At 34.2% G+C, this 72,089-nt stretch overlaps 4 protein-coding genes, 1 long non-coding RNA gene and 1 pseudogene across 5 annotated transcripts in view; 2 read left to right on the plus strand and 4 right to left on the minus strand.

Moving 5' to 3' along the window:
• Positions 1 to 5,838: 5,838 nt before the first annotated feature.
• Positions 5,839 to 7,816, minus strand: LOC115972304 (cytochrome P450 CYP82D47-like). The gene is made up of 2 exons (XM_031092543.1): positions 6,803 to 7,816; positions 5,839 to 6,538 (listed from the first exon to the last, which is right to left on the minus strand). The coding sequence occupies exons 1-2, from the start codon at positions 7,748 to 7,750 to the stop codon at positions 5,912 to 5,914; spliced, it is 1,575 nt and encodes a 524-aa protein (XP_030948403.1). The 5' UTR covers positions 7,751 to 7,816; the 3' UTR covers positions 5,839 to 5,911.
• A 16,126-nt stretch (positions 7,817 to 23,942) lies between these two features.
• LOC115969952 (cytochrome P450 CYP82D47-like) lies at positions 23,943 to 26,512 on the minus strand. Its single transcript, XM_031089593.1, has 2 exons — positions 25,531 to 26,512; positions 23,943 to 24,793 (listed from the first exon to the last, which is right to left on the minus strand). Exons 1-2 carry the CDS (start codon positions 26,476 to 26,478, stop codon positions 24,167 to 24,169), a joined length of 1,575 nt encoding a protein of 524 aa, XP_030945453.1. The 5' UTR covers positions 26,479 to 26,512; the 3' UTR covers positions 23,943 to 24,166.
• Positions 26,513 to 26,643: 131 nt separating this feature from the next.
• On the plus strand, positions 26,644 to 28,120 carry LOC115969953. Its single transcript, XR_004087092.1, has 2 exons — positions 26,644 to 26,987; positions 27,864 to 28,120. It is a non-coding gene; the product is annotated as an uncharacterized LOC115969953 (long non-coding RNA).
• Positions 28,121 to 32,079: 3,959 nt separating this feature from the next.
• LOC115969961 (cytochrome P450 CYP82D47-like) lies at positions 32,080 to 34,621 on the minus strand. Its single transcript, XM_031089605.1, has 2 exons — positions 33,614 to 34,621; positions 32,080 to 32,887 (listed from the first exon to the last, which is right to left on the minus strand). The coding sequence occupies exons 1-2, from the start codon at positions 34,559 to 34,561 to the stop codon at positions 32,261 to 32,263; spliced, it is 1,575 nt and encodes a 524-aa protein (XP_030945465.1). The 5' UTR covers positions 34,562 to 34,621; the 3' UTR covers positions 32,080 to 32,260.
• Positions 34,622 to 46,951: 12,330 nt separating this feature from the next.
• Positions 46,952 to 55,577, minus strand: LOC115971618 (annotated as a pseudogene).
• A 9,190-nt stretch (positions 55,578 to 64,767) lies between these two features.
• Positions 64,768 to 72,089, plus strand: part of LOC115971379 (binding partner of ACD11 1-like) — a 7,656-nt gene continuing 334 nt past the window's right edge. Inside the window, exons 1-5 of the mRNA XM_031091265.1 lie at positions 64,768 to 64,940; positions 68,149 to 68,252; positions 68,372 to 68,447; positions 71,430 to 71,510; positions 71,591 to 72,089. The exon at positions 71,591 to 72,089 is cut by the window's right edge and continues 334 nt beyond it. Of these exons, the coding sequence (XP_030947125.1) occupies positions 64,935 to 64,940; positions 68,149 to 68,252; positions 68,372 to 68,447; positions 71,430 to 71,510; positions 71,591 to 72,089 (766 nt within the window). The 5' untranslated portion in view covers positions 64,768 to 64,934. The remainder of the gene's footprint in view (positions 64,941 to 68,148; positions 68,253 to 68,371; positions 68,448 to 71,429; positions 71,511 to 71,590) is intronic.

Below are 72,089 nucleotides of genomic sequence, written 5' to 3' on the forward strand. Positions count from 1 at the left end.
TATAGGAGTAATTAAACAACCATCGATTGGCCAAAATAAGTAGTAGTTGGAAAAGTCTCATTATGAATTTCAACTTGGTATCCATGGATTGTGGAAACTTTGCTAAAAAAAATTAAAAAAAAAAAAATATTCAAGAAAACCAAGTTCTAAACTTTTGGAACAAAATTAATTTTGACACTATCTTCTAAAGCATCTAGCTCAAAGATATGAAAAAATTAGATTCAAAAATTGAATGGCTTTAGAAAGAAAATGTTGTGATCTTTCCAATAGTAAAAGCCAAACAAAGGTTAAAAAAGAAAAAAAAGAGCAAGGTTACAAAAATATATGATAAAACATGTAAACACTAAACTCACCAAAAAAAAAAAAAAAAAAAAGTCTATTTGGGCACCCACTTTGCGCTTTAATTCTTAATCAAAAACAAAATTGGAACAGAAAAGCTAGGGGCTTGTTTGGTTCCATTTTCTGTTTTTCATGAGTCCCACCACCTAAAAATATGTTTGGTTCCATTTTTGGTTCTCAGTTGTTAAAAACAAGATCCAAAAATATGGGTTTCATTTCATTTTCTGTTCTTTTGTGGGTTCCATCACCTAAAAATATGTTTAGCCTTATTTTTTGTTCTCAGTTTTTAAAAACAAGATTCAAATATATGGCTTTGAGAACAGAAAATGAAAACAACTTTTTAGTGTTTTCGAATTCATACAAAAATAAGTTCATCGAAATTTTTTGTAAGAAAACTCAAATCAAATGTGGCCACCACCAATGGTTGTTTATTTTACACCGCGCAAACTCCACATTTCTCTCTCTCTCTCTCTCTCTCTCCTTTCTCTCTTCGCCCATCCCTTTCTCTCTTCTTATTTTCATGAGTTTGGGTCACCGATCTAGAGATTTTTGTTTTCGGTTTACTGTGTTGTTGGGTTTGGGTTTGTTGTGTTGATGGATGTGGGTCGCCGATCTTGGGATGGTTGTGGTTGTGGATGTGAGGTGTGAATTAGTGTTACTGTGGTTTGAGGCTTGAGCTATGTTAGAGGTGGGTTTGTGCCGTTAATGGTTAGGGGCCTTTTCTTTTAGTTGTGTGGTGGTGTTGATGGTTGGATTGTTTCTTTTGGCTGTTGGAGGTTCTTTCTTTTGGTTGTGTGGCTGTTGGTGGTGGTTTATGAGTTGATACTAAGTTTGCCGTTGGTGGTGGTGATGGAGTTGGGTTTGAATTTGTTGTAATAGGTGGAATGGGCTTAGACAAAAGAGTAATTCTTAGTTACTCTTGAAGCACGAAAAATGGTACTCCCTCCTCTTACATTCATGGTAGAGTCCACTCATCAAATTTATGGTAAGATCTACCATAAATGTTAGAGAATGGAATACAATTTATCCATACTCTTAAGTACCTACAAATTTTCTTAGACAAAGAATGACAATTTTACAGTTCAAAGAGCCTATCATATGCTATTGATTTGGGAGGAGATTAACAACCCTAGGAGTTGTTATGGTAAAAGGCATGGAGCTTTATGGAGGAGACTTTAATAGCATAATATCCCAAAAAAAATCAAGCATTTCCTTTGTAGAGCATTAACAAACTCGTTGCCTACAAAAGTAATTGTTTGATGCCACTACATTATGGTGAGTAGAGTACGTGAGAGATGTGGGCATAGCGATGAGGAAACGACTCATGTTCTACTTCTACTTCTATGGAGATGCCCATCTATAATGGTGGCAGGGGAAGGAACTAGATTTTGGCTAACACTGTGCAACTTAACCTAAGAATCTTTTGCTGATGTATGTTAAAAATCAAGCACCGCCTTTCTCTCATTCTCTAGAAATTTCCCTTGCATTTCAGATTTCTCTATGAGATGTCTCTCTTTAATCTAGAGAACTACCATGTAGAAGTGAAACTTAGCCATAAATTTTTGTAATAGTCTAGAAGGGGCTAGAAATTAAAATAATAATAATAATAATAATAAACTGACCTAGAGCTACTAGAACTCTAGTGGCAGAAATTAGATGAAGCTAGAAGTTTTAAAGTCTGTTTGGATACCGCTTATTTTGTTGAAACTAAAAACTTATTATTGAAAGTACTATAGATAAAGGTAAAAGTTAACTGAAATAGTACAGTAAGTCCTATGAATAGTACCAAAAAATGCAGTGGGGCTAATGAATAGTAGCAAAAATAAGCTGAATAGTGAAATAATTTTCATTTTTCTTTGGTATCTAAACGGAGGCTTAATGTCAGTTACTTAACCGACCTCATGCTTGTATAAATTAAATAGGAACCTTTGGTTCCCACTTTGATATGAGATGTGTGAAGTGAGGTGAAGAATGGGTAAGCACCAAGACTAGTATGAAGTGACAAAAAGAAAGTCAAGAGTGGTTGTGTCATAGTGTTAGTAGCTAGGTGTCTAGGAATAAGGTGTCAAGTGTGTGCAATTTTATTTGGTGAGTAATTAGAGCAATAGTGTGTCAAATGCCAAATATTTGGCATTTGATATTTGGCATTTGACACACCAAACACTAAAAAATCACTCTTACCAGATGTTGTAAATGCCAAAATATTTGACATGAATGAACAATACAATCTCAAATATGAGAGCGTACGGACATAAATGGTATAAGTTTTAATATTTTTTTATTCTCTTTTCTCTTTTCTCTCTCCTCTCTCTTAACTTTATTCATTTTTCTTCTTTCTCACCTCTATTCTCTCTCATTGGTTCCCAATCTCTCTTACCTCTATTCCTCTCACCGATTCCTCTCAATCTCTCTCACCCTCTGAAACTGCCGTCGCTGATCTCGCCCATAGTCCGACTCGCCCAACCGCCGTCAATATTGTCAGTTGCCATCGATCTCACTCAGCAATGCTTGATCTTGCCGATCTCAGTCATGGTCTCACCGTCTCCAGTTATGGCCGATCTCACCCCGAGGCCGCCGTCGATCTCAGCCTCTTCCCTTCCTACAATGTAATTCTTTTAATGCCTTTCTTTAATCTTTTTATTACTCATATGATTTTGATTGTTCTATATGATTTTTAGTTGCATTTTTCTCTTTTATATTTTTGGAAAATTTTTGACACTAGACCAAAAAAAAAGCCACAGCACATGCGTGATGCGTGTGTGTGTGTTTATACATATGGTAAATTGCAAATTACACCCATAAAGTTTGAGGGTGTTTGGATTTTACCCCCTGAAGTTTCAGAATTTGGATTTTACCCCTAAAGTTTGGAGTGTTTGGATTTTTCATCCTGACGTTTCAAGCACCCCTAAAATTTGGGGGTCAAAATCCAAATTCTAAAATGTCATGGTATAAAACCCAAACACTCCCAAACTTCAAGGGATAAAATCTAAATTCTGAAACTTTAAGGTGTAAAATCTAAACCCCCCCAAACTTTAGGAATGTAATTTGCAATTTACCCTTTTATATATCTAAAACAAAGGGAAATATATATCTAAAACAAAGGGAAATCAATTAAAAATTTAATGATTAGGAGATTAACAAATTTTGGGAGAAAACAAAGAACAATTAAGGAGAAATTTTTTGTGTCCTTTCTATGATCTAATATGGAAGAATTGTATTGTTGCGTGAACGATGTTTGATGGGCCTCCACCGCTAGCCACATTTTTCAAAAGGGAAGTATAAAAGGAAAAAAAAAAAAAAAAAAAAAAATCTCTGAACTGAGTTTGGCTTACTGGTACTTTTCAAAAATGAATCTCATTTTGTTTTAATGAGAGACTGCCACATCACCCACTAACTAAATAAAATGTGGAGATTAAAATCCACTACCACTTACCATTGTATATTTAAAACAAAATGACATATCTAGTTAAAAAAGTACTGGAGGTAAGCCAAACTCCTCTGAACTTAATCTCCTAAGCACAATGTAAAAACTAGTGGATTTTTTTTTTTTTTTAATTGAGTCAAAATAGAACCAAGTCACTTTACTCTTATTTAATTTAATTTAATATTTCAATTGAGCAAAAAGTTAGAATTTGGAACAAGATTGTGCATGGAGAGAGAACATTATAAAAGAATGTTCAAATTAAGAGAAAAATTAGCTAGACATGTGAGTTCCAAATCTTAAAAATTCTTTTCATCTATGCAAGTTAAGAAAAAAATGGTAGAAATTAGTGGGGCCATGAGTGCCTCTACCACAATATGCATGTAGAATGCAGATTGTATTACAAACATAATTTAATTTAAGTTTCAAACGAGCATGTCATTCTCCCCAATCGAGATTAGGGAGAATGACATGTATGACAATTACATAGTAAATGTAATTGTCAAAAGAGTGATACGGATGTCATGTATGAATAGTTTAAGTTTCTCTTCTATGGATTTTCAAACGAGCATGTCATTCTCCCCAATCGAGATTAGGGAGAATGACATGTATGACAATTACATAGTAAATGTAATTGTCAAAAGAGTGATACGGACGTCATGTATGAATAGCTTAAGTTTCTCTTATATGGAATCCATAATAGTATTCATCATCATAATACGTATATATATAAATCACGAATATTATTATTATTCATTTAGTCTTGTTGATTAGTTTAAAGGTTTTTTTATATTGACTATTAGCATGTACCAAAACATTAGGATCAACAGGGACAGACCTACAAAAAAAAAAAAAAAAAACTGGTATTGACCCACAAAAATTAAGATTTTCCCTTAAATATATATATATTTTGGCGCTCCTCCTCTGATATATTTATATATTGACCCACAAGAAAAAAAAGAATAAATAAAATAAAATCCATGCCCCTTTAACTCAAGAATAATAAGAAAATTTATTAGTTTAAATGAATTAAATTGTCTAAAGTATAACATCAATAACCTTTGGACAAACTAAAATTAACTACAAAATAAAATATAAATATGGACTGAAAACCTAAATTACAATTCCCAAATTTTTACCCTAACCTCTTCCTCCACTCAACCTCAATGCCTCCATCACTGCTAGCTTGCTGATGTTCTTTTCCTTAGATTAGATCTAGTGTTGCTGTTGTTGCTGCTGCTGCTCCTCAGATCCTTGATCTACATCTATTGCTGTTCATACTCACACACGAGTTGAATTGGCTAAGGTATGGTAAATCTAAGAAATTTCTCTCCTCTCTTAAGTCATATTTGTGTTTGTTTTTTGTTTTTTGTTTTTTTTTTGTTTTTTTGTTTTTTTTTTTTTTTTTTTTTTTTTGTCTTTGCTATAATGCTCTGCCTCTGGCCCTCTAACTTTTGCATTTCTTATGAACTGTGGTGTGTTGTGTTTGTGACTTTTTATGGATTGTGACTGTGGTGTGTTGTGCGGACTGTAGTTTGTGGCTTTGTACCGTGTAATTGTGACTTTTTGTGTGGACCTGTGTTTGTAACTTTTTTTTGTTTTGGTTTTATCTATAAAGACATATAGTGGGACCACTGGGACGTGAATATTGTGATTGTGAATTTGTGAGACCAAAATCTTTGGTAAGTGGTTGTTTTTTGAGGACAAAGTCTTTATTTTGTGATTGTTTTGATATCTTTATAATATCAAATGTTTAAGAAACATTTATTTTGTATATAGTATTTTGTTGAATATGAAATAAATGCTAGTTTTTATTTTCATAAAAAATAAAAGATAGTTTTAAGGTTTGGCCTAGGTTTGAATTTTGGTTCCATCCCTGTAGATCAATACACCAGTTGGAGCATCGGAAGCATGACATTAAGTGCATGTCATGATATTTGACAAAAGAGTGTTATATAGGCACTGAAATTTCCATTTTACATCATCAAACTCCATAAGAAAAATTCAACAACACTTAGAAGTACACTTGAGTTCTATACTTCTATTTAGATGGACTAATCCATAAAGCTCGATCGTGAGGTGCAGGCGTGGTGTGATGAGAACTTCAAGACTTAGGAGTACACTTGAGTTCTATACTTCTATTTAGATGGACTAATCCATAAAGCTCGTGAGGTGCAGGCGTGGTGTGATGAGAACTTCAAGTGGGGTGGCTTTCAAGTTTGTGAGTCCAAAGCTCTCAGTCATATCAACCTTTACATTCGAGGGAGTAGAAATGTCATACATGTGTAAAAAACTAGCAAGTGCTAAGTGCACCATTTGAACTCCAAAAGATGCTCCAGGGCATATTCTTCTACCACTTCCAAATGGGATAAACTCAAAGTTTTTCCCCTTAAAATCAACATCCTTGTGGGTGGTGAGAAATCTTTCTGGCTTGAACTTTAATGGGTCTGACCATTTGTGATGGTCTGTTTGGATTTTCCAAAGGTTTGGGATTAGCCGAGTGCCTTTTGGGACATGGTAACCACCTATGGTGCAGTCCTCGGTGAATTCACGTGGTCCTGATAGTGGGGCCCCGGGATACAAACGTAAAGTCTCTTTAACTATGGCTTGGAGGTACAGCAACTTATTTATGTCCGACTCGTTTACAATTCTTTCCTTGCCCACTTGGTCGTCAAGCTCATCTTGGGCCTTTTTCAATACATGGCAGTTATTCAGCAATAGTGATATTGCCCAAGTTAAGGTTACTACAATGGTGTCATTTCCCCCGGCGATCATATTCTGCATAATGAAAATTGTTATTCTTGTCCAAATGATACAGTGAAACAAAGCAATCCATATCGATTTAGTGGTTTAAAAACACAACAATATTATAGGCATGACAAATTTCATAAATGTTTTCGCATTTTTAATGTGATAGAAAGTGATTAGTGCAAAAATACTTTCTTGACTGCTATGATATCTCTTTTATCATACATTAATCACGTGAAATTTATTGTGTATTTAGACATATTATTATTTGCTCTTTTTTAAGAGAGGAAGCACGCATAGCAAACATGTGGCTTTGTTGACTGTGTCAGGATCATAACCTAGGTCTGCTCCATCAGTGACCGAAAGCATTACGTCCATGAAATCTTGCTCTTTAGTTTTACCGGAGACTCTCTTTCGCTTATGCTCTTCCAACCATTTCCCAAGAATGTTGTCAATCTCTCTTGCAGTTCTCTTCATGGCCTTTTCATGTCCACCCAAATCCAACCACCTAAGATATGGAATTGCATCCGACACCACAAACAAACCCAGTAAATTCAAGAAATCCCGCACCGCCTTTTGGCAGCACCGCGCCGCTTTTTCATGAACAATATCATGATTAACACCAAAGTACCGCTTTCCAGCAATCATTCTAAGAATCACGTTGAGACTCATGTCCCCAAACCATTGCTTCAACTCCACTAAAATTTGGCCTGGCCCGTTCTTTTCCTTGGTCCAAAGTTTGTATAGACCTTTCAAGAACATCTCAACTTCAGAGACTCGAATATAGGCAAGCTGGCCAAGCCGACGGGTTGATAGTAGCTCTAACGTGATTATTTTACGCAATTCACGCCAATAGGGACCATGGGGTGCAAATGCAAACAAGGCATAGTTATAGCCCATGTGTTTTGCGGCTACTAAATTGGGTCGCGATGACACGGCCATGTCGTTGGTGGTGAAGCACTCTTTGGCCATGTCCCAGCTGCTCACCACCAAAGCTGGATGCAATCCAAGCTTGATAGTAAAAAGTGGTCCGTACTTGTCAGCCATGGCTCCCAAAGTTAGGTGAGGAGGTTGGGTTCCCCCTAACAGAGGGAGGTGACCAATTACAGGCCATGCACCAGGAGCAATAGGTACTGTTTTGGCTACACCAACTCTTGACCTCTTTAGAAGATAGTGGGAGAAAATAATTATAGCAATAAGTCCAGCTATGGCAGAATATAGGGAAGGTGAAAGAAAATCCATTTTAGGCTAAGGTTGCTGGAGTCCTACATATGGATATCTTTCTAATGAAATCTGTAAGCTTTTATAGACAAACTAGTCAAGGCAGCACGTGCAAGCTATGGAAAAAAAACGTAGTGATTAAGATCAATTTTAGATTTTATTTGTATCATAAAATAAAAATATAAATCATTTGATTTTTAAAATATATAAAGATTTACATTAATAAAAAGAGACATTAATTTTAAGAATTTTGATAATTATGTTATAAAAAGTTAATTTCAATTGTATAAGACCGTAACAAATCCCAGTCCAATATTTTATTATTTTATTTTGACCTATAGCTCACACCTCAATAGTTGTGAATATATTGTAATGACGACAAAATGTCACGACATTTTTAGTTGTGCTAGATCTCGGTATAATATTTTATTATTTTATTTTGACTCATAAGGAATTGACACATGCATCACAATATTTTCATAATATCTCTATGTATACATTGTACTTAATTACAATGTAAATTTATATTGTAGACACAAAAAAATTGACAAATTTTGTACACATTTACAAAATTTGTACAGTATTTACCATTTTTTGTGCAAATGTGTATAATATTAACCACTTTTGTGTATTTACAATGTAAACTTGCATTGCAAGTACAAAGTAAACATATAAAGATCTTAAAAAAAAAAAAAAACTCAAAACCAACTGGCATAGTTGAAAGGGAAAAAAAAGAAAAGAAAAGAAAAGAAAAGAGAAAGTGCACCTCACTAAATTGAATAAACAAAAAATACTATTCATGAGCCTTGGGCTCTTTTATATAGATTAACTAGACATGGTAGTACATAATATTTAAAAAAAAAAAAAAAACAAAATCGATAACTGGAAAAAAAAAAAAAAAAACTTTAGGCATTGTATAAATTAATGTTAAAATGTTGTGGACTTAACACTTTTTTATTTGATCTATAAAAAACTGAGATCTCAACAATTGTGAAAATATTGTGATAACAATAAGTATTGTAAATTTTTCTCAAAACATTTATTTTTAGTTGTGATTGGTTATAGTCTCATATTTTATTATTTTATTTTGATTTGTAAGAAATTGACACGTCAATAATTGTAAAAATATTGTAAAATTTTTTGTATCAATATAACAATATATATATACCAGCTTACATAAATATTTAAAAGAAAAAAAAAACACAAACGATTATTGAAAAAAAAAAAAAACTTTAGGCATTATAGCTACCATGCCAGTTGAATAAACCAAAAGCACTACACAATAAGTGTTGTAACATTTTCTCAAAACATTTATTTTTAGTTGTGGTTGGTCACAGTCTCATATTTTATTATTTTATTTCGGCTTGTAAGAAATTGACACGTCAATAATTGTGAAAATATTGTGAAATTTGTTGTGTCAGTATAACAATATATATACCAGCTTACATAAATATTTAAAAGAAAAAAAAACACAAACCGATTACTATAAAAAAAAAAAAAAAAAAAAAAAAAAAGAAAAGAAAACTTTCGACACTGTAGCTATTGTGCTAATTGAATAAACCAAAAAGCATTGCACAATAAGTGTTGTAACATTTTCTCAAAATATTTATTTTTAGTTGTGCCTGGTCACAGTTTCATATTCTACTATTTTATTTTGACTTGTAAGAAATTGACAATCAATAATTGTGAAAATATTGTGAAATTTGTTGTGTCGATATAACAATATATATACCAACTTACATAAATATTTAAAAGAAAAAAAAACACAAACCGACTACTGGAAAAAAAAAAAAAAAAAAAACTTTAGGCACTGTAACTACAGTCCCAGTTGAATAAACCAAAAGCACTGCACAATAAGTATTGTAACATTTTCTCAAAACATTTATTTTTAGTTGTGATTAGTCACAGTCTCATATTTTATTTTATTTTATTTCGATTTGTAAGAAATTGACACGCCAATAATTGTGAAAATATTGTGAAATTTATTGTGTCAATATAACAATATATACACCAACTTACATAAATATTTAAAAGGAAAAAAAAAAAACCGATTACTGAAAAAAAAAAAAAAAATGTAGCTACTATAGCTACAGTGCCACTTGGAACTATAGTTACTGTTCAAAACTTGGGAAAAAAAAGCGGCTCACGAAACCAAAGTATTGTAGTTACAGTGCTTTAGCGCATTCACACATATCAATAATTATGAAAATATTGTGAAATTTGTTGTATTAATATAACAATATATATACCAGCTTACATAAATATTTAAAAGGAAAAAAAAAAAAAAAAACTATAACTATTGTAGCTACAGTGCCACTTGGCACTGTAGTTACTATTCAAAACTTGAGAGAAAAAAAATGGCTCATGAAACCAAAGCACCGTAGTTACAATGATTTAGTGCATTCATACTTTTATATATATAGATTTATTTAAAGTTGTGGTTGATCATAATTTCATATTTTATTATTTTATTTTGACTTATAAGAAATTGATATCTTAATAATTGTGAAAATATTATAAAATTTATTGTATCAATATAACAATATATATAAAAGGAAAAAAAAATACAAAAGAAAGACTGAAAAAAGAAAAGAAAAAAACTGTAGCTCCAGTGCCGCTTGGTACTGTAGCTACTGTTCAAAACTTATAAAAAAAAAAAAAAAAAGGGAAGGACAAAGCGGCTAACCAAAATGGCACTATAGATGAACAGTGCAAAAACACTGAATGAACAGTGCTAAAACACTAAAGTGGTAATGAAATTAATATCACAATAATTATGAAAATATGTGTCAGTATAACAATATATATAAAAGGAAAAAAAAGTACAAACGGAAGACTGGAAAAAAAAAAATGTAGCTACTATTCAAAACTAAAAAAAAAAAAAAAAAAAAGAAGAAAAAGTGGCTCACCAAAATGACACTGTAGATGAATAATGCAAAAACACTGAATGAACATTGCTAAAATACTGTAGCGACATTGCGGCTTTTCACAAAACATTTATTTTCAGTTGTGGTTAGTCACAATTTCATATTTTATTATTTTATTTTGACTTATAAGAAATTTACACTTCAATAATTGTGAAAATATTGTGAAATTTGTTATGTCAGTATAACAATATATATAAAAAAAAAAAAAAATCAAACGGACGGAAGATTGACGGAAAAAAAAAAAAAAAAAAAAGTGCCTCACGAAGATTTCACTGTAGATGAACAGTGAATAAACAGTAATTTAACACTGAATGTACAGTATTAAATTACTGTAGCGGCATTGCCGCTTTTTATATATAAGATATTTAGCTGTTCAGGGCATTTTGTGGATTAGCTTTTATTTTGGTACCATTAAGCTATTAGAGTGATTTAAGGGAGCCAAATCTTCTGTCTCATCAATTATGCTCCTTTACTTTGGGACTGAAACGTTAACGTTAAAATTCCTTTCTTTTCTTTATTCTTTTTTTTTCTTCCGCATCTTTATTTCTTCTCTGTTCCGGCTTTTGGGTTTTTTTTTTTTTTTTTTTTTTTTTTTTTTTTTTTTTTTTTTTTTTTTTTTTTTCATGTGGTTTGTCTCTTGCCGCAGCTTTTGGGATTGATTTGGACTCTTCCCCTTTTTTTTCTTCCGCAGCTTTAATTTCTTCTTTGTTCTGGCTTTTGGTTTCTTTTTTTTCTCTTCTCCAAGTGGTCTGAGTCAACAAGAACTCTTTTGAGTTTTGTCTCTTGCCGTAGCTTTTGTTTTTGATTTGGACTCTTCCCTCTATTGTCTCATTATATTCCCTTCTTCCAAAGTGTTTCCGGCTTTTGCTTTTGTTTTTGTATGCCACAGAGGTTCCTTTTGTCCAGTGCAGATTTGTTTCAACTTTTGAGAGATCTTCTGCTGAAAGAAGCAACCTTCAAGGCTTTCAAGGTTTCTTTTTTTTTTCTCTTCTCTATGTGGTTGACGTCTCAAGTGTTCATCTTCATCCTCACTTCGCCCCGGTTACAGACACATCCTCACTTCATCTTCAAGTGTTCATCTGCTTCTATTGGTTTCCACAAAACAAAAACAACATAGTTATTTTTTTTAATAAACAACATATATATATATATATATATATATACACACACGTTAGATACAAACTCACACAAGTATAAGAAAGTTGTTATAAATCCTAAAATAAATTAAAAAAAGAAATTTATTTACATTAAACCAAAAGAAGAGGACTTACTTTGTGACTGAACAATACGTAGAAGCCTTGTAGGTTGCTTGTTGCAGTAGGAGCCTCTCAAAAGTTGAAACAAATCTGCAATTATGGTAGAAAAGGACCTCTGTGGCATATAAAAACAAAAGCAAAAGCCTGATTTTGATTTTGGGAGAAAGGATTACAATGAGACAAAATAGGGGAAGAGTCCAAATCAATCCCAAAAGCTGCGGCAAGAGACAAACCACATGGAGAAGAGAAGAAAAAAAAAAAAACCAAAAGCCGGAACAGAGAAGAAATAAAACTGCGGAAGAAAAAAAAGGAAAAAAAAAAAGATAGGAATTTTAACGTTAACGTTTTAGTAACGTGAGTGTTAAAGTCAGTGTTATTTCATTTAATGAGAGAGGTTAGTTGTCTAAATTTTATTGATGGAGTATGAAGTGGAGCATAATTGATGAGACAGAAGATTTGGACTCGACTTAAGGTTGCAATAGCCAGATCAATATTAACCTAACCTTATCGTATTTAACTACGTAGTTTGGAATTTTGTACACTTTTATCAGTTAAGTGTGCTTGAGAGATCAAAAAAAAAAAAAAAACCAGTTCCATGTCTTATCTATACTAGTATGAAATATATAATTATAATATATACAACGCTCCAGTGTTTGAATGTGTTAATTCTATTTGCTGATGGACATCATAGTCTTGGTCATCCCCGTTGCAACAAATTCCTACTTCAAATCAGCCATAGTGTTCGGGCAATAGTTGATGGCATTATGTCATGTCTGTCAATTAGAAAAAGTCTAGTTATTTGTCCTTGTTTGTAATGAACTCTATTGGTTCAACACCTTTGGATATGCCTTTTTTAGCATTGTTTGGGGTCCTTCCTCAGTGCCAAAGTGAAGGTCACTGATACTTTGTATTATTCTTTGATAATTAATTTAAATATATGTGGTTTTTTTCCTGTTCTTTCAACTCTAACGTATTTGTCACCTTCTTAATTTCCAAGCTTGCTTGAGAAAGAGATGAGAGAATAAAGGCGGTGTAAATTCTAAAGAGAGAAAATAATAAAGGAAAAGGTGGAGCCAAATAGCTGAGTCTTTTGGGTAAAATTTGCAAAATTTAAAGTTAATTTGCATTATACCTACTGTTCAAAGTTAATTGTGGAAGTGAGGAGAAAGACTGAATTTCGGCAATGGCGTTGCCGAAATTCAGCCAAAAAAAGCAGGAGAGAGAATACTGTTACCGAAATTCAACCAGAAGCAGGAGAGAGGAGAGAGAATAACAAAAAAAGTAGGAGAGAGGAAAGAGAATAACCATTGCCGAAATTGTGGAGGAAAATTTTTTTTTTTTTTTTTTTCCCCTCAATTTCGGCAATGGCATTACCGAAATTGTGGGGAATTTTTTTTTTCCCCACAATTTCGGTAATGCCATTGCCGAAATTGTTGGGGAAAATTTTTTTTTTTTCCCCCACAATTTCGGTAATGCCATTGACGAAAATGTGGGAAAAAAAAGAAAGAATTGGGGAAAAAAATTTTCCCTATTTGGATTACGGCAATAGCATTGCCGAAAATGTGAAAAAAAAAAAAAAAGGAGAAAAGGATTACGGCAACGGGATTGCCGAAATAGGAAAAAAAAATTTCCCCTGTTTCCGTAAATGTAAATAAAAAATTAAAAATTAAAAAATTAAAAAAAAAAGAAAAAGAGAAAAGGATTACGGCAATCCCATTGCCGTAATAGGAGGAAATATCTATTTCGGCAATAGCGTTGCCGTAAATGTAAATAAATAAATAAATAAAAAGAAATTGGGGAAAAATTTGAAAAAATAATTTCCCCTATTTCGGCAATAGCGTTGCCGTAAATGTAAATAAATAAATAAAAAGAGAAAACAGCAATGGGATTGCCGAAATTGAGAAAAAATTAAATAATTTTCCCCTATTTCGGCAATAGCGTTGCCGTAAATGTAAATAAATAAATAAAAAAGAGAAAACAGCAATGGGATTGCCGAAAATGTGGGAAAAATTTTTTTTTTTCCCAAACAATTTCGGCAATGGCATTGCCAAATTGTTTGGGAAAAAATTATGGCCTATGCAAAGAATAAATTCAATAAATGGGAAAAAAAGGCACCAAAGCATTCAGTTACGTGTTCAGTCATGAAGATGGTCTGTTTGAAGTCAGAACACCAATAAACCCTAACTCTGCATATAGGGGTAATCATCGTCATGAGGTAAATTTGAGGCAGAACACTTGTAGTTGTCAAAAATGGCAGGTTTATAAGATTCCGTGCTCACATGTCATTGCTGTGTGTAAATATCAAGGCATCTCTGCAATGCGATATATCGACCGTTGCTACCATTTGGAAGAACAAGTTGCTTGTTATGCACCTAGATTTCGCATAGTTCCGGACAGTGTACATTGGAATGAGCCTAATTTCCCGGTCTTGTATCCTAATGTCAAGCTGCGCCGTGAAAAAGGTCGACCAAGAACAACTCGGCTTCGAAATGAAATGGACGAAGGGGCAGAGCATCAACCAAGGCCATTGTGCAGTCTTTGTAGGCAAGAAGGCCATAATAGAAGAACATGCCCCACTCGAACTGTGGCTGGCTCCACTAGTGGCTAAACTGAATGACCCAACATAAGTATTCAATCTACTTCAGTGGATTGGTTGGACTGTTGTTTTTTTTTTTTTTTAATTATGTTTTTAGGAGTTGGACCATATTGTTAGTTTGTATTATTTGAAAGAACATGGTACTAATTCCATATGCTATGATGTTTTCTAGCACTGCAAGTTAGATTTGGGTGTACGTTTATTTATTTTGTGTCTGTGTGTGTCTATATATATATTGTGCATTATAGTTTAGGGTTTCAATAACACCTTATAGTGTGCACATCAATATATATTGTGCACATCAAAAATCTGTATACTTTCTTTGTTTTTTTTGTTTACAGCGTGCACATCAGTCATTTTTTCCTTCTATACGGATCTATGTACTTCCCTTCTCTTTTATTACCAATTGAACAATAAAAAGACAAAAAAGAAAGATTTAGATGTGATAAAATTTATTTTCTGCAGAGAATATAAGTCAGATGAGACGAGGAGCAGACAAAAAAGAATGGAGATGAGGTGAGATGAGATGAGGAGTAGACAAAAAAGAATCACGTTAAAGATTTACGTGTGGCAAAATATATTTTCTGCAGAGAATAAAAATCAAATGAGATGAGGAGTTGAGGTGATTGGTTGATTGAATCTTTGTCTTTTTTGGTTTACTTTCTTTACTTTTTTTTGTTTACAACGAAGGAAAGTCCACTGTAAGAATCTATGTACTTTCTTTGTTTTTTTTTTTAAAGCGTGCACATCAATCATTTTTTTTTCCGTAGTGTAAGAATATATGTACTTTCTTTGCTTTTTTGGTTTACTGTGTACACATCAATAATTTTTTTCTTCTATATTGTAAGAATCTAGGTACTTTCTTTACTTTTTTTGGTTTATAGTGTGCACATCAATCATTTTTTCTTTTCTATGGTAAGAATCCGTACTTTCTTTGTTTTTTTTGTTTACAGCGTGCACATCAGTCATTTTTTCGTTCTATAAGAATCTATGTACTTTTTTTTTTGTTTTTGTTTACAGCGTGCACTTTAGAAAAAGTGTACTTGAATCTATCCTTATCTATTTCTAAAAGAACGTGACAAACCAAACTGGTTCAGTCAAAAATATATTGAAAGAATAATATGCGTACTTTTTTTATATCTCTCTCCTCTATTTCGGCAATACCATTGCCACAATTCTTTTTTTCTCACATTTTCGGCAATTAGATTGTCACAAAATTTTTTTTCCTATTTCGACAATACCATTGCCACAATTAATTTGTCACAAATTTTTTCCCCCTATTTCGACAATACCATTACCACAATTTTTCTTCTTTTTTTTTCCCACAATTTCAGCAATGGCACTGCCGAAATTGGGAAATTATTTTTTCCCACATTTTCGGCAATCCAATTGCCGTTTTCTCTCCTTTTTATTTTTAATCCTTTTGTACTTTTTTTTTCTTTTTTTTTTCTCATATTTACGGCAACGCTATTGCCGTAATCCTTTTTTCCTTTCTTTCCCACAATTTCAGCAATGGCACTGCCGAAATTGAGGAAAAATTAAATAATTTCCCCCTATTTCGGCAATAGCGTTGCCGTAAATGTAAAAAAAATAAAAAAATAAAAAAAAAAGAACTGGGATTACCGAAATTGTGGGGAAAAAAAAAAATTTTTTTTTTTCCCCAACAATTTCGGCAATGCCATTGCCGAAATTGTTTGGGAAAATTTTTTTTTTTCCCCACATTTTCGGCAATCCCATTGCTGTTTTCTCTTTTTTATTTATTTATTTATTTATTTACATTTACGGTAACGTTATTGCCGAAATAGGGGAAAATTATTTAATTTTTTCTCAATTTCGGCAATCCCATTGCTGTTTTCTCTTTTTATTTATTTATTTACATTTACGGCAACGCTATTGCCGAAATAGGGAAAATTATTTTTTCAAATTTTTCCCCAATTTCTTTTTATTTATTTATTTATTTACATTTACGGCAACGCTATTGCCGAAATAGATATTTCCTCCTATTACGGCAATGGATTGCCGTAATCCTTTTCTCTTTTTCTTTTTTTTTTTAATTTTTTAATTTTTTATTTTTTATTTACATTTACGAAACAGGGAAATTTTTTTTCCCTATTTCGGCAATCCCATTGCCGTAATCCTTTTTTTTTTTTTTTTTTTTCACATTTTCGGCAATGCTATTGCCGTAATCAAAATAGGGAAAATTTTTTTCCCCAATTCTTTCTTTTTTTTTCCCACATTTTCGTCAATGGCATTACCGAAATTGTGGGGAAAAAAAAATAATTTTCCCCAACAATTTCGGCAATGGCATTACCAAAATTGTGGGGAAAAAAAAAAATTTTTTCCCCACAATTTCGGTAATGCCATTGCCGAAATTGTGGAAAAAAAAAAAAAATTTTCCTCCACAATTTCGGCAATGGTTATTCTCTCTCCTCTCTCCTACTTTTTTGTTATTCTCTCTCCTCTCTCCTGCTTCTGGTTGAATTTCGGTAACAGTATTCTCTCTCCTGCTTTTTTTTGGCTGAATTTCGGCAACGCCATTGCCGAAATTCAGTCTCTCTCCTCACTTCCCCAATTAACTTTGAACAGTAGGTATAATGCAAATTAACTTTAATTTTTGCAATTTTTACCCAAAAGACTCCAAATAGCTGGTTCAACCATATTGTGTAAAACACAACTTTTATTATATATATAGTATACTAGTATTATATTAGTGTGATGCAAAGATAAATTTATATTGAATTTAAAGAATAAATAGGTTATTTTTTATATTAAAAAAAATTCAAGTTACATGGGGCAAATCATGTAAAACTAAATTATTATTGAAAACAAAATTTATAATATTTAATTATAAAAATAAATAATGAAAAAAACCTTTTGAAAATCTTCTTATTTAGTTTTAATCAAAATAGTATTGTAATTTTTTTTTTAAAAAAAATTGTTAGTGTGCGTTTGGCTCTAAATTAAAAAGCCAGCTTATTTTACTATTCAACTTATTTTTGTTACTATTTATGAGCTCCACTGCACTTTTTGATACTATTCATGGGTCTCACTTTACTATTTCAGCTAATTTTTACCTTTATTTACAGTATTATCAGCAAAAGTTTTCAATTTTAGCAAAATAAGCGGATCCCAAACAAATCCTTAGAGCTTTGTGATTTTATTGCATTTGTTGCATGTCACTTGGTGTTATAGCATTCTCAACAAAGGTGTTAAAAATGCTAAATGCTGTGTTTTAGCATTTTTAACACCTTAAATCATAAAAACGTACCTACAATAAAATGCAAAATGCTAAATATTTTAGCATTCAACTACAATGAGCTATTATTGATAGCAGCTCACTGTAGTTGGATTGTAAACAAAAAAAATATTTTTTTATTCCTTCTCTATTCTCTCTCACTATTTTCTTCTTTCTTTTTCTCTCATGGGTCTGACTTCTTCTCTCTTTTCTTCTTTCCCCAGCATCAACAATTGAAAAATCACGGTGGTAGTGATGGTGCTGTGGTGGTGTTGAAGTTTTATGGTTTTTTTTTTTTTTTCCGATGGTGGTGGTCTTGGTGGATTGTTTTTTTTTTTTTTTTTTTTTTTTTTTTTTTTTTTTTTTTTTTATATGTATATTTTTTATTTGGAGGTAACTTGTGATTCTGATGGTGGTTGTTTTGGCTGATAGTGTTGGTCTATTTTAATAAGTTTTGTGGTGGGTTGTTGATGATGGTGGTTGTTGTGGCAGTGGTTCTACTTTGGATTTTTTTGTTGTGGGTTGTGGTTGTCACAATGGTGGTGGTGGTGGCTAATGGTGGTTGTTTTGGGTTTTTTTGCAGTGGGTTGTGGCTGCCACAATGGTGCTGGTGGTGGTGAACATGGCTGGCAAAAGTTCCAATTTTTGGGTTTTTGGTGGTTTTGGTTTGTGGATTTTTTTTTTTTTTTTTTTTTTTTTTTTTTTTTTGTGGTTAGGGTTGAGGTTGTGGGTGGTGGTGGTGGCTATGGCTATGGCTGTGGGCGGTGGTGGCAGTGGGTTTGTTGGTAGTGGAAGAGATGAGATTGAGAATAAAAAATAATAAAATTTTAATGAAGTAGTAAAAAATATAAAATCATTGATGTTGGGTGAATTGTAAAGTGAGTTGTTAAAATTAATAAAGTAGGTTTTTGAGATGCTAAATGCTAAATTTTTTGAAATCTTTGATGAGAATGCTCTAAAGAGAAGTTACTTGTTGTTTAAAAAAAAAACTACTTAATCCAATCACAGTTTGCAATACCTAACTTTTATTATATAGTATGTATTATGGACGGAATTTTTAATAATTCAAAAGACCATGGCCCCTTAAAGTTTAATTTTATTTTTAAACAGTATATAGAGATATAAAATTCAAAGCAAAGGTTAGGATTAAAAAAAAAAAAAAACACTATTCTCCCCCCTTCGGCTGCCAAAAATTTAAAACTAAAACTCGATCTAAAGAACCCAAAAAATAAATCAATCACATAACCCATTCCTATGTTCAATGGTCCTTTCCAAAACAAAAACACATTTTTACATAAGAAATCTCTAAGTGTTACTAATATCAATTTACTTGACATATATATATATATATATAATGACCTTTGGTTATTTGGTAAGCAAAATTCAAATCTTTTTTTTTTTTTTTTTTTGACAAACAATTTCAAATCTACCTAAATGATTCATTTGGATGGAAATATGATAACAGGATATTAGACATATTAGATAGTGATGACAATTTTTCCCCGCCCCGCTTAACCCGCCTCTCCTCGCTTTGCCCCGCATGGGTTTCTCCCACCCCACAAAGGTGGTGGGGCGAGGATGGTGCAAGATTTTAGCCCTGCACCACGGGTAGGGTGGGGATGGGTTTAGACTTTTTAGACCCACCACACCTCGCCCATCCCCGTCCCCGCCCTGCCCCCTGTTGCTAAGGATTACAATTGTAAATTTTTCATACCCTAAAACCCTACTGTTTAAACAAATATATCAATATTAGCTTATTTTATTCTACTCAATGTGGTTCTCTATCTTTATTTTGTTATGTGTATACTATGAGATTTTTTAAAAATTTTTTTTTTTATGATTATCTTTTTAAACATTTGGATATATTATTCAATGATTTGATTTGACAGGATGAATTTAATTATAATTTCAAGTATATTTTTTATTAATGAAATAGGTTTCATTAAAAAAATTGTACTAGTTGTAGGACAAGTTAACAAAAAGTAGAGTTTTACAGGGTGGGCCGGGGCTTCGCGAGGCCCCAAGAGGCGGGAATGGGGTGAGAAAGTTTTTCCCATCAGATGGGACGGGGCAGGGATGGGGTGAGACAAAACCATGTGGGATGGGGACGAAGACCCCATCCTTTGGCCCTGCCTTGCCCCATTGCCATCCCTAATATTAGAGCATATAAAGTTGAGGTTAAGGAGTTTTAAGCTTTCGTTGGTGTATTTTGGGTCTTTTTTAGAGTAATGCTAGGGACATATAATAGTGCACAATTTGTGCTACAACTCATCACATGACGAGTTATGAGTAGTCGAGGTGTGATAGTGGGCCACATGGAGACATACTTTCACTACTCACAACTCACCAAGACGTGACAAATTACGACACAAAATTGTGCACTATTTACTCTCTTTTGTAAGTTACGAGAATATTAGAGGAAGAACTAGATAAGATATACAACATCTATTTGATTGATACTGATAGGTTAGGTAAGAAAATATCTCCTCAGTTTTTCCTTCCTTTGTCTTTTTTCATTATTTTCTTCCCCGTTATTAGATATGAAAAGCACAATTGATTGTTTAACGATATACTACCAAGTAGCAATCACAATCTTATCGTCAAAATTTTCTATGGACAACACAATAGAAAGGATTCTAAGATAAAGAGCAATTAAATTAGTCTCTCTAATTATATATATATATATATATATGTGTGTGTGTGTGGTTTCAAGATAAAAATTTATTTATTTTTTGTATTTTTTTTTTGAGAATCTTATTTTTTGTATTTTAGTCAATCACTTTTTATTCATTATTCTATACTTTATTTTTTTCACTTTAGTAAAATATTTTATTTATTTATTTGATCTATTAATTTTTTCTTACTTTTCAAAGTACTGCTTTCCTTTATTTCAGTTATCAAAACATAAAAAATTAAAAAAATAAATAAAAAGAATTTTGGTATCATTTTTCTACTTTAAGAAACAGCTAGCAAGAGACCCCAATGTGATTGCATTAAGTCCCAAGCATGATAACGTCAATCACAATCATAAATCTTGCTTTACATATGATTTTTTTTTTTTTTTTTTGGATTCATATCTTTTAGATTTCCTTAAATTTTAACAATTCTTTAATAATTTAATAGTTTAAATTTTGTCATGTCAACATTCTATTAACAATATTCTTAAAATAATAAAATAATATTGCAAATAAAACAATTAAGATTATTGTTAGTGGAATGCACACATGGTAGAATCTAGACCCTTAAATCATAAAATGGTGATTAGGATTTGAGGAAATCTATTGGTAGAGTACCCTAGGAAATTTAGAAGATCTGAATCTTTTTTTTTTTTTTTCCTGTTTGTGATTTTCTACAATTGCTACAGGAGACATATAGGAGTAGATAAATTACTTACGGATATGTTAAAGTATGTTCTAAGTGCATTGGTTTAGAAACTATTTTTAGAAATATTTTATAAGAAAAAAAAAATTTGTTAATTTTGTTGACAACTTTTAATATTTTCCATAAAAATTGTACCAAAAATTTTATAATATAATTTATTAACAATTGTTTGAAACAATCTCTAGTACTTTTCCATTTTGGTTTTTTCTTTCTTTTGTTTGAAACAATCTCTAGTACTTTTCTGAGTCATCTACTTGTTCTGTATAAATATTATTCCATGATATCTCATTTTCTTTCTAATAGACTTGTGTGGCTTATATTTAAATATATATTCTGAAACAAATGATGATAGAAATTATGGGGTCTGCACTGAACGCTGGCACTGCGAAGTCCAGACTCTATGTGGGCATCCATTTTGGTTTTTTCTTTTTTTTGTTTGAAACAATCTCTAGTACTTTTCTGAGACATCTACTTGTTTTGTATAAATATTATTCCATGATATATCATTTTCTTTCTAATAGACTTTTGTGGCTTATATTTAAATATATATTCTGAAACAAATGATGATTGAAATTGTGGGGTTTGCACTGAACGCTAGCGCTGTGAAGTCCAGACTCTATGTGGGCATCCATTTTGGTTTTTTCTTTCTTTTGTTTGAAACAATCTCTAGTACTTTTCTGAGTCATCTACTTGTTTTGTATAAATATTATTCCATGATATATCATTTTCTTTCTAATAGACTTGTGTGGTTTATATTTAAATATATATTCTTAAACAAATGATGATTGAAATTGTAGGTCTGCACTGAACGCTAGCGCTGTGAAGTCCAGACTCTATGTGGGCATCCATTTTGGTTTTTTCTTTCTTTTGTTTGAAACAATCTCAAGTACTTTTCTGAGTCATCTACTTGTTTTGTATAAATATTATTCCATGATATATCATTTTCTTTCTAATTGACTTGTGTGGCTTATATTTAAATGACAGAGTGTTTTGCCTCTAGTTAGATACCTGTCAATTTTTTCTCTCCCTTTTAAGTGTGTAGTGTGTGTTTGTTTCTAAAAAAAGATATGTGGGAGGACTTTCGTCTTGGTCCCCAATCAGGTATTGTTCGCTTTGGAATGGGTAAGGATCGACCTACGTCCCACCCGCACGAATTTGCTCAATCCCACGTCGGGGAGAGACGCCTCCCACCCTTGCCTTATAAGCCTTTGGCCTAAGGAAGGGTGTACCGTAGGAGAGTAAAGGCTTATAAGGCAAGGGTGGGAGGCGTCTCTCTCCGATGTGGGATTGAGCAAATTCGTGCGGGTGAGACGTAAGTCGATCCTTGCCCATCCCAAAGCGAACAATATCTAATTGAGGGCCGAGACCCACAAGATATATGTCAAATTTTTTTACTTTCCCTTTTTAATGAAAGGAAACAAAATTATTAACCCACTAGGGGAAGAAAAAAAACATAAGCAACAATAAATTGTCGTAAAACAGCAAAGGAGGGCCCTCCAAAGAGTAGGAGAGCACAACCTTTTCATGTAGAGTTCTGAGCCGCAAGTTCTGAGCGGTAGATATCATGTATATATGAACCCATCATTAATATCATTTTGAATTTCACCACTCACAACCTACACTTTAGCAAGTTGTAGAAAAAATTGTGTTTCTAAATTTATTCTTTTGACAAAAGTGGGAGGGCTATGCCCTAAATCAAAAGAACATGTGATTCATGAGAATGCAATGAATATATATCTCACATGTAAAAAAAAAAAAGGTTATATTATATGTTGATGTTTTGTGATTGGCAAATTCCATGACATTATAATTTGAATCAAGTTTGTAATGTGATAAGTTGGCCCTCCAAAGAGTAGGAGAACACAACCTTTTCATGTAGAGTTTTGAGCCGCAAGTTCTTAGCGGTAGATATCACGTATATATGAACCCATCATTAATATCATTTTTAATTTCACCACTCACAACCTATCATTTTAGCAAGTTGTAGAAAAAATTGTCTTTAAATTTATTATTTTGACAAAAGTGGGAGGGCTATGCCCTAAATCAAAAGAACATGTGATTCATGTGAATGCAATGAATATATATCTTGCATGTAAAAAAAAAAAAAAAAAAAAATTGTTATATTATATGTTGATGTTTTGTGATTGGCAAATTCCATGACACTATAATTTGAATCAAGTTTGTAACGTGATAAGTTCAAATTGAAATGTTCAAGATGCAACTTAAAGAAGATAATTATTAAGGAATTTGACTGCCCTACAATTAACTAATGAATCCAAAACGGCCATCAAAATGGAATTTAAAACAAAGTAGAGATGGGGAGAGATATTTCAGAGGTCAGACTTATAAGATACTTTGTTAAAAGCATGTGCTTAAATGATTAAATTTACAATATCTCAATAGTTTAAACTTTTAGGATAATCGGTAATTTAACATACTTTCTCCTGTCGATTGGGGGTAAAACTTGAAACACAAGCGTGTAGTTTAAAAGGGAATGAACTTCTTTTAGGGTGACTAAGTTTAGGAGGCAATTATTCCTGCGACCACCTGCGCTGCTCTGATCACCTTGATTTCAAAAAAAAAAAAAAAAAAAAAACTTTTTTTTTTTTTTTTTTTTTTTTTGAGAAAAATCTTCTTAGTTTGTGTTAGATTATGATACAACATATTGAATGGTAGTGCTAACTTAATTTAATTTAAAAACAACACGATTGTAGTTAATTATTTGTTCGTGCATAAAATGTGAAGCCCAAGATTCAACATTCTATGGTGTATAGAAATTTCGATTTCTTATGAAAAAATCTCTCTTTGGAGGATGAGATTGAAAAAACTCAAATCTATTTATGTCTGAATAACCCAACATAATGAAGGTGGAGAAATAACCGTTTTCTCCCAATTATTAGGCATTGTTATTTCCATTTCACAATAGCAAACTCATGGTGTCCTGCAAAATGGCACACCCAGTAACAAAGTATAGACAAATCATGGCAAATTTTGATCAAATCACAATTCTTAGACCTGCACATGAACTATATTAGGTAGTCTTTAATCCATAAAGCTTGGAAGGTGTAGGCGAGGTCTGATGAGAACTTCAAGTGGGGTGGCTTTGCTATTTGTGAGACCAATTGTCTCAGCCATATCAACCTTTGCATTTGAGGGAATTGAGATATCATACATGTGTAGAAAACTAGCCAATGCTAAGTGAACCATTTGAAGGGCAAAAGATATTCCAGGACATACTCTTCTACCACTTCCAAATGGGAGCAATTCGAAATTTTGACCCCTAACATCAACATTCTTGTGGGTGGTGAGAAATCTTTCGGGCTTGAACTCTAATGGGTCTGACCAAATGCGTGGATCTGTTTGGATTTTCCATATGTTTGTGATTAATCGAGTGCCTTTTGGAACATGGTAACCACCTATAATGCAATTCTCAGTGAATTCACGTGGTCCTGATAGTCGACCTGCAGGATACAAACGTAATGTCTCTTTAACTATGGCTTGGAGATAGACTAGCTTACTAATGTCTGATTTGTTTACAATTCTTTCCCTGCCCACTTGGACATCAAGCTCATCTTGGGCCTTCTTCAACACATGGCGGTTGTTTAGCAATAACGCTATTGTCCAAGCTAGAGTAACTGTGCTAGTGTCACTGCCTCCAGCAATCATACTCTGCAAAGTGCATACCTTTTGTTAGAATGCAAATGTAAAGCAAAAAATTTCCTATGTTTTGGAGCTCCAGCTTGTAAGGAAAAGCAAAGAAGCATAGTTATATACATGAGGCAATACAAAATACTGTAACACGGCAAATTGTTACATTGAAGTAAGACATTACATGGTTGGATTTTATAGTTAATACATACATACAAATATATATATAAATATATATATATATATATATTTATATATATTTGCAATACACTTCTTTCTTTTTTAAAGTGCAAGGCCTAAAAAAAGACTATTCATCTACTATTTAAGGAAATGTCGTATATTAACTAAAAGTGAAGGTTTTCAGCTAAACAAACATTGCGTAGATGACTAATCATTTGTAAGAATGGGTAAAGGAATGGGCTGCCTAGCACCCTTAATTTGGTTTGAATATGATTTATGAGATTTAGTGTGCGTTTAGCATTGGATTAAAACTAGTTTTTTTTACTATTTAATTTATTAATTTTTGCTACAATCCTCACTATACTTTTTACTTTTTAGTACTATTCATTGTTTCTTCTATTTTAGTTTTATCTAAGTATTTTAACAAAAAGGTTTCAGTTGCAAGTAAAAAGTCAATTTTAAGGTGATTATTTTTGGTATGCCCTGCATTTGAGAGCCGCCTTGCTTGGAACATGTTCAAGCAAGGCCCCTTGCGCAAAAGCTACAAAACTTCGTGAAGAAGTGAAGAGAAAACGTACCAAACATGTGGCTTTGTTGATTGTATCAGCATCGTAACCTTCAATCTCAGCACCATCAAGGACAGAGAGCATTATGTCCATGAAATCTTCCTCCCCTTTATTCTCAGATGAAGCTCTCTTTCGCTTATGCTCTTCCAACCATTCCCCAAGAATTCCATCCAATTCCTTTGCAGTTTTCTTCATGGCCTTTTCATGTCCACCCAAATCTAACCACCCAAGGAAAGGAATAGCATCGGACACCACAAACAGCCCCAAAAGATGAATGAAGTCCCCCAAGGCCTTTTGGCAACGCCGAGCCTCTTCTTCATTAACCCCATCACTAGTACCAAAGTACCTCTTTCCAGCAATCATCTTAAGAATCACGTTGAGGTTCATATCCCCAAACCACTGCTTCAACTCCACCAAAATCAAGCCTGACCCGTTCTTTTTCTTGAACCAAAGTTTGTATAAATCTTTTATACCGTTCTCAACTTCGGAGACTCTAATGTGGGAAAGCATCTCAAGCCGGCGATTAGATAGTAGCTCTAAAGTGGTTATTTTACGCAATTCACGCCAATAGGGACCATGGGGTGCAAAGGCAAACACAGCGTAGTTATAGCACAAGTGTTTTATGGCAACTAGTTTGGGCCGCGAGGACACAGCCAAGTCATTGGTGGTGAAGCACTCCTTAGCCATCTCCCAACTGCTCAACACCAAAGCAGGGTGCAATCCAAGCTTGATTGTAAAAAGTGGTCCATACTTGTCGGCCATGGCTCCCAAAGTGATGTGGGGAGTCTGAGTTGCTCCCAACAGAGGAAGGTGACCAATTACAGGCCATGCACCAGCAGGAATTGGTGCTGTTTTGGCTAGGCCAACTCTGGACCTCTTTAGAAGATAGTAGGAGAAAAGAATTATGGCTAAAAGTCCAGCTATGGTAGCAGAATTTAGGGACAGTGGAAGAAAATCCATTTTAGGATAAAGTTGCAGGGACTCCTCTGGATACCTTTTGTGAGAATCCTTCATGTTTATATATTCATTGTTGGGTGCATCATAGCCCCGTGGGTCCAGCCCACACCTTATCAAAGCTCTAAATGAGCTTATCTTGCGAGCTTGTAGAAAGAGACATGACTTTAGGCGTGTGGGACACGCTGGTTTTTGGCTGAAGCAAAACAAAGGCCATTTTGGGAGAAAATATTAGTTCCTCCGGGAGGACCACTGATGTGAAAGTAACACATATCATTTCTTTTGTGATTCAGCTTCACATCAGCTCCAAACCAATGGCTTAAATCTCATCCGTTTATTCAATCCAATGATTCTCCATGACCCTGGCTACAACTGGAAGCCTCCAAGGCTCACACGACCACTACCGGCGGTGCTTGCTGGCCTGACCTTCTCCTCTCTTTAGGTCTCTGTTTTTTCGCTTTCTCAAGTCCAGCCGTGGCCAAGCTTTTGCTTGCACCGCGACACCACCATTTCTGGTGATGCTTCTCACCATAAATACCACCATTGGTTTAAATATAACAATAATTTATTTTCATCATTTGGGTTTGGCAGTAACTCAATGTTCTTTATTATTTTAATGTTGATTTTAGAAATACACAAAAGATGTTTGTGAAAATGTTTGATAGAAACTTTGAAGTAATGTTAAGCTCACTGATGATAAAAATAATTGGGATTTTTGCCAATTTCTGTTGTTTTGGCATGTGGTTTAGACACTCTTTTACCTCTCAAGGATTCAATTACTCATAAAAATTATTCAATGTTCATGTGTTTGAGATTTTGTCTATTTTTTCTGTATTGTGAAAAAGTGAGAGCAACAAGAACATTTCACAAATACCTCTGTCTTGTTATTGTTTCCTTTGTTTTCTCAATAATTTTTTCTGTTATTGATGTTTCATCTTTATATTGTACAAGGGGAAAGGAATTAGACAAAAAATCAATGCTTTGGATTTTAGACTTTCATGACTGCATAGCCTAGGAAATGAAATAAAAACTTCTTTCAGATAGCTTATTGCTACATATATGGCCATTTTTTCTCATGAACATGGAGTAGAATAGGTAGGTCAAAGAGTTTCTAGATAATTTTTGCAAAATGCACCCACAACAAATCTCTTTTAAGAACTGGAAATATTAATTCTAGTAGAACCCATGGAGGGCTGGGGGAAGTTGTAATTCCAAGATATGTTAAATATATGTAAAAGTTAAAAATAAATAAATAATGCTTTTAGATTGGAACACTGAGTGCCAAAGAAGTTATATAGGCTTCTTTAAATTTGAAAGGCTTACTTTGCTTAAATTTATGCATGTGATGTGAGGCTTAGTTATAAACTTATAATTTCATTTGTAATGTACAGTCAAGAAGCTGGAGGCGCACCAACTATAACTTAATGAGTTGGTCATGCCATTTAAGTTTGTAGAAGAACTTGATCTTGAAGCTTAGAAGAGCTTCTTCTTATTTTTTTTCTTTTGTGGGAATTATGTATCATGAATATATGATGATGGGAAGATTTGTTTCTTGTTAACAAAGTGTATATTTCAACAAAACTATTGTTATATGGCCTTGTGGTCGAAGTGTACATTCTAATAAAATTTTGTTTATTTTTAGAACAACTTCATTTCTTATCTACTCTCTTGAATTAAATTTTGATTGTAAAATTGGCCAAGCATCCTTTGAAGACTCTTGATATGTATTCCTTGTTTTTAAAAGAATAAGAGTCATGTAAATACTTTGATATAATTTGTGTTTTTGAGTCATCATTTTTAGTACTTGCTCGGTTGCTCCAAGCAAATTCATGCACAAAAAACAATTCCATTTAGTCTAGATAAAAATTCGAAATGCATTAAATAATGCATATAACATAAACAAAATTGTATACATTACATATATTTGTCAACACAAAATCAGCTTAGCCGCACAAAATCAACTAGAACATAAAGATGCAACAAATTGCTCTGCTCTTCAATTCCGTAGCAACAACAGAAGGCAAAAACACAACACCAGCTGGCCAGAACAAGTCCATTTCATACTCTTTTTTTTTTTCCCTTTACTCAAGATATATGGTGATAAATACAAGATGTCCTCATTATTGTTGATAAAGCTGTATATGGGTGATAAATACAAGATGGCCAGCAAAGGCTAAATTTTTTTCTTGTTAACAAGAATCAAACCACAGCACTTTTCTAATTTTATTAACTGCAGTCTGCAACCACAAGAGAGAAAGCCTCTTATACAAATTAAATTTTGCCATAACACTCCGCTTATTCAAGAGTTGCTATGTCAAAGTTGGTTTACAAATTGTTTTGAGGAGTCTTCTTTTGCATGCACGCCTCACCAAGCGCACCTCACCAAGCAAAAAACAATTGTCAGCTAGATCCTATAGAGATACATGTAGCTTTAAACCAATGGACGTTCATGCTTCCAAATCATCCAGATCAGCATTCATCACAACTGCCCTCACAAGTATGGAATGAGATTCAATGAACGGTATCTACAGGGAAAAAAAAAAAGTTTGTGAGAAAAAATTAAGATATTCAGGCCAACAGTTTAAGTAAACTAACAAGTAATAACACCCATGGTGACTCCAAGGAACTCTAACAAAACACTAGCATTTTAACAAATTTGTCAAAACACTAGCATTCTAACAAATTTGTCAAAGGGTTCACACATAAAAGTCATCAATCAGTCTACTACTGGTTGTGTGAAAAAAGAAAAAAAAAAAATCCACAATCCCTATTGTAGGAATGTGAGAATACCACATGAGAGAACAATTATTACCAAGAAAAAATTACCGTGAAACAAATCATATTTTTTTTTATATCATTTTTAGTAAATTTTGGCTATTCCAATGCTATTAGTTTACTACCAACCAAGAGCACTAATAGTTTTCAATGTCTGCACCCATCTAAAAGCATGAAGGACTAAAGTAAAGACTCACCTTAGATATTTGCTAAAAAGGCTTACTGCAACCAGCAGACCACTTAATGTAGTTAACAAATAAATGGTTTTTCATTTTTGTGCTATTTTGAATACAAAATCATAGCTTTTATGAGAATAATTTGTCTACCGTCTGCCTGAGATAAGTTCTAAATGATAACACACTAACTCGAAAATCCAATTTCCATACACATAACATCACAGTTTTAGCATCACATTAACATAAAAATCCACACAAAAAGAAGGTAGAATACAAAGAGATAAAACTAAAAACTCTATGAAGCATTTCAACAAACACCTTCAATGCCCACCCGAAAACCAGCTTTAAAAATGCAATAATAACAATTATTGTTAATACCAGAAATCCAACTGCTTGTCTAAATTAGCTCATATAAAGAAGTTATTGCACACTACAGGCTAAAAACATTAGGAACCTAGAAGCATAGGATTCGACCAATTATTTTTATCATCAGTGAGCTTAACATTACTTCAAAGTTTCTATCAAACATTTTAACAAACATCTTATGTGTATTTCTAAAATCAACATTAAAATAAAATAGAACATTGAGTTACTGCCAAACCCAAATGATGAAAATGAATTATTGTTATATTTAAACAAATGGTGGTATATATGGTGAGAAGCATCACCAGAAATGGTGGTGTCGCGGTGCAAGCAGAAGCTTGACCATGGCTGGACTTGAGAGAGCGAAAAAACAGAGACCTAAAGAGAGGAGAAGGTCAGGCCAGCAAGCACCGCAGGTGGTGGTCGTGTGAGCCTTGGAGGCTTCCAGTTGTAGCCATGGTCATGGAGAATCAACGCTGGTGTCCCACGTACAGCAAGGTTTGGTGGAAGAGAGAAAAATTTTGAAATTTGGTGACTGTACCAGCAGGGATTTTCCGATGAGAAAAAGGCCAGCATCGTCGGAACTGGAGATCCGGGCCAGTGGCTGTGCCGTGAAGAGAGAAAGCTTCAATTTGTGAGAGCGAGAGAGAGAGAGAGAATTTTGATTTTTGTTCCAGAGGAGGAGATACAAGCAGACGCAGGGTTTGAAATACTTTAGGGGGTGAAATTGTCTTTTTATAATTTGATAATGTGTCAAATTTAAGAGCCATTGGATTGAATAAACGGATGAGATTTAAGCCATTGGTTTGGAGTTGACGTGGAGCTGAATCACCAAAAAGGACACGTGTTACTTTCTTATTGGTTGGCAGGAGCAGGGAGGACCACTGGAGGAACCAATAATTTCTCCCATTCTGGAGCTGCCAAGCTCACGAGGAGTCCATGGGTCACCTTTTCTGGAGCTGCTGCCGTACCCAAGAAATTTGGGCTACTTCGAAGCTCTTCCCCAGAAACCATGCTTGGATCCTTTTTGGACTTACTGTGGAGTTTTCTCATGTCCGTAGGCTTGGCAATAGGCCAGCCCATCTCTTAGCAGAGCATGCTTTAGGCATTGTAGATTTATCTATTCGAATAGAGGAGAATCCTTGTTTTATTGATCAAACTCTTCTAAATGATGTATCTGTAGCATTTCTTGAGCAATATTAACTTTTGCAGTCTTTCCAAAAGAAAAAAAAAAAAAAAAAAAAAAAAAAAAAACAAAGGTCATTTGGCTATTTCGTTTTGGACTTTAGTAATCATTTATTTTAATTCACACAATAAACATGGAGGGGATTTAGGATTTTTCACACGTATATATGAACCCATCATTAATATCATTTTTAATTTTACCACTCACAACCTATCACTTTAGCAAATTGTAGAAAAAATTGTCTTTAAATTTATTCTTTTGACAAAAGTGGGAGGGCTATGCCCTAAATCAAAAGAACATGTGATTCATGTGAATGCAATGAATATATATCTTGCATGTTAAAAAAAAAAATGTTATATTATATGTTGATGTTTTGTGATTGGAAAATTCCGTGACATTATAATTTGAATCAAGTTTGTAACGTGATAAGTTCAAATTGAAATGTCCAAGATGCAACTTAAAGAGGACAATTATTAAGGAATTTGACTGCCCTACAATTAACTAATGAATCCAAAATGGCCATCAAAATGGAATTTAAAACAAAGTAGAGATGGGGTGAGATATTTCAAAGGTCAGACTTATAAGATACTTTGTTAGAAGCATGTGTTTAAATGATTAAATTTACAATATTTCAATAGTTTAAACTTTTAGGACAATCGATAATTTAACATACTTTCTCCTGTCGATTGAGGGTAAAACTTGCAACACAAGCGTGTAGTTTAGAAGGGAATGAACTTCTTTTAGGGTGATTAAGTCTAGGAGGCAATTATTCCTGCGACCACCTGCGCTGCTCTGATCACCTTGATTTCAAAAAAAAAAAAAAAAAAAAAACTTTATCTTTTTTTTTTTTTTTTTTTTTTTTTTTCTGAGAAAAATCTTCTTTGTTTGTGTTTGATTATGATACAACATATTGAATGGTAGTGCTAACTTAATTTAATTTAAAAACAACACGATTGTAGTTAATTATTTGTTCGTGCATAAAATGTGAAGCCCAAGATTCGACATTCTGTGGTGTATAGAAATTTTGATTTCTTATGAAAAAATCTCTCTTTGGAGGATGAGATTGAAAAAACTCAAATCTATTTATGTTTGAATAACCCAACATAAATAAGGTGGAGAAATAACCGTTTTCCCCTAAATTATTAGGCATTGTTATTTCCATTTCACAATAGCAAACTCATAGTGTCCTGCAAAATGGCACACCCAGTAACAAAGTATAGACAAATCATGGCAAATTTTGATCAAATCACAATTCTTAGACCTGCACATGAATTATATTAGATAGTCTTTAATCCATAAAGCTTGGAAGGTGTAGGCGAGGTCTGATGAGAACTTCAAGTGGGGTAGCTTTGCGATTTGTGAGACCAATTGTCTCAGTCATATCAACCTTTGCATCTGAGGGAGTTGAGATATCATACATGTGTAGAAAACTAGCCAATGCTAAGTGAAACATTTGAAGGGCAAAAGATATTCCAGGACATACTCTTCTACCACTTCCAAATGGGAGAAATTCGAAATTTTGACCCCTAACATCAACATTCTTGTGGGTGGTGAGAAATCTTTCGGGCTTGAACTCTAATGGGTCTAACCATATGCGTGGATCTGTTTGGATTTTCCATATGTTTGTGATTAATCGAGTGCCTTTTGGAACATGGTAACCACCTATAATGCAATTCTCAGTGAATTCACGTGGTCCTGATAGTCGAGCTGCGGGATACAAACGTAATGTCTCTTTAACTATGGCTTGGAGATAGACTAGCTTACCGATGTCTGATTTGTTTACAATTCTTTCCCTGCCCACTTGGACATCAAGCTCATCTTGGGCCTTCTTCAACACATGGCGGTTGTTTAGCAGTAACGCTATTGTCCAAGTTAGAGTAACTGTGCTAGTGTCACCGCCTCCAGCAATCATACTCTGCAAAGTGCATACCTTTTGTTAGAATGCAAATATAAAGCAAAAATTTTCCCATGTTTTGGAGCTCCAGCTTGTAAGGAAAAGCAAAGAAGCATAATTATATACATGAGGCAATACAGAATACTGTAACACGGCAAATTGTTACATTGAAGTAAGACATTACATGGTCAGATTTTATAATTAATACATACATACAAATATATATATATATATATATATATATTTATATATATATTTGCAATACACTTATTTGTATTTTAAAGTGCAAGGCCTAAAAAAAAACCATTCATCTACTATTTAAGGAAATGTCGTATATTAACTAGAAGTGAAGGTTTTCAGCGAGAGCGTAAATGACTAATCATTTGTAAGAATGGGTAGAGGAATGGGCTGCCTAGCGCCCTTAATTTGGTTTGAATATGATTTATGAGATTTAGTGTGCGTTTAACATTGGTATAAAACTAGCTTTTTTTTACTATATAATTTATTAATTTTTACTACAATTTATGAATCTCATTAGTCTCTTTGATACTATTTATTGTTTCCTCTACTTCAGTTTTATCTAAGTATTTTAACAAAAAGGTTTCAGTTGCAAGTAAAAAGTCAATTTTAAGGTGATTATTTTTGGTATGCCCTGCATTTGAGAGCCGCCTTGCTTGGAACATGTTCAAGCAAGGCCCCTTGCGCAAAAGCTACAAAACTTCGTGAAGAAGTGAAGAGAAAACGTACCAAACATGTGGCTTTGTTGATTGTATCAGCATCGTAACCTTCAATCTCAGCACCATCAAGGACAGAGAGCATTATGTCCATGAAATCTTCCTCCCCTTTATTCTCAGATGAAGCTCTCTTTCGCTTATGCTCTTCCAACCATTCCCCAAGAATTCCATCCAATTCCTTTGCAGTTTTCTTCATGGCCTTTTCATGTCCACCCAAATCTAACCACCCAAGGAAAGGAATAGCATCGGACACCACAAACAACCCCAAAAGATGAAAGAAGTCCCCCAAGGCCTTTTGGCAACGCCGAGCCTCTTCTTCATCAACCCCATCACTAGTACCAAAGTACCTCTTTCCAGCAATCATCCTAAGAATCACGTTGAGGTTCATATCCCCAAACCATTGCTTCAACTCCACCAAAATCAAGCCTGACCCGTTCTTTTTCTTGAACCAAAGTTTGTATAAATCTTTTGTATCGTTCTCAACTTCGGAGACTCTAATGTGGGAAAGCATCTCAAGCCGGCGATTAGATAGTAGCTCTAAAGTGGTTATTTTACGCAATTCACGCCAATAGGGACCATGGGGTGCAAAGGCAAACACAGCGTAGTTATAGCACAAGTGTTCTACGGCAACTAGTTTGGGCCGCGAGGACACAGCCAAGTCATTGGTGGTGAAGCACTCCTTAGCCATCTCCCAACTGCTCAACACCAAAGCAGGGTGCAATCCAAGCTTGATTGTAAAAAGTGGTCCATACTTGTCGGCCATGGCTCCCAAAGTGATGTGGGGAGTCTGAGTTGCTCCTAACAGAGGAAGGTGACCAATTACAGGCCATGCACCAGCAGGAATTGGTGCTGTTTTGGCTAGGCCAACTCTGGACCTCTTTAGAAGATAGTAGGAGAAAAGAATTATGGCTAAAAGTCCAGCTATGGTAGCAGAATTTAGGGACAGTGGAAGAAAATCCATTTTAGGTTAAGGTTGCAGGGACTCCTCTAGACACCTCTTGTGAGAATCCTTTATGTTTATCTATTCATTGTTGGGTGCATCATAGCCCCGTGGGTCCAGCCCACACCTTATCAAAGCTCTAAATGAGCTTATCTTGCCAGCTTGCAGAAAGAGACATGACTTTAGGCGTGTGGGACATGCTGGTTTTTGGCTGAAGCAAAACAAAGGCCATTCTGGAGCTGCCAGGCTCACGAGTCCACGGGTCACTTTTCTGGAGCTGCTGCCGTACCCAAGAAATTTGGGCTACTTCGAAGCCCTTCCCCAGAAACCATGCTTGGCCCTTCTTATCCTTTTTGGACTTACTGTGGTTCATTGTTATGGTAGAACAGTGGGATCAGAATCGGGTTGAAAAGGTGGTCATGGTGGCCTGGGCCATATGGCAGAACAGAAATGAACACAGAGTTGGGGGCAAGGTAAAGAATTGCAATGCTGTGGTTCATGGAGCAATGGATTATTTGCAAGAGTATCAAACCTGTTGCATGAAGGTGGAAGAGCACAGACCAGTTTTGATCGAGAACTGGACCCCTCCACCCCCTCGGCATTACAAAATAAATGTTGACGGAGCGGTTTTTGGAGCACAAAAAGCTGCTGGGATTGGGATACTAGTCCGTGATGCAGAGGGCTATGTGGTTGGAGCTTGTAGTAAAAGAAATAAAGCTCCTCTTAGAGCTATGGAGGTGGAAGCCAAAGCTTTGGAGGCAGGTGTACAGTTTGCAAAAGACTTACTTATCCATGACATTCTCCTTGAGAGCGACTCACTGAACTTGATCAATGCTTTAAAGTAATTGGCCCCTCCCCCTGCATCTGTTGCTGCTATAGTGTATGGTGTCCTTTCTTCCCTTCATGACTTTCGGAGCGTGGAGTTTTCTCATGTCCGTAAGCTTGGCAATAGGCCAGCCCATCTCTTAGCAAAGCATGTCTTAGGCATTGCGGATTTTTCTATTCGAATAGAGGAGAATCCTTGTTTTATCAAACAAACTCTCCTAAATGATGTATATGTAGCATTTCTTGAGCAATATTAATTTCTGCAGTCTTCCCATCAAAAAAAAAAAAAAAACCAAAGGCCATTCGGCCATTTCGTTTTGGACTTTAGTAATCATTTATTTTAATTCACACGATAAACATGGAGGGGATTTAGGATTTTTCTTTAACATTATGGACATTTGGTTTGTGTGGTCTGTTTTTATTTTAGGTAACTTCTATGAATAGTGATAAATGTAATACAAGTTTTTTTTACATTAAACTTATAAATTGTTGTGTCACCACTTATAAATAATAGACAATTCAAATATTTAGTTATAAGGTGATTGAAATCTATTAATTACATTTATTATCACAACAACTTATAAATTTTATGACTACTTTTAACCTATTTGTTATAGTATAGATATCTTTCAAAAGAATGAGGCCGTCTTGTATTCCTTAAAGATGCTTCAACATAATGCATTTTGAATGATATATCCTCATCATCTGTTATTCTAAAAAGTTGGGTAAGGTATTATGCTGAAACTTTTATTGAAAAATGATTATGTTGAATGAGTTTGAAGAAGTGTAGATTATGTAGAATGCATTTTCTCACATTCAACCAACTTTATTAGTATGACTATATTTCCCTCCATTCAATACAACCCACTTCCCTCTCTATTTTTCCTCACATTATCCCCACCACACATTCAACCGACCATCACCCCCTTCAATTTTATCACTTTCTTTTTTCTTCACTATCTCTCTATCCCAACGATTCTCGATCTCTATCTCTCTTTCCACTCTCTTTTTCCTTTTTCACCAGTTCTCTTCAATCTCTTTCCCCTTAATTTATTTATGGCGAAAACCACATTTTCGTCCCTATATTTTCAAGCGATTCCACTTTGGTACCTAACTTTTATTTCCACCGCTTTTAGTCCCTGATAAGCCAAAAACGTATTGACCCATTGTGATAAATTAACCAATTAATTTAGCCAAGTGAATTAATTAAGTTAATTAACATGCAAACGCGTGGTAGCACAAACAAATCACCAATAAACTAAGTATGCAGTGAAAAATAAATTTGACACGGTGATTTGCTTATGAATGGGGAAAACCTACAAAACAAAAACCCTACCGGGTGATTTTCAAGTCACCACTCCCAAAATTCTACTTTTATCCGAACAAACGGTTACAAGTAAAGGAATTCCAGTACCTTAAACCAACTTACAGTTGAACCCTTACCCCAATACCCAATTGGACTTGTTCTGTAGTGACAATTTCTCATTTCGATGCATAGCTCCCAAGTACGTGACTAACTAATTGCACGGATCCCAGTACGCGACTTCAATCACCAACTAGAGATGGTTGTTGGCTGTAAAATTCTTCAGTTCCTCCCAACGATGAAGATCAAGAAGATGCTTGGTCACAAAACCCTACGGTGTACAAACATAACAACTTCTTCACAAAAAAGATGAACTAGGACAAATTCTATCTCCGGTCACAATTTGCATGAACAAACTTTGCTCAACACTTATGCAACTTGTGAACACTTTGACGACTCTTAAAATAATCCTTTTATATGTCTAGGGTTGTGAGAAAAAAAAACTCAAACACATAAGCATGGATTAGAGTCAAAATAGAACTGGAATTCTGTTTTTCATAAACCTCGACAGATATCCTATCTGTCGAGTTGCTGTCAAGCCACGAGGCTGAACAGCTCTACAGGTCTTGATAGATAGCTAACTGTTGAGTTCTAATGAACAGCACTTATTCAACTTGAATCTTGGACAGACTTGCATGACTTTAACACTTGATCTTGAAATACAGTTTCTTGAAGTATTAAACACATCCTAGATCTACCCAAATACAAGTAAAGTGCATTTTGTCAAAGGATTAGCCAATTACATAAAATAGTGACATATGTTCCTAACAAGTGAAACACATATGTCCTAACAATCTCCCATTTTGGCAATCCATGACAAAACCACAACAAATAAATGAGATATAAGAGAAGTCATAAATCACTCAACTTATGTTCACTTGTTGAATACAATAAAATCTATCCTAACACAAACTCTTGAAAAACTTTGTAAGAAGAGAGTTTATGGCAAGTAGACTTTGACAACTTGTATTTCTGAAACACTTTAAACAAAACTTATCAAGGCATCTTTGTGTGAAACAAAAATAATAGATTGCATACAAGTAATAAGAACCATGTGTATAAAGAAAGGAAAGAAACAACACATGCAAGGATAGGTGAAAGAAACATACATCCTCATTTATAAAGAAAATAAGTACAATGTATGTCAAAATGGTCACAAGACCCATGTACAAGAAAAAAAAGTATCTAAAATAGAGAAAGGAAAAAGATACATGTAATGCTTACTACATCCCTCATAATATCAACACTCCCCCTAACAAAAATGCCCTATACTAGCCCTCCCCCTAAGAATGACTACTCTCATATCCAAAACTACTCCTCCTTTTTGTTACGAGTGATAAATGGTAAGAATGTCAAGTAGACATCTCATCGGTAGAACTAGCATCTCCATCATCATCATCCTCATCCTCAAAATCGGAAGTCACTGGAGGAGGTGGAGGAGATGCCTCAAAAGCAAAGTCACCCATGGACGCCTACCGTCGTGTAATATGATCGACACGAACGTTCACCTGGTACAACTCTATAGAGAGTGTATCAAAGCGAGCATCCATGCACTGCAGCTGCGCCATGATGTCTCCGAGTGACACATCGCTTGTAAAAGAGGAAGGAGCAGATGTGGATGGAGCAGGATGAGATGGAGCTGAACGGGAGGGAGGAGTTGCAGAATCCGACTGCCATGACATAAACTGCGCCTCGCTACATTTAATGATAGCGGCGTCTATGGCACACATGACAGAAAAGTGGTTGGAAGAGAGAAAAGAAACAGAAAAATGGCATAAAATCCGAAGGAAAAATGAGCTTATCACGGGTAACTGTATCCCCAAATACATCTATAAGAGAAAGAATAAAATGTGAAGGAAAATTTGTGGTGAGGTGCTTTAACAAGGAAAGAAAAAATCGAGTACGAGGCTCTGTGATAGAGTTATTGTGAGAGAGTGTGTGTAAAACAAAAGTTTTCACCATATTCATGAATCTAGGACCTTTAGCAAAGGCCTTACAAAACTAACAATCACCCCAAACAGAAGGGCGCTTGCAGAAAGCAAACATCATCTCATCTTTGGACACAGTCTTTAGACGCTCACATCCAAGGTAGTCAGGATACTCTACCCTCGGAACATGGAGCACATCGGATACTAACTCCGGTGTGACAACAATGCACGTACCTCGAATGCGAGTAGAAAAGAGAGGTACTGAAGAATCAATTCCGTATATTTTGGAGTAAAACTCCTGAATCAGCACAAAAGGACATGTGACCGGGACGTTACACAGTGACTCCCAACCCCGACTATGAATGACATTGGGTAGGTCAGTGTCACCGAAGTCTGCCAAAATGACTCGGCGTTCCAAATGAACACCTTATCGAGAAAAGTTCTTCGAGAAGTCCTTTCGGGCATCCTTATCACGGAACCGAATATGAGAATAAGTAGGATTAGAAGAAGACGATGCCCCGGAACGAAGAGGGTTCTAGGACGGATCTGACTTATGCTTAGGTGCCATAGACACAACTAACGTAAACAAAAAAGAGACGGGAAGAAAGAGACAATCAGAAAAGTCCCAAAACAATTCAAATATAACCAGTATATTGAAAAGAGAGTATGTATGCATGGGGAATGCATGAACATGTGATATGCAAAAGAAATTGCGTCATGGGCTCAGCCCAATCCAAATCTACTAGCACACAAGTAGTTCAACATGTACAACACACAACTAAATGCATGAAAATACAGTTATAATGCACATGGAATGCAATGCATGAAGTTTTTAAGATTGAATCTTCAAAACCCATCCAAAAATTGCACAAAAATCTCTTTGATTTTGAAAAAACCCCAAATTTTGCAAAAATCCCAAAAACTTAGGTTTCAAAGAATGAAATGCATGAAAATGAGAGAATCGAAGCTTACCAAGTAAAGAAAAACTTGATTAATCTCGAAAAATGCTTAAGGAAAAAGTTAGAAGTGAAAGAGAGAGTATTTGGGAGATGAACAGGTGTGGACAGATTGAGAGAGATTGAGGAAATGAGAACCGAATCGCGCTTGTCCTTTATATAGATCCTTAGTAATTCTCAACAGATAGAGGCGTCAAGAGGTGTCGAGCCATCTGTCAAGGAAGGTGTTGAGAAAAACAACGTCGACAAATGTAGCTGTCGAGAAGATGTCGAGGAACAAAGCAAATACACAAGAACAGAAACTCGATCAATCCACCAGCTGTCAAGAAGCTATCGAGGATCCAAGAAATTTCTCAATCAATCCACCTAGCTGTTGAGGATCTGTCAAGATTGCGATAAGAAACAGCTTAAGATCTCGACAGATAGCCAAGTGTCGAGATTGCTTAAAATCAGTTTTTCAAGAAGGGAAAAACACAGATATAAATGCAATCAAGCATGCAACTCAACCAAGGATCCAGTCAACATTTTAAGCTCTTAAAAACATCTCTCAACAACAATTTTAAGCACAATGATCCCAAAAACATACACACTCACACTAAATAAGTCTAACCAATTTTATATTTCAAAAACAAGTTATGACAGTTTAGTAAGCATATATTAACACATGTAAAACCTTGTGATGACCAAATCACATTGTATCTATACATGTATCAAGAGTAGCAAAGAATATTACGTATTGTGTGTGAAAAATATCGCAAGATTTTCAATGTGTCAATATGTTATGACGATTTGAGATATGAGAAAATCACTTTAATTCACACACAATCATAACTGTTTAATAGAGACTATCACCTTCGAGGTACATCCTATAACTCCCACATCTCCTAGAATACACACTTACAATCATATTTAAAGTATTTTGATCTTTTTGCTTTTTATTTTTCTTTTTAAGTAAATCATGCATGGGCATATAAGAAATAGAAAATAAATACCCAATTATGTTAAGCTTTTGACATTCTAATTTTGTTATGCCGAAGCACACAAATGTCATTGACATTGCACTTTTGATATGCCGAAACATATAGATGTCATTTCATGATTGACGGGCAATAGTGGTGAGATGGTTATTTATGCCTTTCTCTTAGGATTTTCTAATCCTTCCTATCAAAAAGAGTGATACAAGTGTTAAGTACAAGAGATCACTTAATCTTACTCATCACAAACAAGAGTCACAAAGCTTACTCACTTAGTTGTGCATAAAGATGCTCATCTAAGTTACAAGAGATACAAAGTTTAGAAAATTTTGTTTCAATGGCCATCCATAATACACAAGTACCAATATACACAAACACACATTGTTTTTGTATTTTTCTGATTTTTCAATTTTTTTTTATATCAAAAAACAAAATAAACAAAACTAAAAATAAACAAAAACAAGTTAAACAAAACAAAGTATAAAACTAGACTGACTCAAAACTTGAAAGCAAAACACATAAGTAATGCACACACAAAAACAAGAAGTGAGAAAGAGAAAAGTGATAGAATCACTTGGAGCTTTTTTCCTTCCACACCTTGGAAGAACCTTTCCTTTGAGTGAACATTTGAACCGGCGGTAAGGGGAAAGAATTGAAACCGTTCAAGTTTGAAAGGAACATGAGGGCTTTAAGAAGATCTCCAAGGGGAGCAAGAGAGGATTGAAGCTGATTCTGGCTTCTAGATGCTATCATGTCGTTACTCTGTTGAATGGCTAACCACTTATAGCAATTTGGTCTAGTATGACTAGCAACTCCACAATGATGATAAAGATACTGCTTCTTCTATTTAGACTTTTGAGAGTTAGTCTTCTTAGCCCTAAGGTTTTTAGCTTCCTTCTTATCTTGTTTAGGGGGTGCTTCTAAGATAGATTTATCTTTGTCTAAGTTCTCACTAGCTAAATCGGTTTTAACATCATTGTTCTTAATTTCAACATTATTGTTAGGAGGAACAAAAACAGTAGTACTAGTAGAAGCAATATTAGAAGAAGAGAAACCATACCCCAAACGTGTTCGATTAGAAGCAGATTTCTGAAGATTGGGCATCTCATTAAGTTTTGCACTTGAAGTCCTCTCCAATTGAGCTCTGACTTGAAACAGCTCCGCTTCAAGCTTTTTGGTTTTCTCAACCAAGAAATTGTTCTCGAACCTCAGTGCTCCAATAATCTGATTAGTCTCATCAAATTTTGTAGAAAGCTCTTCATGATCAAGTTCCACATCACTGAGCTTCTTAGTGGTCAGCCTATAAAGTTTCTCATGTTTCTTAGAAATCTTGTATAATTTCTCATAGGCTGTATGGATATCATCTTGATCATCCGTCTTCTCAAACTTGGACTCCACCAATTCCTCTTCTTCATCCACATCTTCAACAATCCCATCAGTAGAATTGACAGTGGCAGTGAAGGCATTCAAGATTCCGTCATCCTTATTGTCGGAATCATCCTTAGGCTCAGTGTCGCTCAAAGTAGCAGCAAGTGCCTTACTCTTCCCAATGCTCTTAAGATATGTAGGACACTCCTGTTTCATGTAACCGAAGCCTTGACACCCAAAGCACTTAGGTCCTGCGGGAACAGTGTACTTACTGCCATCCCTAGCATCCTTCTTCCCTTTGTCATGGCTCTTAAACTGAGAAGAACTGGATTACCTACAGTCCTTGTCGAAGCCCTTCCCATTGGCATTCTTCATGAACTTCTTGAATTGCCTGGTGATGTAGGACTTCATCTTAGAATCTTCATCGTCTAAAAACTCATCCATGTCACTACTCTTGGCCTTCAATGCCATGCTCTTACTTTTACCCAATTTCCCAATTCTAGTTAACCCTAGATCGTAGGTCTGTAGATTGCCAACTAGCTCTGTCAAAGGAATCTTATCAATGTCCTTTGATTCCTTGATCACCGTAATCTTGGCATGGAATCTCTCAGGTAGAGATCTGAGCACCTTTCTCACAATCTTGGGTTTAGGAATGGTTTCCCCAAGATTGAAAGCTAAGTTCACTATGTCTTTGAACTTGGCATAGAACTCATCGAACGACTCATCCTCCTCCATCTTAATCTCTTCAAAGATTGTAGTGAGCCTCTGTAGTTTCGAATCCTTGACAGCCTTGGTTCCCTCATAGGTTGTCTGGAGGATGGCCCATGCCTCCTTAGCAGTTTCAATAGATGATATCTTCTTGAACTCCTCATTGGTGACTACACTGAATAAAGCATTCAATGCCCTGTTGTTGAAGTTTGCCGCCTTGATCTTGGCATCATCCTAATCGGCCGGCACTTCCTTTAGCTTGGTCTAGCCAATCTCTACAGCTTACCACACCTTTTCATCTAAAGACTGCAAGAAAACTCTTATGCGTACTTTCCAGTATGCATAGTTAGTGTCATCAAATAAAGGAGGTATAATTAATAACTGTCCTCTATCCATGACAAACATGGATCAATGGATCAAACATAGCAAGGATTAACCCTAATCAGAGTGTGCTTGCTCTGACACCACTTGATAGGCCAAAAACGTATTGACCCCTTGTGATAAATTAACCAATTAATTTAGCCAAGTGAATTAATTAAGTTAATTAACATGCAAACGCGTGGTAGCACACCTTTTCATCTAGAGACTGCAAGAAAGCTCTTATGCGTACTTTTTAGTATGCATAGTTAGTGCTATCAAATGAAGAAGGTATAATTAATGACTGTCCTCCATGATAAACAGGGATCAATGGATCAAACACAGTAAAAATTAACCCTAATCAAAGTGTTCTTGCTCTAATACCACTTGATAGGCCAAAAACATATTGACCCCTTGTGATAAATTAATCAATTAATTTAGCCAAGTGAATTAATTAAGTTAATTAACATGCAAATGCGTAGTAGCACAAAAAAATCACCAATAAACTAAGTATGCAACAGAAAATAAGTTTGACACGGTGATTTGTTTACAAATGGGGAAAACCTACGCGGCAAAAACTCCACCGGGTGATTTTCAGGTCACCACTCCCGAAATTCCACTATTATCACAACAAGCGGTTACAAGTAAAGGAATCCCAGTACTGTATACCAACTTACAGTTGAACCCTTACTCTAATACCCAATTGGACTTGCTCTGTAGTGACAATTTTTCCTTTCAATTCACGGCTCCCAAGTACGTGATTAACCAATTGTGCGGATCCCAATACGTGACTTCAATCACCAACTAGAGAAGGTTGTTGGCTGCAAAATTCTTCAGTTCATCCCAACGATGAAGATCAAGAAGATGCTTGGTCACAAAACCCTACGGTGCACAAATATAGCAATTTCTTCACAAGAAAGACGAACTAGGGCAAATTCTGTCTCCAGTCACAATTTGCTTGAACAAACTTTGCTCAACACTTGTGCAACTTGTGAACACTTTGACGGCCCTTAAAATAATCTTTTTATATGTCTAGGATTGTGAGGAAAAAAAGTCCAAATACATAAACACGGATTAGAGTCAAAACAGAACTGGAATTTTGTTTCTCATAAACTCAACAGATACCTTATCTGTTGAGCTGCTATCGAGCCACGGGGCTGAACAACTCTACAGGTCTCAATAGATAGCTAATTGTTGAGTTTTAATGAACAGCACTTCTTCAGCTTGAATCTTGGACAGACTTGCATGATTTTAACACTTGATCTTGAAACACAGTTTCTTGAAATATTAAACGCATCCTAGATTTACCCAAACACAAGATAAGTGCGTTTTGTCAAAAAATTAGCTAATTACATAAAATAGTGATATATGTTTCTAACAAGTGAATCACATATGTCCTAACAGTCCCTATCCTGAAAAACGCGTCTCATTTTTGTCCCTACCTTTACATCAAAGACGGAAAATGCACACATGACAAATGGAGTGCACTGTTGACACACTAAAAGCTGACGTGGCCATTAAAAAAAAAAAAAAAAAATGTTATTTGGCATTAAAAAATGCCACGTCAGCATCTAAATAAAAAAAATCAAAACAAAAATAAAAATAAAAATTCACATGAATTAAGATCTAAAAGTATCTTGAACAAGAACACCAACTCAATCCTAAGATCTCAAAATTGAAAACCAAAAACCACAAATTGCACAAAAACCATTGCCATTGCCACAAAATCTCTACCAAACATCAAAACCAAAACTTCTGCCAAACTCCACAGATTGCACAATTTCTCCAACCCACCCAAATTCTTCACACGAATTCAACCCTCATCAAAATCAAATTCCAGAAATCCATTAAACCCCATTCAATGAGAAACCCATAAATTCATTAAAAAAAAAAAAAAAAAAAAAAAAAAAAAAAAGGAACCCATAGACCAAAATCAAACCCCAAAAATCCATCAAAGTGATCAAACCCTCATCACAATCAAATCTCAAAAACCCAGTAAGCCCCATTCAATGAGAAACCCATAAACCCATATTTCATTCTCTTCTCTCTGAATTCTAGGGCTTGATAAATGGAGGTTTGCGTGATTGATCGGCAAGAGTGATTTTTTTTTTTTTTTTTTTTTGTATTTATGAAATGGCGAGTGGTGGAGGAGATGAAGAAGTCAATGTGGTGCTCAGCGACGTGGAGGTCTTACCAATGGCTAGAACATCTCAGAGCTTTGGGAGAGAAGAGATACGGGTTGGTGCTGGAGATCTCGGGTCTCCAGCGAGTTTTTGGAGACTTCAGCGACCTAATCTCAAAAATGGTGGCATCGTTGACTTGAGGTTTGATTGATGAGAGCTGTAGTGGAACGAGCTTTCCGTTGGAGAAGAGCTCGTCAGCGAGGAGCATGGCCACCAGATCTAGGTTTGCTTGAGGTGGGTTTGCTGGGTTCAACTAAGTTAGAAAGATTTCCCAACAAAAGGTCTTCAATAATATAACCTCTGAAATAAAGGTACTCGAGAGTTGGGGTATTTATCTCAAGTTTGTAGTGATGATGAAGAGGTATATATAAATGTAATGTTTTGAGTGTAGGTACAATGATTTTAAAATTGTTATTGGATTGCAGGGTTGGTTGGTTGATTGGGTTCGTTGTTGTTGTGGGTTTCGAACATGCTTGAGGTGGGTTTGCTGGGTTCAACTTGCTTGAGCTGGGTTTGTGTTTGTGTTTCTGGGTTTGTGTTTGTGTTTCTGGGTTTGTGTTTTTTGGATTTTAATTTGGTGTTCTTAAATCTGGGTTTGTGTTCTTGTTGTTCTTGTACAAAACATACTTAGATCTCAATTAATGTAATTTTTGGTTTTTATATCTTTTTTTTTAATTTTTTCATTTAGTTAAAATTAATAAATTAATTTTTTTAATTTAGATGCTGACGTGGCATTTATTATTATTATTTTAATGGCCACGTTAGCTTTTAGTGTGCCAATAGTGCACTCCGTTTGCCACGTATGCATTTTCCGTCTCTGATGTAATGGCAAGGACAAAAACGAGATGCGTTTTTTAGGATAGGGACTAAAAACGGTGGAAATAAAAGTTAGGGACCAAAGTGGGAATCGCGTGAAAATATAAGGACGAAAATGTGGTTTCCTTCTTTATTTATTTTTCTTTCTTCACTGATTCACCATATGCTTGATTGGTAAATCCCAATCACCCCATCTATATAGTTGGAAACTTGGAATAGATTGTGAAAAAATATAAATACATAGTAGTAGTAGGTGCAAGTGCTTCTAGGTCGACATCTTCATCAAAATGGTGATGTTCACCATGGAAGTTGTGAATCAAATATGTAATATATAAATCAATTATTTTTATTCTTATTTATTCTCGTAATATTATGTCATATAAGTTTTTGAAACTTCACAATTTTACTCATCATTTTTCTCACATATATTTTTAAATTGAATGTAAAGTCTATTTCATAATTACACTCTCCATCAAAATGTTAGCCCATCATATTTAAAGAAAATGATCAATGATTGCAAATTTCTCTTATCTAGGTTTAGGTTATTTTCACTTAACAACATTAAACTTATCGGTAATGCCATAACACACAGTTTTAGCAAGAAAAGCTAACCCAACATAATAAAGGTGGAGAAATAACCATATTCTCCAATTAGGCATTTTTATTTCCATTTACAACAGTAAACTCATATTGTCCTGCAATTTGGCACACCTACCAACAAAGTACAGACAAATCATGTCAAATTTGATCAAACCACATTTCTTACGGTCCGTTTAGAATCCGCTTATTTTATTGAAATTAAAATTTTTTTGTTGAAATAGTACAGTGAACTCAAGAATAGTACTAGAAGGTGTAGTGAGACCTATGAATTGTAGCAAAAATAAGTCGAATAGTAAAATAAGTTGGCAAAAATGATATTTGTCATGAATTCTACTAGATAGTCTTTAATCCATAAAGCTTGGAAGGTGGAGGCAAGGTTTGATGAGAACTTCAAATGGGGTGGCTTTGTGGTTTGTGAGTCCAATTGTCTCGGTCATATCAACCTTAGAGCATCTCCAATAGCTTAGGTAAAAGCAAAATAATCTCTATAATAGAGAATGAGACCAAAAAAATGGTCTCCAATGGATTCTCTAAAGCATGATTTATTTTTGGCTCATGAACCGTAACTCATCAAATCTGATGGGCTACTGTACATTAGCAAAAGAATAAAACTAAATAAAAAATTAGTAAAGAAAAGAGTGGGAATGAGGGTATGGGGATATGTGTTAAAAAATGAATAAAGAAATAATATTTAAATGAAATAGAGAAAATGATAGAGAATCTGTTGGAAAATGTATTTTATAAAATGGGTAAATAAAAGGTAAAAGTTACTGTTCACTCACCAAACAGTACAAAAATTTGAAGATATTGTTGGAGATGCTCTTAGCATCCAAGGGCATTGAGATATAATATACGTGTAGAAAACTAGCCAATGCTAAGGGAACCATTTGAAGGGCAAAAGATATTCCAAGGCATGCTCTTTTGCCACTTCCAAATGGGAGCAATTCGAAATTTTGACTCCTAACATCAACATTCTTGTGGGTGGTGAGAAATCTTTCGAGCTTGAACTCTAATGGGTCTAGCCATATGCGTGGTTTTGTTTGGATTTTCCAAAGGTATGTGATTAATCGAGTTCCTTTTGGAAAATGGTATCCACCTATAATGCAATTCTCAGAAAATACACGTGGTGTTGATAATCGACCTGTGGGATACAAACGTAATGTCTCTTTAACTATGGCTTGGAGATACACTAGCTTACTAAGGTCTGATTCGTTTACAATTCTTTCCTTTCCCACTTGGACATCAAGCTCATCTTGTGCAATCTTGAACACATGGCGGTTGTTTAGTAGTAGCGCTATTGCCCAAGTTAGGGTAATTGTGGTAGTGTCACTGCCTCCTGCGATCATAATCAGCAAGGTACATTTTGGTTTATTTTTTAGGTTAGAATGAGGCTTTGAAGCAAACATTCTTGGCATCTTGTATTTTATAGTTTAACTTGTGAGATCATGAAGCTATGAAGCAAGGACGCATACACGGACACATGACACCAAACAATCTTGTGTTTTTTTAGCTTAACTTGTGAGATCATGATAGCTATGAAGCAAGGACCCATGCAATTAGGAAATGGATACACAATAGTACGTACTAATAACTATACAACAAAACGATTTTTGAGAAATTATGCTATCACTTGTTAGTAACTCGTGAAATGCACAAGAAAAATTAATATAATACAATTTTTAAAATATATTATGAAATTTGATAAATATAATAATTATTAATATTCATTTATAAAAATTATGGCATATGCAAATATATATTTTACAATTTAAAGAACATATATATAATATACTATGTATGAGAATAATGACGTGTAAATTTATGAGATCTCAAAACTTGGAGATTCTGGCATTTTACCCTTAATTTTAAAAAAAATTGGCAATATGTCCCTGTTTGCAAACTATATAGGAGCGTGCCCCTGTTTCAATACTCAATTATCCTAAAATCGAGTTCAATTAAATACTCGATTTGTAGAAAATTGAGTTATGCCTGATCAAACTTAAAAAAAAAATAATAATAAATAAATAAAAAAAAATTAAAAAAAAATTGCAAGGAACTCGAGTTTCAGGAAATCGAGTTCCATGCAAAAAAAATTTTCTAAATGTGATTGCCCCATATTCAAGGAGCCCTATAGTGGCGTTTTTAAGCCCTATTGTGACGTTTTAAAGTCCCATAGCGGCGTTTTCCTGCAAATTTTTTTATAAGTGTGATTGGCCCATATTCAGGGTGCCCTATAGTGGCGTTTTTGAGCCCTATAGTGGCGTTTTTGAGCCCTATAGTGACGTTTTAAAGCCCTATAACGGCGTTTTTTCTGCAAAAAAATTTTTACAAGTGTCATCGCCATGTTTTGGGAGCCCTATAGTGGCGTTTTTAAGCTCTATAGTGACGTTTTAGAGCCCTATAACGGTGTTTTCCTGTAAATTTTTTTTATAATTCCCCATACCAGGTTCAAGGGGACCTATAGTGGCGTTTTTAAGCCCTATAATGGCGTTTTAAATCCCTATAGCGGCGTTTTAAAACTCGACTTCCCTAAAATCGAGTTCCATGCTTCTTTTTTTTTTTTTAGTTTTATTCGGCATAACTTGATTTTCTACGAATCGAGTATTTCATTGAAACTCGATTTTAAGGTAATCGAGTATCGAAACAGTGGCATATCCCTATATAGTTTCGAAATAGGGGCATATTGCTAATTTTTAAAAAAATTAAGGGCAAAAGGCTAGAATCTCCCTCAAAACTTACATGACACAATATTATGAGATTAACTAAAAGTTTAATGTCATCAACTTTATATGAATATTATAGATAAGATCAATATTTGAAATTTAATTACTATATATTTAAATCAATTTTATTAATCATAATTTATATTTATTTTAAGCTATACAAACTAATAACAACTATCAAAATCACCAAAAATATAACTAAAATCAGAAAGAATATTTTTAAAAATAGAAACTGTAAGGTTGATTATAACTACAAGATCTCACAAATAATCACAAACACTTAAAAGTTACGATTGTACTATCGCACACATTTAGCGTAATGGTTACTCCACAAGTATAAAGTTCTTGTGGGGTAAGGGAGTAAGGGTTGGGTTTCAAGTCTCAAAAAGAAAAATTCACATATCACACATATACACTTAGGTTAGGTTAGAGTAGAATTTCTATTTTGTATAAAAAATAAATTAAAAAAAAAAAAAAAGAGTTAAGATTTTTAGTGGTAACAAATTTTTATTTTATTTTATGAGAACTGTAACAAATATTAACATCCATAACTTACACATAGGTAATAACCAATGTGTTTTATATAAACTAAGCACTAATCATTCAAATGAAGAGAAAAAACAAAAGCTTAAAATGTTTCTAGATTCCATAGGCATGCATAATCGAAAGAGTCTAATTGGATCTTTACAAATAGCTGGTAAAAATAAATAAAAAAATAAGCAAAGCAATTTTCTTCTAGACACATTCAAGACTTAGAGTCAACACCTAAATAGAATTTTCTTCTTGACACGTTTGAGATTTGTCAATATTTGTTGCCCTTCTGGAGATTAGGGTGAGATTTTGATTTCAAGATGAGGTCTACGACAATTATGGCTTGGTTGTTGTTATTGCAATGGAGGCCGTGATTGGGGTTCTGGCGAAAGGTATTTGAGTTGTTTGGGAATTATAATAAGTCTAATTTGTCAAAACTTTTTTAACAACTCAGATTGTAAGTTGGTGGTCATGTGTAATTTTTTTATAATAAAAAATATGATCCATCACTTAAAAGTTGACATGATATTGTTACATTAGACACATAAGTAAAAAAGCTAATAGAAGTTAACAGAATGACCAATAATGTTCATTTTTTAAACTTCAGGGACTAATAAAACTCACTTGAAATTTAAGAGACTAATTATACTCACAAGGTAAACTTTAGAGACGAATAATGTAATTTTTTCTTCTTCCTCAACTCCTTAAAGAAAAGACACTACATATCTCACACTCTAATATATATACACTATGTACACATCATCAAAATCATGAGTAGAATATGATATACTTAAAAAGGTGGACGTCAAATGTGAAATTATTGGATATAGTGTGTAAGAAATATACCTGAACAATTAACCAAAAAAAAAAAAAAAAATATATATATATATATATATATACCTGAACAAGTGTGAAGCAACATTCATTCATAGATAAGGATGGGTAGCATTGGACTACCCACCTTAATTTGGTCCTAATAGGATTTGATTTAAGTCTTAAAAATCTAATTACAAAAAAGTATTTAAAATGTAATTATGAAAAATAATAATAATTCTTAAAAATCAACTTTTTCCTAATTATTTTTGGCATGAATTGGAACTGTTTGGTAGTAATATTCAAGTATTGTTGTTCAAAATGATGTGAAAACTATAATTTTAAAAATGTTATGAGAATATGTGTTTATAATACTCATAATGTAAAAAATGTGATTGATATATGTGTGTATATATATATATATATATATATTTTTTAAACGGTAAAGTTTTTACATTTTCTGACAATAACGGTACTTTTTAAGTTTTTTAATTTTTTGCTAACGGCCCACCCATTCCCATGGTCACACACTTTCTGGGACTTCCTCTTCTTCCTCTTTTTCCCACGTCTTCTTTTCATCTCGTTCTTCATTTTCTTCCCATCTTCTTCTTCCTTTTCTTTCCGCCCATTCCCAAAGGCCTATTTTGCAAGTCATAAAATTACACCGAAATCATTCAACCAAAACTAGTACCCACATGAGAATGAGAGAGAGCCCCATGGGTTTGGTGTTTTTTTTTTTTTTTAATTATTTTATTTTCTGGGTTGGCAATTTTTTCTTTTTTCTTTTTCTTTTGCTACAATGATCTTGACAATTTTTGAGTCTTTGTTTCTCTATGAGAGTCAGAGGACGATGAATTGGAGAGAGAGAGATGAAGAGAAAACATGAAAGAGAGAGATTCAATTAATATTTGTTAAATCAGTGGGTCTTATAGTTTTAACTTATTTACAAAATGTCACTGAACAACATTGTTTGCATCTTGAAAACTGGTATGAAGAGCTTTTTAAAATCAGTATTTAAACTTCATATTTTGAATAACACAACTCAAATACCCTTAAAAAAACTTGTCTATCAAACTTTTTTGTTTAACAACAATTTTCAACGTTTAAACACTAAAAATTGTTGTTGTTTAAAATATAATACCAAATAGATCCTTGCTTTTGAGGGCAGCCTTGTTTGGAATTCATGTTCAAGCAAGGCCCCTTGAGCAAAGCTCCATGAAGAAGTGAAAAGGGAGAACGTACCAAACATGTGGCTTTGTTGATTGTATCAGCATCGTAACCTTCAAGCTCTTTGCCATCAAGGATAGAAAGCATTATGTCCATGAAATCTTGCTCCCCTTTAGCCTCAAATGAAGCTGTCCTTCGCTTATGCTCTTCCAACCATTACCCAAGAATACTACCCAATTCCTTTGCAGTTTTCTTCATGGCCTTTCCATGTCCACCCAAATTTGACCACCCAAGAAAAGGAATAGCATCGGACACCACAAACAACCCCATAAGATGAAAGAACTCCTCCAAGGCCTTTTGGCAATGCCGAGCCTCTTCTTCATTAACCTCATCACTAGTACCAAAGCACCTCTTTCCAGCAATCATCCTAAGTATCACGTTGAGATTCAAATCCCAAAACCATTGCTTCAACTCCACCAAAATCAAGCCTGAACTGTTCTTTTTCTTGATCCAAAGTTTATATAAAGCTTTTAAATTGTTCTTAACTTCAGAGACTCTAACGTAGGAAAGTTGCTCAAGCCGACGATTAGATAGTAGCTCTAAAGTGGTTATTTTATGCAATTCACAACCAACCACCACAATGAACCCACAACCACCACAATTACTCACCGATATCAGATCAACCCAAATTGTAGGGAAAAAAAAAAAAAAAAAAAACCCATAACTAGAGAGAGGCAAAATGAAAGGCGGACAGAGAGGAGAGGGAAGAGAGTGATGGTGGGTTGTAATGGTGGTGATGGTGGGTTCTGATATGATGGGTGAGCTGTGGGTGATGGTGGGCTGTGGGAGTGGTATGGGTTTTGTGTTTGTTTTTTAAACTGTAGGCGGCAGGTGGTGGTTCAAATGATCTAGGTGGTGGTGGGCTGTGGGCTATGGGTGGTGACAGTGGCAGTGGTGGTGGTGGGATGTGTGGGTGATGGACGGTAGTGGTTGATTTGGTTTTTGTTTTTATTTATTTTTTTAATATAGCAAGGTTTTATTTTTTATTATTTTAATGTAGTGTAATGTTAAAATGGAAGATTCAATGTATAGCGTATTGTAAAATGATGTGGTAAAATAATAAAATAGGCTTTTAATATGTCAAAATAGCATTTTTTATAGAAGAGCTGATGGTAATGCTCTAAGTGTTGTGTGTGCAGTGAAAGAAAGGTGCTGTGTGTGCACTGGTAAGAGCACTAGCATTGGGGCTGTAAACACCCCTAGTTACTATTTTACAACTAAGACAACAAAAACCTACTCCATCCAAGTTTGTATACTTAAAAAAAAAATTGCATAATATAAAATTATAAATAGTAAGGTTGCATATATACAACCTTACTATTTGTAGGTCGTAAAAAAAAATTTAATCTAGTGGTTGTGTGTGAAGAGAAACAGATAGTGGGAAAGAAGAGAGAGAAAAATACTTTTTATTATTTTATTAGGTAGTTTATATTATTTTATTGGGTTATATGTAAAAATAAAAACTAAGATGTAGGGTGAGTTGTAAAATAGATAAAGTAGTGTTTGAGGATCTAAAATATATATATATATATATATATTTTTTTTTTTTTGGCATCCCAGATGCTAGTTCTCTTAGTGAGTCAAAGCATCAATAAATGAAAAGTGTTGCAATTTAAAGAGTTCATTTTTTTAATAAAAGCTCTTTACTCTGTGTTTTGATCAACAATATAGTCGAACAAGTCTTTCAGAATGATCAGTCCAAGTGATGAGAATTATTTTTAGTAATCTATTGGTCCATATGGTATTGTAGGACGCAAGGTGAACTAGGCAGCCCATATTAATAAAATCAAGTTTCATTTTCTCAAAAAAAAAAAAAAAAAAAAAAAAATGAAGAAGAAGAAAGAAAACAACAACCAACCATTTATATTTTAGATTATTATTGTGACTATTAAAAATTTTATTATATAAAGCTTATAGTATAATAATTAATAATTCTTTTAGTTATATATTTTTAATTGCCAAAACTATGCATGGACAATAAAATATAAATAGCCGTTATTTATTATTATTTTTTTGTAGATGTTACAATATTATTTTTTATGGATTATTAATTTCAATGTAACAAGCAGCGGAGCCATAAAATTTTCTTTCAGAAGGCCAGATTAAAATGTGACAATTCAATTATTTACACACCATATGTTATGTTATATATACTATATAGTAGTGTAAAAAATCTCAGAAGGCCTCATGAGATCCATGAGGTCCTAAGTTCAAAATTTCAGGATTTCAATTAGATTTGGATACCCATGTTAGCCAAAAAATAAAAGAAGTAATGTTACAAAATTATGAACAATTTATGGACTAAAATATGTATAACAAAAAGGTCTGTCAAACTACCATAAACCTAGCTGGCCGATCAATGGAGAACCCAAATCAAATCCAAACCCAAAATCATACCCATTAGTACCATGAAAACCCAGCAGCACCACCACGAAAACCTAGCCTTACCCCAAAATCAAGGATTAAAATAATTTTCGACCCAATAACCACCTCCAAAATAATGACCATCAACCCAACACCACCATTGGCAAATAAATTTGCAAACCCACACCCACCACCAACACAACATTGCTTCCATAATCCTAGTCTTAAATCCTTAGTCGCACTTCTGAAAGCCCTAGTTTCTCAAGGTGCAGGGCCTATCTTTTATGTGTTGGTGAGAGAGAAAGAGAGAGACGTGTAATTGGGTGGTAGAGACAAAGACGTGAGTAAAATACACCTAGATATGTTTAGAGCCCCAACAATTAGGTTTTAAATTTAAATAGTGATAGAGCTTCGGATGTAAGTATGTTTTGGATGATTTTTTTGATATGGTAGGATCTAGAAAGCATTTTGCATAGGGCAAAGATTTGCTACAAGCTAAGTTGCAGCGACTTCTGCAAAAATGCACATGTGTTAATGCCTCAGATAAACACATGTTCAGGCTTATATTTTTTCGTATCAAGATTGAATTTTTCACCGAATGGGATCTATTTAAGATATTGACACGTGTGCATTTTACAGGAACTGCTGCAACTTAATTTGCAGCAAATCCTTGCCCATAAAAATATCTCTCTAGTTTTTTATGTGCAACTAAACCAAAGTTGACCAAAAAAATTATTGTTCATTACATGCACTATATTTATAAAATTTAAATACATAGTTACATTCTGTGATGGAAGCGGAACCACTAAGAGCATTCACATATGGTTATGCAAAAGGGCAAAGATTTGTTGCAAACTAAGTTGCAGCAATTCTTACAAAATGCACACATATAAATAATTTGTTGCAACCTAGTTTGCAACAAATCCTTGCCGTGTTAGGCATTGAAACTCATTAAAACTCATTGAAACTCGTTAGGCACTGATGAGTACAAATACTTAAATAGTAGTAGTAACTAAAAACTCATCAGGCACTGAAATTGAACAAGAGTCAAAGTGGATGAATTGAATTCAATCCCCTATTAATGGAACGAATCCTTTCGATCCTGAATCCACCCCACCAATCTTAAAACTTAAAACGGATCCCATCTTAATTCTTAAGTAACGACTCCACCATTACTTCACCTCTGCTTTTTTGTGTCTATTTAGATTTAGTATTTATTTAAGAAAATATAAATAAATAAAAAACACTCTTGCATCTGGTTCCATCCTAGAAAGTCCAACACCGTGTGCTGTGGGAGCCATTGCAATTTGCCATTACATTACCTAGGCATAGGGTAGGAGAGAGAGAGACCATAAATTATTTATTTATTTATTTTATTTAATAGTAAAATTAAATGTTAGTCAGCGTCAGAGTCAGTCTCTCTCACAAGGTACTCACACGTGTGAAATCGCCGGCTAAGCTAGTGTTACTGTTACCCCTCACATCTCACGCGTGCGACCCCCCAAACCACGTCGTTCATTTATAACTATAAATAATAGTAAATATTTAGATTGAGAAGTACAATTTATAACGGTGAGTTGGCTTAGTGTTGTAATGATTGAGAAGTACAATTTGAAGAGAAAAACACTTCTCAGTCAAACCCAAGGAAGGTTTGTTCTTGTATATATATATTTTAGACTTGTACAAATATTCAGAGTTTTTGGTTATATTCAGTTCTTTTTCTCCTCACTCTTCTTTCACATGCCCTCCCATGTAAAGGAATCCTTTCCCTTTTATACTCCTTCCCCTTCTCCCATCTTAGCCTTCCACTTATTGATTAAACAACTAATCTTCTAGATGCTTGTCCCATCAGAACTTTCTTGAAGTCTTTGTGTGTAGCTGTAAGGCTAAAAATTACTGTTCAGGCATCATTTTCACATAAATGCGGCCAATTGGTTAGGTATAAAGCATTCAATGTGGTGGTAGCAGTCTTCTTCCTAGATATTTCTCAGTTCTCTGTTGACTCACCTCTCTGAAACTTATCCTTCTAAGCATGGTTGCCTCTTGCCCAGTATTTGTTGGGTGGTCGAGCTTCAGATTTCCGTTCTATTGTCTGAGGAAGTTTGGCTCCTCAGACAACATCACCTATTTGTTGCTACCAGCCCTCGTCCTTGGTCCAATATCCTAATTGCCCTTATTAATATTTGGTTGTCCTCGGGATCTTTGGCATCTTGGGTGTGACCCATGGCCCAATACCCTTATCCGATTCTCTTATCCCCACAAATAGCATTGTGAGCTTATGATCCTACAATAAGAATGCACCATTTTTTAAATAAATTTTCAAAGAAATGCTTTCCAAAATTGATACCAAAATGATTTTCAAAAACACATTCAAAAAGTGTTCACATCAAATGTTTGATATAAAGCTTTTGATCCAAAAGGTGACTTTGAAATTTTTCAAAAGGTTTTCCCACCAAAAAAAAAAGAAAAAAAAACCTATGAGATTTTCACTAAAACCCTCTTAGGGTATTTTTCATTAAAAAAAAAAAAAACTCATGAAATATTTACTAAAATGTAAAAATCCTTTGGGGATATTTTCCATCTATAACTCATGAGATTTTCACCAAAAACCCTTTTATGCTATTTTTATCCAAAAACTCATGAGATTTTAAAAGTTTTTTCCTAAAAGAATAAAAAAAACTCATTTTCCAAAAAAAAAAAAAAAACATTTTTTCAAAAATGAATTTTTAAATGGTGCTTGGCTCATGGCTTAAATCAATTAAGCCCATGGAGCACGGGATAAAATGATATGGGCTTAGACAAAGAATGACAATTTTACATTTCAAAGAGCTATCATATGCTACTGATTTGCGAGGAGATTAACAACCCTAGGAGTTGTTATGGTGAAAGGCATGGAGCTTTATGGAGGAAACTTTGACAGTAAAACCTCCCACAAAAAAAAAGAAAAGGCATTTCCTTTGGAAGGCATAAACAAACTCGTTGTCAACAAAAGTAAATGTTTGATGTGGTGATATTATGGTGAATAGAGGGAAATTTATTAGATACTAGTTGAAAGCCCATGCGTTGCACGGTTTTATATTAAAACTTGTAGAATATATATAATTATTATAACCAAATAAGTAATTATTATAACAAAAGGAATAAATTGTATTGGTATAACAACCATCAAATACAAAATGTAGCACCTTAATACAAAATTATCTTCTAACATACCAATTGTGCTATAATATCATTTGTAGTTACATGTATCAAACTATTTGCATATGAATTTTAAATCTAATGAATCTTCAATATAAGCGATTTGCAGTATTGTTAACAATAATATTAATGATTAAAATCTTTAGACAAAATAACATAAAATTAGCCACTTTTTAAAGATAGAACTATTTGAGGAATAAAACCTTTGTTCTAATTTAAAAAAATTGCAAAGTTCTACATCTAGATTACAAACCTTTCTTAGGATGCTTGAAATCTTTTTTGACAAACCTGAAAAATAAATTAAATTAAATTAAATAGAGTTAAAAAAACAAAGTACCACATAGATTGCAAAATCGTATGTAAATTTAATAGTCTATGATTGGAATTTACTATGACAACTTACATATATATTGGACAACAAAATAATTAAATTGGATCAGACCATTAACATATGAATTAGATCAAACATAAGGAAATTACCCCCCTCAAAAAAAGAAAAACATAAGGAAATTAGCTTAAACAAAAGGCAACAAATACATAAAACGTATTTAATTGATTATAATAAAAAATTAGAGTAAAAAATACATACCTACATGATTGTGGGTAGAAAAATGGAAGCCTAAATAAAAAAACTGTGCAATAAGTTGGAGAATGAAAAACTACACCAACTAATGGTGTATATATACATATACATACTCCACCTAGAAAAGGAGTCTAAGTAAAAATCAAATATTCTAAACTCCTTAAAGTTACCTAATCAAGATGTTTGGGTTAATTACATATTAGTTTTTTTTTTTAATACTTTATCCCAAAAAAATAGTTAACGTTTGTAAGGACTCAATTTGTAACGACCCCAAATTAGTGTATTGGGTTCGAACATTAAAGGCTCAAACAATAAAATTTGTAGAGAGTGGGCTGAAGGCTAGGCGTTGATGAACGGACAGCCGTTAGTCATGGTGTTCGTTATGATTGCACAGAGGTGAATTGTGCTTGCCTAAGAAGACTTTCTTCTTGGCGCGGCTTGGGAGGCTCTGGTTCTTGGCCCTGGTCCCAACCCCCTTTTTAGGATTGCTTCCTTCTCCTTTTATACTAGCCTTTACCTTGCCTCCAACGTCCACGTGTAGGTTCAGTTTTCTAGAGCTGATACTTGTCCTATTAGCCCATACCCAAAGTGGTTGGGGGTGGTTGTAAAAGCTGAAAAGTATTGCTCTGTCAGGCGCAGAGTACTTAATTGCAGTAATGGCAGCCTTTCCTTTGTCCTTTGTCGCCACACTGTTTAGGGGTCCTTTCCCCATCAATGCGGAGATGTTTAGCTTTTCCTTGAACTGCTCCTATACCGTACTCGCCCTTTCTTCTAGGAACGCTTTGAGATGCCGAGGACAAAATTGTCCTCGACTATATCTCTAGACCATTTGGACTTCTGTTACATGTCCTCGGCAACGCCTCTCCTCGGCGTGGGCCTTGAGCCCTAATGTAAAGTGGGTCGGGATCACAAATTCTCTAGCCCCACAACGTTATTAGCTAGTTTGTTATTAGGGGCTTTTTTTTTTTTTTTTTTTTTTTGTTTACATTAAAGTTTAAAAAAAAAAAAAAAACACTTATGGGAAGTAGTAATTTTTTTTTTTTTTTTTTAGAGATACACTTACTTTATGATAACAATAAATTAGAGATAAGAATGAATTAGAGTCTTGATTTTTTGAATTTGAGATATGAATGAATTAAAGTCCAGATTAATCTAATATTAATCTACAGTTTTTTATTTCATTTTTTTAGAGATACACCTACTTTATGATAACAATGAATTAGAGTCCTAATTAATCTAATATTAATTGACCTACAATCTTACATGAAGCAGTTTTTATTTTACGCTTACTATATAATATTTTTTTGATTAATCTAATATTAATCTATACCTACAATCTTACATGAAGCAGTTTATAATTTTTTATTTACCAAAAATAAATAAATAAACAACTATAATATGCACAACCAAACTAACAATTTGTATATTTGTAAGACAAATCAAGTCAATGTAAATTGTAAAGTGAAAAAAATACTTGCTTGTAGGTTAGTAGTGGTGGTGATTTCTTCCATGTGAGTAATCTTCTATTGTAGTTTAGAGACAACTCTGAATCGTTTTTTTCTTTTGAGAGAGAGAGAAAGAGAGAGAGACGTTTACAGGTTTTTTATTTGATAAATAGAATGAGAGATCTCGTTTGAAGAATACATAGTAGTTTTTTTTTTTTTTTGGACGTATTTGATGCGGACTATAGTATTCCAATTGTGATCAAATTCTTATTTATTTATTTATTTGTCTTAGTATTATCTATTTGAAATTGGCATTTGAGAATCAACACATGACATTTTTTTTTTTATATATATATAAACGTGTAGTGTAGTAATTAAAAATTAAGAAAGTTGCATAATCCTTTACCTCTTGAAACCTTGCTTCTGATAACATTAGAGCAGAGAAAGAGCTTGACAAAATTTTCTGTAACTAATTCTATTCCACTTCTATGTCAGCTTTTTCAAATCAAATCAGCAGACATTTATTGTAACCGTAGATAGAGTAATGACTTTTTGTTGATTAAGGGTTCGTTTGGATACAGCTGAAAACTGAAAACTGAAAAAAATTGTACTAAAATAATTTTTAAATGCGTGAATAATATCGTGGGACCCATTTTTAGTGAAAAAGTTGCTGAAAAGTGAAATTTGTGGGTCCGTGAACAGTACACGATGTGCTGTGATTGACTGAAACAAATTGGAAAAGTCAAAATTTGCAGTTACTGTTCATTGAACAGTACATAAACAGTAACCGCAGCACTCAAAAAGCTCAAAAACGCGTGGAAAAAAAAAAAAAAAAAAAGAAGGGAAAACGCAGACGCTGAGACGCAAACGCCCTCTAAATGTATTACATTGTCTTGATCAGTCTGGTTTAGTATTTATCAAAATCCTTCCTTCTTTTTAGCACCATGTGTCTGCTGATCTCCTAATACTACTGGGTTTAGTATTCCAATTGTGATCAAATTCTTATTCTTTTTTATTTATTTATTTATTTATCTTAATTAGGATTGTCTATTTAGTTTTATTCATTTATTTATGTGTCTTAGATAATTTAGTTTTTGGAAGTGGTATTTGAGAATCACTGCATTATTGAAATTTCAGTAAAGTCTATGAAAATCACTGTTAACGGTTATCTAGACTCAAAGAAGTTTCGTGTTTGCAAGGAATTGAGGAAATTTCAAAGGGGCTCTTAGAATTGTGAAATGGCATTTGACGAAGGACATTTCACATGATGTAACATTTTATCTCGTTTCTCTTTGTGTAATTCATTTGCCGCCTTTGCTATGCCGGAGTTTGTTCCTATGGTGCAGTGCAAAATGCTTGAAGATTTAATTTGTATTTGCCATCTCTAGAGTACTATATATATATATATATATATATCATATAATACTATTTACATTTTCTCTTTGATGATAACATTGATTTATAATACTATTTATTATAAAAATGATAATGTATATTATTATTTTTTTTTAAGAGATAAACTACTTAATAATAAAAATGAATTAGAATCCTGGTAGTATACTATTCCTTTTTAGTTTTTTTAAAATATAAAAATTTAATAAAATTTCTGCAATTTGGTGAAGCCACGTGGCGTAACCGCGGCGTCTAAGCCTAACTTTTATTATATATATATATATATATATATAATATGATATGATATGATTTTAGGAATATATTCCTTTCCTCTCACATGAGGATGGACCTCATGGTGGGGGAGATTCACACCTATGTGAAAGGCAGAAAGTATACTTCCAGAGTACCCAATAATCACCCATGAATAGAGTATGTGAGAGATGTGGGCATAGCAATGAGGAAATGCCCTGTGTTCAATGGAGATGCCCATCTGCAATGGTGATAGGGGAAGAAAGTAGATTTTGGCTAACATTATGCAACTTAACCTAAGAATCTTTTGCTGATGTAGTTGAACAAGTCTTTCAAAATGATCGGTCAAAGAGATGAGAATTATTTTTAGTAATCTATTTGTCCATATGGTATTGTAGGAATAAACTCAGAGTTAGAGAAGGTCAAGATTTATCCTAAGATATTGCAAAGTACTTGGAGGACTACCTAGCACAAGTTTTAGAGAAGCCGAGGACCAGCATTTTGCTAGTCACACTGCCATAATCCACGAATGGACAACTTCCCCACAAGCTTTTTATAAAGCTAATTGTGATGGAGCAGTTTTTGCTAATTCAAAACAGGGGGCATCGGTGTGGTTTTTTGTGATTGTGGTTGATGGGTAATGGCAACCCTTTCCCTCATAGTTGAAAGTGTACATGATGCAGAGGTGATTGACGTTGTGTCCATGTGTAGAGTGGTGCAATTTGTGGCTGAAAACGAGTTTCTCGGAAATAATCTTTGAGGGCGATTCACTGTCAATTATCAACGCCCCCAATGCAGAAACAATGAACAATGACCCAGTTGGTCATATCATTGATGACACGAAAGTAAAGGCAATGGCAATTAGAGACTGCTCCTTCTAGCATGTAGGACGCAAGGTGACCTAGGCAGCCCATATTAATAAAATCAAGTTTCATTTTCTCAAAAAAAAAAAAAAAAAAAAAAGGAAAGAAAAAGAAAACAACAACCAACAATTTATATTTTAGATTTTATTGTGACTATTAGAAATTTTATTATATAGATCTTATAGAATAATAATTAATAATTCTTTTAGTTATATATTTTTAATTGCCAAAACTATGCATGGACAATAAAATATAAATAGCCGTTATTATTATTATTATTATTATTTTTTGTAGATGTTACAATATTATTTTTTGAGGATTATTAATTTCAATGTACAAGTGGCGGAGCCATAAAATTTTCTTTGGGGGGCCAAATTAAAATGTGACAATTCAATTATTTACACACCATATGTTTGTTGTATATACTATATAGTAGTGTAAAAAATCATAGGGGGTTTGTTTAGTGGTTTAGAAGGCCTCATGAGGTCCATGCAGTCCTAAGTTCAAAATTTTAGGATTTCAATTAGCTTTGGATAGGGGTGTCCAACCAGACCTGGTATCCGACCCACCAGCCCAACCTGGCCGATCCGGCCTAAGAATTGGCCGACCCGATGCCGGTGAAGGTCGGCGGCGGATCTCCAATCCCAAAATCCGAGACTGGCGGGTCAGTTGACGAGTTAGAGCATGGAAAACCGATTTCAATTGACTCGATCAGAAAACACATCAGAAATAGCTTTCTTCGTCGATTAAAGTAGTTCGCCGGTATGATTTTTTCCGATCTGTCGAGATCTGGCGAGATCTGGCTTGATCTCTTTGAGATCTGGCTTGATCTCATTGAGATCGAGCCTGATCTCGTTGAGATCTGCCAAGATCTCTTCAAGTTCGGCCTAATCTTGTTGAGATTAGCCAAGATCTCTTCGAAATCCGTTCAGATCTAGCAAAAATAAGCAGATTTTGGCAAAAATCCGGCGCGATTCGCACAATCCGAGCTCGACTGGAAACCAACAAAAAAACTTTGACGTTCGACCACCCGAACCGTTGCTGTCGGTGGGTCTGCAGTGGGTCAATGTTTAGGAGACCTGAAGTGATCGAGTCAGTTCTGGGTTGGGTGCCCAACCTGGAACGACCCGTGGACAGGCCTAGCTTTGGATACCTATGCTAGCCAAAAAATAAGAAGTAATGTTACAAAATTATGAATAGTTTATGGACTAAAATATGTATAACAAAAAGGTTTGTCAAACCACCACAAACCTAGCTGACCCATCAATGGAAAACCCAAATCAAATCCAAACCTAAAATCATACGCATCAATACCGCGAAAACCTAGCAGCACCACCACAAAAGCCTAGCCTTCTCCCAAAATCAAGGATTAAAAAATTTTCGACCCAATAACCACCACCAAAATAATGACCATCAACTGAGCACCACCATTGGCAAATAAAATTGCAAACCCACACCCACCACCACCACAACTTTGCCTCCACAATCCTAGTCTCAAACCCTTAGTCGCAATTCTGAAAGCCCTTAGTTTCGTAAGGTACAAGGCCTATCTTTTATGTGTCGGAGAGAGAGAGAGAGAGAGAGAGAGAGAGAGAGCTAAATATGTTTAGAGCCCCAACAATCAGGCCTTAAATTTAAATAGTGATAAAGCTCCGGATGTAAGTATGTGTTTGGATGATTTTTTTTGATAATGTAGGAACTAGAAAACATTTTGCATAGGGCAAGGATTTGCTACAAACTAATTTGCAGCAACTCTTGCAAAAATGCACCAGTGTCAATGCCTCAGATAAACACTTGTCAAGCTTATATTTTTCCATGTCAAGATTGAATTTTTCACCGAATGGGATCTATTTGAGGCATTGACACATGTGCATTTTGCAAGAATTGTTGCAACTTAGTTTGCAGCAAATTCTTGCCCATAAACTAAGTTGCATAGCAATTCTTGCAAATTGCACATCTCAATAATTTGCTGTAACTTAGTTTGCAGCAAATTCTCACTATGTTAGGCACTGAAACTCATTAAAACTCATTGAAACTCGTTAGGCACCGATCAATACAATAAAAATAGTTAAATAGTAGTAGTAGCCAAAAACCCATTAGGCCTTGAAATTGAAGAAGAGTCAAAGTGGATGAATTGAATCCCATCCCCTATTTAATGGAACAAATCCTTCCGATCTTGAATGCACCCCACCACTTAATGTTATGGTCATTTTATAAATATAAGTGTTTGTAGAGTGTGAGGGGTAAAAACTGGAGTTCAAGTTTTTAAGAGGAAACTTCACACATTTACATTTAGATTAAACTAGAATAAAATTTCTATCTTGTATAAAATAAATAAAAAAATAAAAAATCTTAAAACTTAATACGGATCCAATCTTAATTCTTAAGTAACGACTCCACCATTACTTCAGCTCTACTTTTCTTTGTCTATATATATATATATATATATATATATATATAGTATTTATTTGCGAAAATATATATAAAAGAGAAACTCTTGCATCTGGTGCTGTGGGAGCCATTGCAATTTGCCATTTCATTACCTAGGCATACTGGCATAGGATAGGAGAGAGACACCATAAATTATTTATTTATTTAATAGTAAAATTAAATGTTAGTCAGCGTCAGTCTCTCTCACACGGTACTCACGCGTGTGAAATCGCCGGCTAGGCTAGTGTTACTGTTACCCCATATCTCACACGTGCGACCCCCCAAACCACGTCTTCATTTAGAACAATAAATAATAGTAAATATTTAGAATAAATTCATTCGATAGCTTAGCTTAGCAATATAATTTGTCTCTATCATCTCAATAATCAAGATTTGGCTCGCATTTCTTCCAGGAAGACTTGTAAAAAAAGAAAAAAAGGCAGGCCTCAAAGCTCAGGCTCTCTCTCTCTATCTTTGCCTATTGGAACCAAATCTACCATGTCGGTTAGTATTTTCCTTATCTCTTTCTCTCTACCGTATTTCTGTATGTATTGTCTGATTTTTTAGGGCTTTGAGAGCTTTGATTTGCTTGCTTATTGCTCAAGTTTAGTGTGTGTTTGACTCTCTGTTTTGCCCTCGGATCTGTCTGATTCTACGTTGCTTCTTTTATTACAAGATTTCCTCTGCGATTAGATGATTAATGAAACCAGATTCATACATATGTTATGTTGTGTGTCTCTGTGTGAGAGAGAGTGAGTTGACATGTACTGGGTGTTAGAATGTAAGGACTTATTTGGTTTGGGTTTCTCAAAATTAAAGAACAGAAAATAGATTGTTTTAGCTATTGGATCTTTTTTCAAATTTGAGCCTAGGATTTTTGTGCAAGTGTCAATTTAGTTCTTGCATTTCCAATGTGAATTATGTTTATAACAAATACAACTTTTTGTTAAAAATTTCCATTTAATCTTTTTCCACCTTTTTTCTTTGTTTTATAATTTTAAAAAAAAAAATCCATTAAATCTTCAAGGCATGGTGAACTACAAGACGGATTACGCTTGATCTAAACTGCTAAAATGGACCATACTAATGCTCAAGACTAATCCAAAAACAATCTAGCAAACAGCTCTATCATTTGTTACCCTGAAGATTCCACACCCTCAAATCTATGACAACTACGTTCCCACCACAAAGTCCACATCAAACATAACAGGGTTAAGTTTTAAATATCCAAAGTCTACTTGCCTACCCAATTTCTCCAACCAAAGAAGAGGTCAGTGGCCTTTTCTGGTAGCACCCCATGAAACTCAAAGGAACGAAACAAAAAACTCCACAATGCAAATGCAACACTATAGTGTAACAAAAGAAAGCCCCCAATATAATGTCCATGATTGATTCAAGGACTAAAGTGGTGCACAAACATAATGTCCAAGGGGTTAATCCTTCAAATTGGAATAGTGTTGTAAAAAACGTGTTTAAAGCTCAAGGCTCAAAGCCAAAGGTCTAAGTGCTTCACTGCCTCAGGAAAACATTTCTGGCGTTTTTTGAAGAAGCACAAAAGCGTGTGCTTTTTAAAATTTTTTTCTAAAAAAAATTATTAATCATTAAAATTAGTTGCTCGTAATTTTATTATAAAAACATTATCATTTAGGTCTCGCGCACACACACACAAATCTACATATCAAAAGACATGAACAAGGATAGTTTGCTATTCTTGTAATTTTTTTTAAAATGTAATGTTTAAACTTTTTATGCCACAATTATTAATTTATTATCCTATTATCCACTGATAATTATTTCAAATATTCTATATAAAAATTTTAAGAAATTGAAATAACCTATGTAAAATTTGTAAGTGTAGTTGCACTATCTATTTTAACTAATAGGAAAAATATATTACTATTTTGGTTTATCATTATTATTTTTTAATTATACACTATGAATATTTTCATCAGAGTTATTTTATATTAAATTTGAAAAATGTGCGCCTTACTTCAATCAAGCACATGCTTGTGCTTTGCACCTAGGCTCCAAGAGAGATGTGCACTTGACTCTTTTACCAACATTGAATTGGGAATGTAGAAACTAAATTGACACTCAAAAATCCAAGGATGAGATTTTAAGACACCCTCCTGCCCCTTTTTTAATTCTTCCAATTCAAGTTGTCCTGAAAAGATAGATTCATTTATGAACAAGATTATTTGGTTTTGCATTTGTGTCATGTCTTCAGCCCTCATTTTTGTTTTTAGGTTCTGAATCTAGGGTTTATTCTATATGATGTATGCTTGTGTTTCAGTTGCATTATTGACTTTATGGTTCCTGTTACATCTTGAGAATTTTCGGGAGCTGTGCTGGCTATCTTTTTGCCTGGCTTTGGAAATCAAAGCAAATGAACTGGAAAAGTCATTTTGTTTGTTTGTCTTTCTTAGCCTATTTTGTATAGGAGATTAAAATCATTAAATAATGATTGTGCAATAGGACAATGGTGGAGATGTCCTTGGTTGGAGCATTGGGATACAGTACCAATGAGTATACCATTTCTTTAAAGGGGGAAAGTAGTACGATTGTGCAATATGGGGGGAGAACCGGGGGAGGGGAGGGTGGGAGGAAGGAACCATACGATTAGCTCAACTCATCTGATTGTAGTAAGCAGGGCATGTATTTAGAATATAGTGGCTGCAACTCTCTCTTTGAACCAATTTCAATGCATACTGCACAATGTCAGGAAGAGGACAATTTTACTTATATATATTGTTCTTCTTTTCCGATTTTATTGTTGCATTTAACTCCAAGGGTAGCACAATTGGCTAGGGACCGCACCTCATGAAGTGATAGTTACTAGTTTAAATCTCCCCTTCCCCTCTCTTTTGGGGCCAAAATTAATTATTAAAAAAAAAATTGAATAAAATTTACCATAATAAGCCAAAGTTGTCATTACATTGTGGATAAGGCATACATTGGATGGCAACTACTCTTGGGCGTGATTCTGAATCCTAATTTGTAGAAGAAAAATAAAGAATATCATTCTGTTTTTGGCAGGAAAATCTTTTAATAAATTCTTCGGAGTATGTATTGTATAAATTATAACTTCTCTGTGATGTGAATAGTTCATAAACACCAATAAGTATACCATTTCTTAATCAAAGAAAGAATTTCACTCAATCTCAAGAAAGCGTGATTACTCCCTTTGCCCCCACTTTATGATTACAACAATGGGGGAGGGGGATTCAAACCCCAGTTCTCCTAATAAAGGAGAGCAGGTTGACACTAAGTGATAATAATCAGCTGCACAGTGCACATATGCAGGGAGGTTCTAGCCTTCTAGGTAGCTTTTTGAAAATTGTCACATTGATAAAGTTGGGTTTGGCATAGATCATAATCTGAGACTCACCAATTATGAGGGAGTTATCACAGAAAAAATTTCCACTCTACTAATATTCTTATTTTTTTTTAAGAGCCCACTCAACTACTTTTCTTAGAACTGAAGAGTTGAGTTTTAGTGCTTGAAAGCACTTCATTCTCTTTATTTTTGGCCACGCAGTGGTTTTAATGGATATTCATTCTACATTTTCTGATTTGGAATTAGAGAAACAGAGCTCCTGATATCTGACCCAGTTGGACCCCTTGGTTTGCTGGATTTTGAGTAGTTCTATTATTCTTTCTAGTATTATATTTTCTCAATGGTGTTTAGCTTATACACTTGCTCTGAATGCAGATAAAAACTGTTAAAGTTAGCAATGTTTCCTTAGGAGCATCTGAGCGAGACATCAAGGAGTTCTTTTCTTTTTCTGGTGATATCGAATATGTTGAAATGCGAAGGTTAGTTTATGAGTCAGTTCAGTAGTTTCCTCTCTCTCTCTCTCTCTCTCTCTCTCTCTCTCTCTCTTATTTGGGTTTATTTTTATATGAACAACCAATCCTACCAAATGCTTATGCAGTGATAATGAGCGGTCTCAAATTGCATATGTCACCTTCAAGGATTCACAAGGAGCTGAAACTGCAGTTCTTCTTTCGGTAATTTCACTTATGAGTATATGTTATATTACTGTATTAGGGTTACGTCCCCCCTTTTTTTTGTGATTTTAGATATATCACTTGTAAAAAATACTTTTGTTAGTATTATCGTGATTCAGGCTTTGCAGTAATGGTTTTTTAATGGTCTTAATTATCAAAGATGTATTATTATGGTTTTTTTTAATGATCTGACTTGGAGGATTACACAAACAAAATGTGATATATGGAGTACAATAAATTAGGGATTTCAGTTGTTTGAGGGCGAGGGGTAAAGAGCTGTTATTTGTGTTAATCTACTGTGAGCTTTAATGCATCATGAGAAGTGTGATTAAGCTTATACATGAAAGAGACAACTGTTTCTTATGTTTTCTTATTTTTTCAAGAAAACAAAAGAGAAAACAATATTTTGAAAAACTTTTTTCATTTTCATTTCCCAAGAAGTCAAAGACAGTTTTGTAGATGCAAATATATATCTAAGATACTAAACATGCATATGCGTAGGATCCAATTACAACACGGATTAATGAAATCTTTTATTAATCAATATCAGCTTTGTGCAAAGTTGTGATCTTAGGGCTGTGAGCATGGTGGAAAGGGAAGAAATCAACTAAGAAGCACTAGCAGTAGACAAGTGTGTGTTCTGTGTGTTAGTAGTGACATCTATTCTTGAAGAGAGTAAGAGCGATTCCATCATAGAGATGACAATGTACAAACTGGTTCTTTATAAATTTTGGAGAAATTACACTTTACCCCTCTAAACTATACCCCCTTTTACACTTATCCCCCTAAACTAAACTATGAGAATGCACACTTTACCCCCCCTAAACTATTACCCTCGTAACACTTGCCCCTCTAAACTATAAGAGTGCACACTTAACCCTCCCTAAAATATTACTTGTGTAACACTTTGCACTCCATCCCATGGGTAATAGTTTAGGGAACTATAAATTCTTATAGTTTAGGGGGTTAAGTGTAAAAGGGATCATTGTTTAGGAGGGTAAAGTCTGCATTCTCATAGTTGAGGGAGGTAAGTGTAGAAGCGGGTATAAGTTTTTTTTTTTTGTGGGGGGGGGGGGGGGGGGGGGTGTTAAAGTGTGCATTCTCATAGTTGTAATATTTGCACTAAACTCTTTGAGACCTTAGAGTTGCTAGTTTCGACTGGGTTTTTATAATCCTAAATAAAATGGTTTAATACTTAAGCTGAAGGTCTGCTTCTGGGAAAAAAACAAAAGGAAAGAAAAGAAAAAGATTATTGCATGGCTAAACTAATCCTTTTACACAAGTTATGAATCATATAACAACTACAACAACAAAACCTTAGTCCCAAGACTTTGTGATCAACAATAGATCCTCAATGGACTAATTGTGATCAGTCACGTGTATTCTTCTTTGCCATTCTATCTTAACCAAAATATACTTTATGTTACTTCCTTAAATAGTATGTCTCTTTCTCTTTTTTGATAAGTAAGGTGTGTCTTTTTCTACAAGTACTAGCATTATTTGGGGTCTTCATCTCCTATTTTTGTTCCCTCAACTTGAATCAAGTCTCTCTTCCTCACCGATGTATTAATTGCTTCTTGTTGCACCTGGTAAAACCATCTCAAGCAACTCTCCTTGATCCTTTCATCAATAGGAGCCACCCTTATCTTTAAACAAATCAATTCATTTTGAATACGATCTTTTCTTGTATTTCCACCTGTTCATGTTAACATTCTCATTTCTACTAAACTCATTTTATACATGGACATCTTACTTCTTGATTGCCCAACATTTAATGCAATATAGCGTAGCTGTTTTTTTTTTTTTTTCTTCTTTTTTTTTGGATAAGAATATAGCATAGCTGGTCAGCCTGGTCTTATAGTAGTTTGTAAAAATTTTCTTTTTTACTTAATAGGTGCTCTACAATCACCCATAGTCATGATTCATGTTTCTCCTAAAACTCACACCCCCTTGGATCTTTCTATCTTTATGACTTATTAGTCCAAGATATTGAAAGTAATCACTCTTTGGTATCTCTTGACTATCCATTTTTACAACTGTTCTTTCTTTGTACTAAACTTACACTCTTGCTTTATACACACTTAACCTATAACCTTTAGATTCTTTTTTTGAGAAGCTAAAACCTTTAGATTCTAAGCTAAGGTATCCCTCCAGACTTTTAACTTGGCATCAAGTCCTTGTCTCCATGTTTTGTTTCATCCACTAAAATTATATTATAAGCAAAAAGGATATACAAAGGGATTTCATCTTGAATCGGTGTAATAAGTTCATTCATAACCAATTAAATGAGATTTACTTATAGTGTGTATATATATATATATATATTTGTACATTTATCACTTTAAACTCATTTGTGATGCCTCCATTACCAAAAAATTCCCAAATTTCTCATGATTTTAAAAGTGGAGGAGTGAATTGAAGGTTTAAAGTTAAAAATTGTTTTTAATTTTGCCCCATCATTTGCTTTTGAAATCCTAAATTGGCGGGACTTGTAGGTGAAGAGCTGCTAGATTCTTGTGGAGTGTAATGCTGCAATTTCCCTTATATTTTTTTTGGTTGTTTTACTGATGGCTTCTATAAGAACTAGATTGTGCCATGATGTCATACAAATTTCAGGTGCAATATATAGGCAAGAAGATTCTGAAGAGGGTATATTAGTTTTGGTTGTTAACTTTGTGATCTATTGCCAAATCTCTTTGTTTAAGCTTTTGAGTATTGTAAATAGAATGAGCTTTTATGATTATATAATAGATAGAGATATCTCTGATCACGCTTTGAATAATATATAGTGGGAAAAAGAACTCAACAATCTCTTTGTAATTCATTGACTGTGGTTTTGGTTTTACCCAGCTGTACTACTGTTTTTTGGCTACATTAAATTGGTCAACTAATGATTATGTTGGATACATTTCATATTATACAAGGTTCCCTACTCTTCCATTCATGTGAAAAAGTTTCACTTACAACTGAATGTAATCTCAGGGAGCAACAATAGTTGATCTGTCTGTCAACATAACTCTGGATCCAGATTACAAGCTGCCACCTGCTGCTTTAGTACCCCCTGTAAGTTTCTTGCACAAAACCACTATTTTACTGCATAAACCAGAATGGAACTGACCTGATTGGTGCCCAAATCTCTGTAGGCGACAGAAAATAAAACTCCAGGTGGTGCTGACTCTGCTTTTAGAAAGGCAGAGGATGTGGTTAGTGGCATGCTTGCTAAGGGCTTTATCTTAGGCAAAGACGCAGTGAACAAAGCAAAGACTTTTGACGATAAGCACCAGTTATCTTCAACAGCCACAGCAAAAGTCGCTTCTATTGACCAAAAGATTGGGTTCAGTGAGAAAATAACTGTTGGAGCTACTGTGGTTGGTGGTAAGGTCAGAGAAGTGGATCAGAAATTTCAGGTTTCAGAGAAAACAAAATCAGCATTTGCAGTTGCAGAGCAAAAAGTCAGTAGTGCTGGATCTGCCATAATGAAGAACCGGTATGTATTAACTGGGGCATCATGGGTGACTGGTGCTTTTAACAAGGTTGCAAAGGCAGCTGAGGAAGTTGGGCAGAAAACAAAAGAGAAAGTGGTAGTGGCTGAAGAGGAGCAGAAGAGAAAAGTTGTAGATGACTATGCTTATGTTCATCTTT

The sequence above is a fragment of the Quercus lobata genome, chromosome 12 (assembly GCF_001633185.2).
Source record: "Quercus lobata isolate SW786 chromosome 12, ValleyOak3.0 Primary Assembly, whole genome shotgun sequence".
Classification (NCBI taxonomy): domain Eukaryota; kingdom Viridiplantae; phylum Streptophyta; class Magnoliopsida; order Fagales; family Fagaceae; genus Quercus; species Quercus lobata.

Excerpts from the sequence above, each read along its gene's own strand:
- LOC115969961 (XM_031089605.1), bottom strand. The coding sequence starts at position 34,561 with ATGGATTTTCTTCCACTGTCCCTAAATTCTGCTACCATAGCTGGACTT. Across the intron at positions 32,888-33,613 it reads TCAACAAAGCCACATGTTTG|AGTATGATTGCTGGAGGCGG; the intron begins GTACGTTTTCTC and ends TGCACTTTGCAG.
- LOC115969952 (XM_031089593.1), bottom strand. The coding sequence starts at position 26,478 with ATGGATTTTCTTCCACTGTCCCTAAATTCTGCTACCATAGCTGGACTT. Across the intron at positions 24,794-25,530 it reads TCAACAAAGCCACATGTTTG|AGTATGATTGCTGGAGGCAG; the intron begins GTACGTTTTCTC and ends TGCACTTTGCAG.
- LOC115972304 (XM_031092543.1), bottom strand. The coding sequence starts at position 7,750 with ATGGATTTTCTTTCACCTTCCCTATATTCTGCCATAGCTGGACTTATT. Across the intron at positions 6,539-6,802 it reads AAGCCACATGTTTGCTATGC|AATATGATCGCCGGGGGAAA; the intron begins GTGCTTCCTCTC and ends TTCATTATGCAG.